Raw genomic sequence first — 70,502 nt, forward strand, 5'->3', positions numbered from 1 at the left:
GGAACAGCAGGAGCGCGGGGCGAGCGGCTTTTGCCGCTTGATTATCGCGCTCGCTATTTTCGCGTTTATCCTACACTGATCTTATGGGTTTTAGAGCAAAAGAGAGCCTGTTCGCAATCTAGCCAGATGCGAACTTCACTTTCACTCCCACGCATGGTGAGTTTACCAGGTTAGAGCAATTTTAAAGCAAGAACATGCCTTACTTGTCGGCAGCTTTTACTTTCACCTTTAAATACACGAGTACAACCGCCACCCCACCAGCCACCCCACCGCAACTATTTGCACCGACAGGATTATACCAATACCATCTCCCCTCGGGCGAATTTGTCTTCCATTCAGTCTCTCCGATCGTTTAAATTTCGTGCTCGTTTGGTAATCGGAAATTTCAAAAACTCCCGCGGGCATTTAGAAGCTTATACCGCCATTGTTTCAAAATGGCCATATAAGACCAATTTTGGGTCTTATAACAATGCCTATTGTTATCAATGTTGAGCCGGTGGTCTTGATACGATTAGTTCCAAAGCTCTTAGTTTTATTGGTTGAAATACATGATAATTTGTGTTATTTTCTCGTCCGTGTATCTGTAAAACCTTGAAGGTTCAGTAAAGTATCATTTCTATAGATACTGTTCCAGTATAAGACTTTGATCCTGTAAATTTTGTATTTAAGGGTGCCTTGGAGATCGACAAATGCAGTCACAAACGCAGATGACGCGGCTGAAACTAGCTTTGCATACGGCCGGTGCACCTGAAATTTGAATTAACCAATCAGGATTCAAATGACGTCAAGTGAAAGTTAACATGAAGGCATTGAAGTTGGGCAACTTTTCTCACAAGATACGGCATTTTAAAAATATTTCCGAAAATAAGAATAACAAACTATATCGGTCGTAAAAAGTCAGTGGATCAGGAAACGGTTAGCACGATTTTTACTTGGCAGACTCTATAATTTACATTATTATACGGCTAGCTCCGTGAGCGGGCAAGATGAATCAAATGCTGCGCTGTGATTGGCTACCCGAGCGGGCAAGATGGAGCTATCTTGCCCGCTCGGGACTACCCGCCGTGTCTCGCAAAAAAATTTCCCCGAAAGCCATATAATAAATCCTTTATTGACCAAGCTTGTTCGGTCAAGATGGCTGGATATTGACCTCGTTCTTTTTTTGCGAGTTTATGGACCTCGACTCCGTCTCGGTCCATAAACAAGCAAAAAAAGAACTTGTCCAATATCCAGCCATCTTGACCTCACACTTGGTCAACAACCCATACATATCATCACAAGTTTTCTCGTGGCAGGTTTGGGTGGTTACTTAAGCTTATGTGTTGGCGCATGTACCGTTATAAACCTATTTCTTGTGGCTTGTCTGTGACGTGCTTTATCGAAATCATATTGGATCTGCTGTCGGTATCGCAGAGGTCATGAGTTCGAATCCCGTTCAAGCTTGAATTTTTTTCAGGCTTTAATTTCACAACTGCTTAAGTTGTGTATATAACTGCGATGATCAATCATGTCTTCATATCTTTCTCGATAGTTCAAATATATGATCTTTCATATATACACTTGTACATCAGGAACGTGGTTGATTAACAGTTACTGAGCAAACACAAGTTTATTTCTGACATTAATGACTTTGTTTTTCCAACACCTAGATTGTTCTCGACATTTTGTTAATTTCTTTCTTTCATTCAAACGGAAAAAAAGTAGAATTTTATTTTTTGAATTAAGGTATATTGCAGAAAAGAAAACATACTGTGCATCCCGGAATCATTCGCACGAACCTTTTCTAAAAAACCTGTAAACTGCGTTGAAGAATCGTAAATTAATCTTGTGTCAAATTTGTCTCAGACTTAATCTATAAAACTCCTTTGACTCAGAAAGAAAATTAACATTTGGAGATTAAGTAAAGTTAACGTGCAACCAACAGCATTCAAGTGTTTAACTTATTTGTCAAAAAAAAAAGGGAAGCGTATGTTTAAATTTAAGTGAATTGCACAGCTAAAATATGTTCAACGGGAGTAGAAACCAGTTTCAAATGTACTTCTTTTATTTGAAAAAAAAAAAGTCAGTACAGTTTTGAACAAGATGGAATAGAGCGCCGAAAAGTACTCCGAAATGAACATTTATCATTCTTCAATCAGCTAGCACAGTTTCTCGCCATGCATCGAACCATTTTAAGGGAAAGCAAAATTCAATTTGTTTCCTCTGTTTACATTTTTGTTTTTTAAATTTGTATATTGATGACAGTTATATAACAAGACAATCATCAATTTACCTGAAGTCATTCTCTCTGAATAAATCGAACCTCCCTCATTCTTTCTCTGTAAAGAACAACACGCCCCATTTTGTTTCTCTTTGTCGTACTTTAAGTTTTGCTCACGTAACTGTTAAGAAACCACGGTGTAACCGACATTTGGTTCGAAGGCACAAAAACTGAAGACTTTTGCAAGGGACAAAACCTTGAGAAAAACAGATTGTATTTCACCTGCAGTTAGATAAAGAATGGTTTGAAAGGTAGGTGCAACTTCTTAATTTTGTTAATACGTTGGCAGACCTAATATCCCCGCACGCATATCTTGTCTCACTAATCAGTCGTAACGAGGTAAAACAAATACTTGATTCGTCATGATAACCTATGGCTAGAAAACCCAGCACATTACTCAGTAAAGGCAGTATAGTATTCTCACAGAGTTTAAAATTGAGTGTAAACTCGATGAATTAAATTACAAACATATCTAACCAAAAACTGACTTGGCTTGTTTCCACGGGTGTAAATAATTGATTATAACTAATTGTTGAAAAGCACGGGTGGAACAATATCAGTATTTTTCAATCGATTCTTTCCATTGTAAAAGCTTTCCAGAGGCACTTTCTGGATGTAGAATGAAGACAAAACTGAGTAGCATCTATTAATGTACCTCTGTTTTAAAACCTGTCACTTCTCTTGAATCTGAAATACGGAGAAAAGAAACAAAGGGGGAAAAGAAACTCAAACTTTAGGGAAAAAAGTTCGGAAAAAAGGTTTTAAACTCGCCGGAAATTGAATTAATAGTTTAATGCCACGCTTATTCATAGCTATTAAGTACAAATTGCGTGTTACAGTAGGCCAGAATTTAAAATGTTTAAGGCAAAACAGAATTAACCGAGTTTACGGTTTCCGTCTTATATCATGTAAATGTGCCGATCGATTTCAAAGTTTTCTCAATCATTCCCATAAATAGTGCGTTTATAGTTATTCAACTTATGAGGCTAAGGGGAAAAAATATAGGAAGTTTAATTCGAGTCTGTGTTACGGCTAGGTACAGTAAAACAAAATATGGATAAAGATTCCAGAGCTACCCTGCCATTATCAACCTTTCATTGAACTCCACAAAGAACGTCATGTAATTTAATTTAATAATACTTTGCCACATACATATACGTTAAAAAAAAAAAGCAAAAAATAGCGGCATAATAGTAGGGTTAAACTCATGCAATTTCCATTCTAGAGCCACTCCTTCATTAAAAATTAAAAGATAAAATTCTAAGTGTCTGTTATAAAAAATCTGGTTTGCTGAAACAAGTTCGTGGTCAAGTGATCATGACTTGTGGGTGGGAAGGCTTGAAGGACCAGAGATATTCGCCCCCCTGTTCAGGTTAATGGTGCCGTATGGATACTAGCCCGTGCGGACTCATACAGGCGGTCAATAAGTCTGTTGTCATAATTATACTTTCCATTAACAAACCCGGACATTTTCCGGTTGGCTATAATTTTGAGGTGATCAAAAATGTTTAGTTACCCTTGTCACATGTTGTAAGAATGAAGATATGAATACAAAAGAGCAAAGTACCATCAATTATCAGCTTAAAACTTTCAAACTCAGGTAAAAAATCGTTGAATGTTAGTCGTCAGTTTGGTTAAAGTTTACAACTTGTTTTTGGCCAATAACAGATGGATAAAATTCTTTTTCAAACATAATTTATTAAGCAATATGGCTTTATACGCTGTTAAATTGATATTTCTGCTGTATCTTTACTTCTTTACGAAGTAGTCATTTTTCTTGTGTAAAAACGTTTCTGACTACTTATGTTTTGTGTAGTTTGAGATTATTTAAACTCAAAACTGAAGAACAAACAATATAAACAGAAAACCTGACCGAAAAATTACTAAACTCAAATTAAAATTCTCGCTAATCTTGGGTTAGCTTAATCGGGCTTTGAACAACCCGCCCCTGGTATTTAATTTTTGAAATCTATGGTAATTGATATGAGAGTCGTAGGCAATTATGTTCAGTCTGTTTTATGTTCAGTTTGTTTTATGTTCAGTCTGTTTTATGTTTCCATTTTGGTTGTACCCTTCTCGAGGGTCATTTCTCGAAGGGTTTCTTTTAATTATCGTGGTGATTACTTAATGGTGTCACTCAAGTTGGTTTATTTCACCTTCCTATCAACCAAAAGGCAAACAAGGCATGATTTCCAGATCACAATCGCTTGTTATTTGTTGTAGAAAACGAGGACTATTATGACTCTTTAAGAGAAGTTCGGAACACTCAGCCGAGCGACTTCAGAGGAGAAACCCACAAACAACGCCGCCAGCTATCACTTTGAAACAGATGCTATAGTATTAATGAAGTCCTTTTTGTCTTTGCATCATGCCAATATCTTGATGAAGCGCACTAATTTATGTACTAATAAACAGAAATACCTTAATTAATTATCAAGTGAATTTAACATCAATCTTGTTTCAGATAATTTCAACGGCACTGCCCAGACACTGAAGAAATAATGGTCCCAGTCTTTTTCGGTATCTTATTGCTGTGTACACGACTCATTATGTCAAGCCAAGCGAATATCCAAGGTAAGTGAAATCACATTTTATTTATGCTTAAGTTAAATCGTACAAAATATTTTCAGTTTTGTCCTCTCGTTATCTTTGCTGGTGCGTTTGAGGTAACGGTGTCCTTCTGATTGATATATCGTGTTTGCTAGAAATTTGTGTTATTATCTTGCAATAAAAAGAAGAAAGGCCAGAAGTGGTGAATGCAGAGAAATATCAATTAAAAAGAAAAAAATATTGCTCAAAGATTCAAAATTTCACCAGAATCACAGCAACTTCTTGACACTTTCACGCAATGGAATTTGAGGAACTGTAATCCACTTCTCCAAATTACTTGAATGTTCCATTTTTCCTTATAGTATCTTTATCCAATTTATCTGTCTATTTAGTAGAATTTGGCAATGTAACACTGATGGGAACTAGGACAGCATTCTGGGAAGTTACTTTCCTATTTAAAAGTGTCGAGTAATATCACAATTTTTCTTTTATTCTTTTTTTTTTTTTGTCTGCGTGTTATGAATAAATGTTTTAGTTAACGTTCTTTCAGTGTTGTCGTTGTTGTTGTTCTTGGTTTTGTTGAGTAGAGTGAACCGCTGTACTCGGGCGATTCAGTGTCCTGAACCATTTTTATTCTTTATTTGAGCGAATCAGAATTTAAAATAAGTTTTCCTTTTGCAGTTTGTGGCAAAGTAGTAGACAACACGCTAAAAAGCCCTGGATATCCAAACGACTATCCCAGCAACACAGACTGTATATATGTGATTCCTATTCAACGTGATATGGACATGAACATAACGTTTAAGGATTTTTACATAGAGGGTGGTCCGTCATGCCAGTAAGTAACCTTTAGATTCCTTAACATAGAAACGTGGGCGAACGATATTTGTACCTCAATGCGCCAAAATATGATGGGTAAAATTAGGTCACGTGGTATATATCCTTCTACTAGACGACTACCATACCGACAAGATCCTCAGTTTACAAGATAATGATGCTCAAGCGCTCAGACTCAAAACCAATGGAAATAAACGAAAACCCTGAGATGCTGGAGGCCTTAAAGGACCTACGTCACGGCTGTCGCATCTTGAACATTTTAGGCTTAATCTCTCAAGTTTGTCGTTTGTAATCTGTAATAATCTTCTACATCCTTAACCATCCTTGTTTCTTTATGGTTTATTATAATCTTTTTGGTGTTCTTCTATTTTATTATTATATGACTTGTGTTTGTAACTGATATAACACGCGCTCTGATTGGCCAATTGTAAGGCATTATTCTCCCGTAATGCCCATGAACCGACAACGGGCCGGCAAGACCAAAGCAAAAATCCATATAATAAACAACTTATTAAACTCGAACGTTCGGTCTTTCCGGGAAAACCTCAAACCACAGCCCTGCCGTATTGACCGAGCGATAGCGAGGTCAATACGGCAGGGTCTCGGTTCGAGATTTTCCCGTAAAGACCTCACTCTCGGTTAATAAGTAGTTAGTAAACTACTATTCTCAGGTTTCCTTCATTTTGTTCGTCGCCAAAACTCAAAATACCTTGACTGAAATCCTTTAAGTTAATTGGTGCTCTACAAAAACATATATGAATCTCCAGGAGGATTAGAAAGATCGGAATTAAAAACCTGCGTCGTGAGACACTGGGCTTCAAGAAAGCCTTTGCTGATGTAACAACATAACTCATGCTATTTATCTCTGCTTTCTAGGTATGACCATTTGATGATCTACAACGACCAAAACTACAAGTATGGCGTATACTGTGGTGAAAGGACTGGATACACAGTTCTTGTCAATGGAAGTTATGTCGTGATAAGATTCTACTCAGACGAAAACTTTCAACAACAAGGATTTCTGCTAGTTTTCACCACTGTTCAAATCGGTAAATACAGAGAGGGTCACTCAGCTTGAATATTCACAGCAGATAGGAAAAATGACAACCGAAGATCAAAGCTATATTCTTGAATAGACAGTTCTCCTTCAAGTAAAGCTGTTACTTCAACTGGGCTCCCTCAACACAAACACCTTTTCCGCAACCCTGTCATTTAGCTGCTTTTGTAAAAAATACCGAAAAAGCACTCTTCATCTCGATAAGGCTGCTCATCTTTCATTTAGTTATATAAAAGTGAATGTTCCCAGTCTTTTCCTCGTTTTTATGGGGATTTACACAATACGTAACCCATATCAAACTACCATGATATTTAAGTAAATAAATATAATCAACTATCATTTTTACCAAACCTGAGCTTTCGTTCATTGCGAGCCTATGTTTAGCATGAGCTGCAGTGTTTTGTATTTCCCTGTTGTATTTCTTTATTAAATTCTAACGTTAAATTGTTTTAAACAGGGAACAGAACGACTACCCAGCAACCAGCAGAAAACGGTAAAATTTTATTTCATCACGCTTTCAAAATTTATTTTTAGATTCCATGGCCTTCTAGTCTTAATGCTGTATCTTATTTATTAAATACCACTGGATTTAATAGGGGCGGGGTGAGGGGGGCAACAGTTATCGATAACGCATTTTAAACCAGTTTACTCAAAGCTCTCAAGTTTGTCGATTGTAATCTATCAAAACTAATACAATTCGTCTCCATTTTTTTAATTTCTTTTTACATTTTTAGAATTTTTTTTCTCTTATTTTTACTTCAGCAAACTTTTATTTTAGTTGTCCTCGATTTGGAGGTAACTTTGCGTATTACAAAAAATTATTTAGTATACAATATACCGTTGCTAGGTAACAAGTAAACACAATAATATGTGCTGTCGATTAATCATGATCGATCGTCGGTCGTTGTTATTATTTCATATTTATGCTCATCATTAAAGAGGGGGGTTTAAACTTTAGGTTATTTTGCTTTATTAGTTTGTGGCCAAGTTGCAAACAACACTCTGAAAAGTCCTGGTTATCCAGACAACTATCAAAATGGCACGGACTGTTTCTATGTGATTCCTATTCCACAAGGCACAAGATTGAACATTATTTTTAAGGATTTTGACGTGGAACCTGAGCCTAAGTGCAGGTAAGTCATGATGGTGGTACCAAGCTAGTGAATCACAAGGTGATTGAATACGCTGATCGGACGGGAAATTTGATCGCCAGCGAAAATCGCAAGCACATTTTGCCCCTTCCCGTTGCGGGCATCAGGTTACGGACCAAGCTTGCTAGGTCAAGATGGCTGATATTAGCCGGGCTCTTTTTTTTGGCTTGTTTATAGATCGAGACAGAGTCGAAGTCCATAAACAAGCAAAAAAAAGAACGAGCCCAATATTCACCCGAACAAGCTCGGTCAATAAAGGATTTATTTACTTACGCAATTAACGTAGACACGCATCTTTGCAGCTTTGACTATTTGATGATTACTTCGATTAATAACGAGAACAACCTCAACCTTGGTAAACACTGTGGAAAGAAAACCGGACAGACAGCTCTTGTTACTGGCGACTATGCTGTGCTGACATTCCACACAGATGAACTTCAAGAAAGAAAAGGATTTCTTTTATTTTTCAGTGCTATTCCAGAAGGTAAGTTAAGTCAGAAAACAGTCCTATTCTTCAGGGGCAAAGAGTTATTAAGAAGGAAATCCCGGAGGGGGTCTCCCATGTAAAAAGAATCGGGGTGTTCGCCGTACCTTTCAGGGGTTAAAACACGGTTTTAGTACCTCTTAGGGTGTTCAGCCTCAAATGTTCCACAGCGAGAGCTTTTGCGGTACCTTTTATGGTGTTGAGACGAAAACATTATGACCGTAGATCATGTGTTGTTTAAGAATTGGCACGCTTAGTGGTGAAAATAATTGTTTAAGAATTTGTACTCTTAGTGGTGAAAATAATTGTTTAAGAATTGGCACTCTTAGTGGTGAAAATAATTGTTTAAGAATTTGTACTCTTAGTGGTGAAAATAATTGTTTAAGAATTTGTACTCTTAGTGGTGAAAATAATTGTTTAAGAATTTGTACTCTTAGTGGTGAAAATAGTTGTTTTAGAATTGGTATCGGAGCTCCGACGGCCCGAGGGGTGGCTAGGCGGAGCCCCATAACTATAGGAACAGAACCACATGCAGGCATAGAAATAGAAGACCATGCAACTCTTTTTTCATGGTCAATATGGCTAGCGCCATGGATCGCGGGCGCGTTCGCCCTATGACGAAAAACAACGAAGACGAAGTCGCACAACATGCAATTTCTTCGGCTAATAGATCGACCGAGGTATGCATTCATGGTTTTTAGCAAACATACTTTATATTAGTATAAATCTACTAGCGTTCTATCACGAGTGGCGTTCTCTGATTGGCTACGCTACCCATTATCTATTTAACAAATAGATTCCATGTTGCCGTGCGTCTGTTCAGTAATAGATCACAGATGACGTCAAAATGTGGTAAGAACAAAAAAGTGGCACACGAGGCGATAGCCGAGTGTGTCACTGATGTTCTTACCACATTTTGGCGTCTTCTGTGATCTATTACTGAACAGACGCACGACAACATGGAATCTATTTGTTTTATAAAATAACGAAACAAACTACTACAGATAAAGCTTTGTTTATTTCAAAATCTTTCAATATAACTCGAAAGCCGGCCTTTGCCCACTTTGGCGAACACGAAAAAAAGCCATTTGACGTAATTTGTTGTCTATACAAAATGAAGCAATCTCATTGGTTGCTATGCGTAGCAAAGAATTGTGATTGGTCCAGGAAAATCACGCCACTGTCAAACTTGACTCGAGCGTCGCTTCTCGTGGAATGAAAACTTACAGCGAAAGCAGAATTGAACTGCGAAATCTACAAATCTTAAAGACAATGCTCGATAAGTAAAGTCAGTTTTTGTCATCAGAGCAGCCCTGTTAGCCGAAAAGCGTGGATGTCGCCTTGAATATTGCAGAAGCTGAAAAATACGCTCGGAAAACTTGCGGTTGTGGTCAACCTGGAGACCATTCGGTGATTCGAATTTTGAACGGAAAGGAGCGTTAGTGACGGTGGAAATTTGTGTCCTCTGTGGTTGGTGATTCTCAAATCAGTTTGAAATAGTGTCGGAGACACCTTTTAGCTGCGATACAGTTGGCCGTCAGCTGTTCTTTGCTCGTTGCTGTGCCCTGAAACGGACTGGAACATTCGCATCGGAAAGCAAGGTTATGTGTTTTCTTATTTTAACTGATTTTAATGTCTTGATGTTTCATTACTGACATCAATCAGTGTGTCAACAATTATTTTGAGACTGAGAAAAGTTGAATTTTTTAAATAAATTAATTTCATAAACATTTTGTTTATTGGGTTTGTTAAATTCGAGATAACGCAATGGTTCTCGGCCTACCAAGACCAATTTTGTGTTTGGTTTAGTCTCGCTCAACTGCCGACTGAGACTGCTCGAGTATTTTTTCTGAAAACGAAACGGCTTTATCTTTCTTCTTCTAGCTAGACTATGCTTCTCGTACCTGTTCAATGCATGACAATACTTGTAAAATATTATCTGAATTCTCAAAACTTTCCGCCATTTTTAAACACGGAAGGAAAAACTTTGTAATGATGACGTCAATCGTGCGTCTGTCCTCTAATAGATCATAGGCGAGAACCAATCAAAATGCGTGAATAACTTGGTTTATTATATAATCTGTGATAGATAGTGAGTAATGTAGCGTGTGCGCTTGATAACGAAATGACGGCCCCTTCTTGGCGTTTTCGAAGTGTCTGTGAAGAGGATTTAGCTAAAGTTTTGAACGACTAGTAGATTGATACTAAAACAATTAGATTATTCGCTCTAGAATTCTATGCGTGTCCTCGCCAGCTATCACGCGATAGAAATCTCGAGCTCATAAACTAATTGTTTATTAGACATCCATGTTATAGTCAATTGACATCTGTCATAACAAGGTATCTGCTGACCAGTATCAAGTGACCATATCGCAGGCTCAGATTTAGAGCTTCTCGAGTTCATGTGTGTTTTTTAAGTTGACTGCTGATCAAGTGTTGATTTTGGATTGGATCGCAGGCTCAAGCCAGGTTAACTTGTAATTAGAGCTGGTTTATTCGAAAGGTAGTTTACTCTGATCCAGGATTAAAATTTAACCGAAGTATAAACTTTTCTTGTATAAAAATGTATTTACTGTTTATGTTTTGTGTAGTTTGAGATTATTCAAACTCAAAACAGAAGGCTAAACAAAATAAACAGAAAACCTCACTGTAAAGTTACAAAACTCATACAAATTAAAATTCTCGCTCATCCTGAGTTAACTTAATTGCGCTTTGAACAACCCGGATAGGCCTGTAACTGTCCAAACACCGTTTATTATTGGCTCACGAAACAAGACATAAATAATCCAAAAAATAGAAACTACAGGTTACCAGAACCAATGAAAATACAGGTCTGAAAGAGGTGCTGGACTAAATGACCCGGTCCAGGAGCTCCGCTTTCAGACTTAGCTAAATCTATATATTACCTCTTAGGGGTGAAGAAAATTCTTGACCACAAAACAGGATCTTGGTACCGCTTAGGGGTTCTTTTCAAAATTTCTGAAGAGTACTCCCGGCCTTTTTATATGGGAGGCTTCTCCCAGAGGGGAGGGCACAAGCAGTGAAATCAATACCCTGTTCAACACGCCTCAATACCCTGTTCAACATTATTTTTAGAGGTCAAGGTGTCTTTTAAAGTTACTCTCGACAAAATAATATAAAACGCTGACATATGCGTTTTCAAGTGGTATCTTTTAGGGTTAATCGACAAAAGCGCCACAACAGGGAAAAATGGGGAACGAATTTGGTGAGTTACACCATCTAAAATGGTCATTTCGAAGCTTAGGTATTCAGAAGACTTTTTCTCACGATTAAACAACAGATTCTTAAGGTTAAAGAGTGAATCTTAAATTATAACAAAAAGCAAAGTAAATTGTAATTGGACAAGTTAACTTTCCAGACTTTTAAACTTCAAACTCGTGTATTTTCGCCCTTTCTAGATGGGAAACTATCCTAATTAAAATTCAGCTTTGATGAGCAGCAATCTTCAAGAAAAATTAAAAGAGTGGTTATTGAATATACATGTTTTTTCTACACGTGAATCGCGTTTTCCGCTAAGTTGAACTTAAACTAAGGCCTCGTCCACACTCAGGTCGGAGGAATTTAAAAACGGAGGTTTCACTTTGAAAACGCATCAAATGTTTTTCCGTCCACACTACGCCGGAGGAATTTAAAAACGCAACAATCGCGGTCATTAAGGATTTGTGTTTGAGGAAAACTTAATCAGGGAATTCACATGATTATCGTGACGCCATTTCGAAAAGCTCCCTTTTCAAAGTGTTTCCTGTCCACTCAAAAACGAAAAGCCGGCGTTGTCAAATCCCTCCCGTTTGAAGAGCGTTTTCGAAAAGCTCCGTTTTCGTGACGGATTGGTGTGGACGATAGGCGTAACCGTAGAAATAAAGCTGCGTTTTTAAAGGCTACCTGAGAAGTGTACCAGACTTGAAGAAACAAAGAGTGTGAGCTCAGGGGTAAACTAGACAGTAGACTAAAACAATATTAAGCCTGAAGTGCACGCTGATCCCTTGCTTCTCATTTAGAATATTAATTAGGAAATTTGGAATCGAAAAAGGAAATTAAGCCGCGCACGAGAGAGAAGCTAGCTGGATCCAGTTCGATTCCACCAGAGCGGTAATTTATTTTTTTGCATGTTTTTTTTTCTTTTCGGAAGCCATTTATATCATGTAATGCTTGTGATGCTGGGCTTAGATTTATAAAGGACCGAACTAGATATAGCCTGATAATCAGATTCATTTTTGTCGGGTTATCACTAAAGTTGTCCTGTTTTCATTGTTACAATCTCTGGAACATTCCAAAGAATTTTAAACCACTCAGTTGTTGCTATGTATTAATTAATATAAATACATGCAGAGATTTTAGAGTGTCAGTTTCTTGACATTGGTCGTTCATATAGCTCATTCAAGGAGTATCCCAAAACAGTGAATATAATTTTGTAGGCAGTGTGCAGCCTTATGTCTAATTTGAAGATGCGTTCGCGATGCGTGACATAAGATACGCGAAAGAAGCGCAGACTGCTTAAATTCGAAAAAAAACTGCTTGTGTCTGTAATCTACGGATTGCGTTTGTGTTGAAAAAGATGTAGATTTTCTCAAGGAACCTGAGTTTTATCTATCTACAAACTACTTTCTCCACTACGAACCGCCTCACACTAAAATTGTACTGTCGTTTGATGCTAATTTTTCCGGCTACCACGTAAAATCTTCGGTATTCCTGTTGAGGATTTCTATATCAGTTTTACAATGCTATCACTAGTAAATGTCCGAAAGTAGTGCCAAACAAAGAGTGTAAAATACTATGAAGTATTTAAAGAAAACGACAAAGCGTTTAAGCTTGAAAAACATGTTTCGACAAAACCTACTGTCATCTTCAGCTAATTGATGTACAAAGCGTTGTAAGTTGAATTTATAGTAAGTAGAAAAATGTTAATTGTGATCATAATGACAACAGCAATTAATGTACACCATGTAAATCTAAAACTATACTTATAATTCTGACACTTTCACGCTTTGCTTCATTTTGTTGTCACTGTTCAAACTTATGTTTTGAATTATAATACGATACCCTTTTACGATTATTTTATTCAAATATAGTTTATGGTATCTTCTAAAAAGACGCAAATGTTGGTCAAGGCATGGGAGATTTATTTCTGGATCGTACCATTTTGCACAGCTGTTTTCAATACCAGCAAGGTGTACCCTCTACTCTTTTATAGAGTATGTTCCTACAAGTTGCTTTCCTTTTTTAAAAAAAGAACGAATTTAAAGCAAGATATCGTTAAGACATCTCGCCTCTCTGGAATAGACACCCCGCCCGTCAACCTGCAGGAGATTCCAGTAAATTAAGAATTCGAATCTTCATTTAAGATCTTAAAACCCCATAACAAATATTTTTTTCTTTTACAAATGGAACATGCAATATGGTCATTTACAAAATAAACTAGACTAGAACCTAGCCAAAGGACGGCTAAATAAAACCGATTTTTAATTGTCCTTAGTCGTGATGATAAGATCTTTCTGCCACCAAACATCGTATTCAAGAGAAACTGCATTCTAATCGTTCAACTCAGGGGGCGAAAAATTCTTTTCGTTCCCTGAGTTTAGTATGCAAAGGAAAATATCAAGGGAGATATATCACTGGGAGAAGTATTTTAATAAATATCACTGGGAGATGCATTTTCCACTAAACATCGTATTCAAAAGAGATTTGAACGATAATTACAAAGTGCGACAACTTGTTTTTAGAAAGTACGACAGCTTGTTTTATTACAAAGTGCGCCAAGTGTTATTACAAAGCTCCACAGTTTTATTACAAAATGTGACAGGTATTACGAAGTGTGACAGGTGTTACAAAGTGCGACGATTACACCAAACGTGAAATGTCGACCCAACAAATGGTCCATACGGTAATTACCCGTCATGCTGTCTTTCCAAATAGGCTTCCTTGGAAGATTTGTGTATTTATTGATTGATTCATGGACGCTGCAATTAATCCCAGCTACAACATCTTTTGAGTGACCCCAGTCGCTGCAGCGATCATTTGAATAATTCAATACAGTTTGCACCACACAGTCTCTCCGTATAATTTTCCCTGGAAGGTTTGTGCATTTATTCACTCATGAGCGGGGCGCTGCAATCTTGCAACATCATTTCAAATTGAGAAACCCATGGTAACACCATTGTCTCTCGAGACACACCGTTGGAAACTGTAAGAAGGTAGGCACTGCAACGTGTGTTTAAAACCCTCCCGTAAAGAATTTAAATCCTTAAGTTTACACCTGGCGCTTCGTGCTGTTTGTCAGTAATTTAACTTCTTCAAACTAGCCTGATCTGTCGTTCATTTCTTACAAGAGATTCTTTATATCCGTCTGTTACATGTTAAAAATGTGTTATTTTATGCTGTAAACAGTGGTGATTGCTGGCTCACGAACCCATAGAAGAAATAGAGGCATTTCTCAAAATCTCCAGCATCTAGTAGTCCTACTGCTTTCTTGTCTTTCAACGTAACAGTTCTTTGAGTCGCTTAAAGGAAACCCGCAACAACGGTCACATACCATAGCTACTTTGTAAATACTATTCTACGAAGCCAGAACTGTTCTTAGTCTAGGAGGGGGGAGGGAAGCTCTCGCCGATATTTGTGGTAAGGGTTTGTGGCGCAATACTTGAAACCCTTGCCCTATTTTAGACCAAAATCTGCGGTTTTCAATACCCTAACTCACAGCTGACCGAAAACTCGAAACGCTATTTCAGACTAAAAGAGTACAAAAAAAGTACGCCTCGCATATTTACATACAACTCGCAAATGTCAGGGCCTCCCCCCCGCCCCCCCGCTCCGACCCTCAGTGAGCAGTAGAATTAGGCAAACTGATTTATTTTTCTTGCTAACTTTCTTGAATGAAAGTAAATATCTCCCGATCTAAAAGTAATCAACCGTCAGAAAATTTATGAGGCTATCTTATTATCCAAACAAAGAGGAACGTACCAAAAGTTAGGCAGCTGTAGAGGTGTAAATTTAAGTTTTGTTCAGTGTTTCTCAAGTCAGAGTACAGCATTTTGTGGACGTAAGAACTAATTCGAAAACCTTCCTTTTTTTAGGAAAAGAAAAACAGTATCATGAGTTGTAACAATTTTTACACGCCAAGAAAAAATTGAAGTGAAAGCAACATTTTGTTTTTTTTCAGTGAGTACATGTAATGCATGTATACAGAGCAGAGCTATATGACATGACAGTCAGTTAATTTGCCACAGGCTTACGTCATGTTTAGAACCTCCTTTAATTTGTCTGGCCACAATTTTCAGGCCTTTATTTTACTTCACCTAGTTTTGGGAACCTTACGCCTACCTTGACAAACTAACAGTCTGCATATGTGTGTTGAAAAAAGAAATGTCAAGGCGATCCATTTTGCCTACAGTATAGTAAGAAATGTTGCCAGAGTTATGAAAAACTTTTGGATTTGCAAAACCCAAGATAAATAAGTGCTTCGATCGAATATATTTCGCTTGGGGACGTTGGCGGAGTTATTGACACAAACGGAAATATATTGGTATCAATATTGAAGCTGTAAAAGGACGGAAAGAAAAGGTATTGAAAATTTTCAAAGAATGTTTGTGTTATCGCTATATTAGGCGAAACTAGTCAAATCAATTTTCGCGTCTAACTTTGTTCAATCACACCTGTTGTTGATTTCTTTCCACACAGCCATACTTTCAGCTCAACTAATCACAAGACGGTCAAAAAACCGATATTCAATTCTGCATACTCATAATCTGTGGGAAAAGATAAACGAAAACAAATGAAATGAAAATAGTAGTGTGTGTTACAACATAGTATTAGAGTTCGTACAAAGCTGTGCTTAGTTTTAATTCAAGCTTGTGCAAACATGGCTAAGGGACCCTATTCGTACGATAATTTACCAGACTCAACAAAAAGATTAAGAATTGGTGTTAACATTCACAATAACCCCTTCGGTTAATTATCTGAGTGTAGTTTTGATACACCATATTGGTAACTAAATTAGATGATGTTGATGTTTTAGAAGCTATAACTCATCTTTAAATTGTACAGGGTACAGAGAGTATCCCCATCCATTAATCGAGTCCGGTCCTTTTAGGACTCCTTTAGTTATCTTCTGTACGTTGAGAGAAAATGTTTTGCAAAATGTTACGACATTCAATTCACGTATAATTCATCCGAAATTGATTTTGCTAGCTTAGCACCACTTATGTACAACAAACAGCGAATAAAACGTCCGTTACTTTTGACTATAATATACAATACTTCTTTTTAAAGTAATGCGAGTTTAAGCCAAGTTTATAGCCTCTTTTTTTAAATCAAAATTGTACATTTTCATTTGCTTTACCGCAGTTTCTCCAACTTACTGAAAGTGTTAGTTATAAAGCTAAAAAAGAGAGGAATTGGGAGTTGTTTTCATTGACACATCAACATGTCGAAAGCCGTGTACAGCAGACTTTAGGGGAAAATTCTAATTACCATCTTTAGCTGCACAAAATGATGCAAATAAATAACACGGAAAAACTAAATATTGGATTAAGTACCTCAAGGTACGCTGTCATAATGAACGTTTTTATAGTAACACCACATGACCAACTGACGCAATCATAAGAAAACAGCCGGTACGGGCAGTAATAGTAACACGGACTGATGTAAGTAGGACCGGATGAACACAAGGACCTGGTCGAAAATAGCAAATTCAGACAAACTCACCCTTCCAGAATGTTGTCAACAAGAAATTTGCAGAACTTTTCATCTTAAAAGCGATGCAGTCGGGCCGGATAAAGTCGGGCCGGATCATATGTATTAAAGGCATCCACGGTCGAATGTCGATCGATACCCTCAATCAACACTCGATCGACACTCGATCGACACTCGATCGACACTCGATCAACACTCGATCGACGTCTCGATCGACCTGGCCGGATGTTGGTGACAAAAAGGCAAATGCCGGTCCTTGCAGTTTAATAAGGAGCTTAAGCAACGACGACACCGACGCCGAGGACGACGCCTAGTAAAAAATGAATCTAAATATTACCAGCGAAATTCGCCACTGTCTAGACCTGTTCAATGGGCCTAAGGCTCTAAAACCCTGCTCAGGCTACATATGCAATGACAGCGTTGAATTCCAAATGGAAATACGAAAGATTTAGCCGTCGTCGTTCGCGTTCCTCAAACTAAGCAGAATTTGGTCATTTCGCGTTGTTTTCCAGAGGACAGCAAAGAAATGTACAAAGATTTATAACGCACGTGCACAGCTATTCGTAACAGGCTAAACAGGATGTCTACAAAAATTTCAACCCCAAGCCTTCTATACAGGTTCATTTAAGCGACACTGCAAACAAATGGAGTATTTAAATGTGTAAATAGTGTCTCCAATTAGTCTTATTTTTTTAAGCTAAGTACTGTCTGACACTTGAAAGTCTTTCATTCATTCATTCATTCATTCATTCAAATAGAGGCCATTCTTATCATCAGTTATGAATCATACGACTGGTATACTAATTTCAATTCTTGAACTCTCCTCACCCCCCAACCCCACACCCCATCACATAATTACAAGCACTGCTAAAAGCCTGAATTACTGACTGCTTTTTTCTTGACTCGTTTTTTCTTGTTTTTGCATAGTCCGCAATAATACTTTATTACGTATTTATTCATTTTTTATTTATCTAACGATTGTATTCCCTGTTCCAATTCCAGCTAATGGCATCTGCATCCTGGTACTGATAACAGAATGTACCCAGTCTACCTCGGTATTTTGTGGCTGTGTGCAAAGATCCAGATGTCAAGCCAAACAAATGCGACAGGTTAATGAACCCATAGATAACGAAAAGAAATTTGATATCTTTTTAATATTTTGCCTTCAGAGATTTCTGTGTCCGGTATGACATATATCTAGCTACGTCCATTACGGCTCAACTGCTCAGCTTTGAGTTATCAGTCATGCCAGTCAAGTGCATTAAGCATTTGACTTTCTTGAGCATCAGTGGTAAAGTGCAGCTCGGCATTTTAGTGCATATAATGATCTTTGACAAACATGAAGAGGGAAACACTGATCACAAATGCCGCCCTCAATCAGAATTGAATGGATGGATTCGGCTGACGTGTTTGCACCCTGTTGCCACCACCCAATTCAAATCATGTGATGATTCATTTGGGAGATAACAATTGTTCTGTTTCTACATACCTCAATGTAATCAGTTGTGTGTGGCAAATTGCACAATTGTCTGGCCTCCCAATTAATCGTCACGTGGTCGGAATTGGGTGGTACATGTCACAAGGATGTAAAAGCGTCAGCCGAATCCGTCTATTTGAGCAGTTATACGAAAAACAAAAACAAAAAACACCCGAACAAATTTACTTTGAATTCACATTTTCATACAATCATAACTTTTGAAATATTATTTATCTAGTTCATTTATTATTCGTTTCAGATTTTGTTGGCATTTTAACTGGTGACGATAACCTCACAGTTTTCGCGGACGGACGTCTTGTTGGCTACAACGGCGGCTTCTGGAGCGCGGCAAGGTGGTTTACATTTCCTATTGAAACGAAAGTCATTGCTGTGTCTGTTTACAACTCACCAGGTCATATCGGTGGATTTCTAGGCGTGTTTAGCAACGGAGTGGCCACGGATGGTACCTGGAAATGCAAAGAAATCCTTATTACACCAGACGATGGATGGGAGCAAACCAATTTCAATGATAGCACATGGCCACACGCTTACGTCAGACATGATAATAGTGATCCGCTCGGCTTTTATCCCGTCCCTGGAATTCCTCTTGACGTTCACTGGATCAGTGCAGCAAATCATAACGCCGTCAGATTCATCTGTAGACGTCACTTTACTGAGGAGGACAAACGTAGTAACAGCAGTAAGTTGCGCTGTTCAGTTTCCCGATTTCCCAACTTCAGCCGTATTATCTTAACATCAAACCTCCGGGGGGACTCCCATATAAAAAGGACTGGGGTGCCCATCGTACCATTTAGGGTGAAAAATCGGTTTTGGTACCTCTTAGGGTGTTCAGCCTCAAAAGGTCCACAGCGAGAGCTTTTGCGGTTCCCTTTAGGGTATTGAGCCGAAAAAATATGACAGGGGATAGTATGTTGCTTTTGGAATTGGTACTTCTTAGGGGTGAAAACATTTCAAGCCACGCCCACAAAAGAGGATCTTGGTACCTCTTAGGGGTTCTTTTCAAAATTTCCGACGAGCACCTCCGCCCTTTTTATATCGGAGTCCCCCATAGGTTTCAATCCACACAGGTTTAAAAGAGTTAAATCTGATTCGTTATTCAATATAGATTTGTCATTCTGTGCTTTAATTTGCATTGCTGCCAGGATTTTGTTATACATTTATTTGTTAGAATTCTTTTGTATAATTCCATCACGTTTAACTCCTATCAACATTACTTTTCATGTAGTTCCATGGGTGCGGCGAGAATATACCTGGTAACGTAGAAGGTAAAGTCTGCATACGAGCCAAGTGGCCCATCAGGCAGTCGCTTATCTCCGGTTTCAGTAGTATGAGTATTTCTACTCCCCTCTGGATGGGTTACTACTATCGAAGGGTAGCCCCCCCTCCCCCCCCCCCCAGCATTAAATTCACGGGTACCCATCTATACACCTGGGTGAAGAGAGGCACTTTGAAGGTGTAAAGTGTCTTGCCCAAGAACCCAACACAATGTCCCTGGCCAGGGCTTGACCCCGGACCGCTCGTTTTGGAGGTGAGCGCACTGACCATGAGGCCACCGCGCCTCCACAGCGTAAACCTGGGAGTGCCCTAAATTAACGCTTTGTGGAATTTAATAAAGTTATTGTGTGAATTCTTCCCATAGCTTTGATAGCAATCTACGCATCGGCAGAGAGCCAGACCATCAGTCTGTATCTTGATGGAGTCTTTACAGCAAGGGCAGACGACAGCCTGACGGTTGTCAAAGATCAGCACGAAGGTCAAGCGATACATGTGGAAGATCCCTCCGCTGACGCTGAGGTTTACTTTCTGTCGTCGTCCAGCAATGGTGCTAGAACTGACGACAGATCGTGGAGATGTTCAAACCAATACCACGAGGGTTGGTTTCTTCCTAATTTTAGCGACACTTCGTGGCCGAGACCTCGGGTGGATGCTGGTAGTGCGCATTTCATATCACCAGATGCTAAGTGGATCGGATATTCTCTGGCGAAAAGTAATAGGATCTTCTGTCGGTGGAAAACCACAGAAGGTAAGAGAATTTTCGTACACGGCCATCCACCAGGATCTCGGTCAGTGGGGATCGAGAAAAAGCGGGCGGGCGACCAGCGGGGTCTGGGAGCAAAACAGAAAACAGCCTGGAGAGAGCCTAGAACAGGTTACCAGATTAATTCCAGTATAGCAGTTGCCAGCGCATAGACAAATATGTCTTAAAACAGCCTGAGCTTAAAATGCAGTAGGCTACAAGCCAGGATTAATTATAATAACAAAGAATTAGCGTGCTTACGAAGCCAAAGTACCTCGAAGTTGCAGATCCGTTAGGCTTCAAGGTTCGTAGCTGAGGCAAAGTCTCGTGAGCCAAAGTTTAATGTCGTTTGCGCCATTGAATTGTTTTTAATAGCTTAGCTAAAGAATTTCAATCAAATACACTCCGAGATGACGTAATTACTGGAGCTTACTGGATAGTAAAGTCGCCCAGACAGAAGCAAATTTGGCTGACATAACGTTATCGACGTTTCTAGATGTCAAATGTTGACATTTTGCAGAAGTATAAAAAGTCCTTTACTAACTGCAATTTCTGTTTATTTCACTTAGAGCCTGACCTCCACATAGTTCCCAGCTACAACACCCCAAGTCTAGGCCTTCTAACACCTGTTTCTTCTTTAGGACCACAAATGACAATTTCTCCCACCAGCTCGATCAGTTCTACAACAACGGTCGTGAGGCCTTCATCAAGTTCACAAAGAAAGTCTAGTGACAAAGACTCGAGCAACTCGAAAACGAAGAGGCTTTCTACGTTACTGATCGTGGTGATTGCTGTCGGTGGTGGTGTAACGGTTGGGCTAGCTGTTTCTTGCTACATTTGGAGAAGACGGAACAGTGAAAGGTTTTTATCATTCTTTTTCAGTATTAGAATATAATGATTGTACATGTTGGGTACAGGTTATAATTAATCGATTTTTCGGTGAAGGTGAAGTGGGCATTCATCAGCACGGATAAATATATTTGCCACTTGGTCAAAGTCAGTCTGGATATTCACCAGCACTAGGGTTAGGCGAGCAATTCTTTCAGTGTAATTTTCATAGGTAAGGATTAAGAAATTATGAAAGTCACGATCTGCTAGACTGTTCACAGCCTCTCTATTTTTCAACGTACGCGAAAAAAAAAAGCGTGCGGCGAAGCGAGCGCGAAGCAAACGGACAGCGGAAGGCGAGCGAAGCGAGCCTAACTAAGAATAGATATGTTCACAGGCCTCTATTTTTCTTGGTCCCCACCCCCTACTCCGTCAAGTCTCCCGTTTTGCGCTGGCGCCCAGTTCTCTCTCAATTCTATCCGCGAATTCAATGATCGAATAAAAATACGATAAAATAGAGGTCTGTGAACAGTCTACGATCTACAGCATGGAAAATATTCCACGCAAGTTTTTTCGCCCGTGTTTTTTTTTTTAAATAATGCACGTAAATGTGACGCATGACAATTGATGTTGCAGGAAAAATGATGAGCACCAGCTACAAATGAAAGATGAGACGAGAGATAAATGGGAATTGAAGAGTAATGAAGTCACTATATATGAAGAGCTCGGTCATGGCGCCTTTGGTAAAGTTTGCAAAGGAATCATGAAAGCCCCTTTGGGTATAAAGACAGGTCAATCTGTTAGTAACACATCAAAGACAATCGCAAACTCTACAATAACTGTAGCCGTGAAGATGCTTCAAGGTATGTTACGTTGGTTTTTACGAGTGCATAAGCATAACCTCAGGCTTCGTCCATACTACATCGGAGAAACTTGAGAACAAAGGTTAACACTGAAAACCCATCAAATGTTTTCCGTCCACACTACGCCGGAGAACTTTGAAAACGCAACAATCACAGGTCATGTTGGATTTGTGTTCGAGGAAAACTCGGTCAGGGAAATCATATGATCTTATTTTATTAACCAAGCTAGGTCGGTCGTGTGTACAGACCTCGGTCAAGATTCTCCCACACAGACCTCCTGCTCGGTTAATAAGAGCTAAATAAAGTTCCGTGTGCATCATATTTGAAACACTTGTTTCACATTCACGCCGCTGCAAGTTATGCTTTGCTTACGTTTAAAAACAGAACGCTTGAAAAAGCAAAGTTGTTTTTCTTTTGGTGAACCTTTTTATCCAGGCAGGCATGGTCGGAGTTACGTCGTAGTAGCATTAATTTCCAGTAACAGGTTGGCTGGCTATTCCTGATCATAAACTTGACACGAGATTAGTAGCTGTATTATTTCACGCTTTTCACGCTTAATCCTTTCAGACAATGCCACTCCTGATCAGATGAACGATTTCATAGAAGAAATTACCCTGATGAAAGCTGTTGATTCACACAAGAATATCGTGAGTTTGATTGGCTGTTGTACCAAGTCCACGCCAAATTTCCTCATCGTGGAGTTTGCAGCAAAAGGAGACTTACTTTCTTATCTGAGAGAACGACGAAAAAAGGTAAACGCTTAAACGTACCCTGAATTGAAGAAAGAATCGGACGCTGATGAGGTACGAGTTGAAATAACGGGACCGGTGCTTGTGCTCTGACTTTCAAATTCCAACATTACGCAGCAAAGTTTCACACTACTCGGATCTTACTGATCTATTTTAGATAATATAATCACAGATACAAATCACATCGACCATCAACTCATTCATTAAAGTGACTTACTACAGACATATTCTAAAATTTCTTTTTCTTTCATTTGTTTTCTCGTTTTTTGCTTTCTTTTCATTTGTCTCATCAAGCATTTCGAGAGGTTATAGGTTAGAGACTTCAAAGAGGACTAAAGACAGGTCTTTTAGATAAGGAATCGACTAAGCTTTTGTCCGAGTCGAAAAAAACACATGGCTCAGATAAAGAGATGGATGTATCAGCGGCGTAGTCGTTAGTTAGAGTTCCATAGTGCGCCCTGGCAAGTTTATTTCGTCCGTTCAAGCACAATCGTGGAAACTACAACGAGAAATGAGAGACTACCCAAACAAATTAACCATTACTCAGCATATGACTTGTAAGGCCTTGTAATCTTTGCTTTCTGATTTCCAGGTAAAATACACGAATAAGTATTACGTAGACATACGCAAAGACACTTCAGATGCACCAGGATCATTGAACAAGGATAGTTCAGGCATTGTAAGTCATGTTTCATTTAGTAATCCTCTGAATATAACAACTAAAATGTAGTGTTTGTTATGATTACCTCCTCATCGAGGTAATAAATTCTCCAGATGTACCCACAGAGAGGGCATTTTGTCTTTGTTATTAGTATGCCCTGATTGCCGAATAAGTTCTTTTGAAGTTATTCTAGTCTATACTACCTGCAGTATTGTGGGCCAGGTGTAAATGACATTGCCCAAGTCAACGTCGCCTTCTCGAAAACGGACAGCAGCATTGATGTAACATTTAAGAGCGTTCACGCCTTGAATGATGAAGAACAAGATAAAGGTGTCGATGAAGACGATTCTATAACCCCTCAGAACATGATGTCCTTCTCCTGGCAAATAGCACAAGGAATGGTAAGTGAGAAAAGATTTGTTCTTTGTAATTGTAGTGTTAGTGTAGTCGGTTGTTCAAAGTGCAACAATGCAGGAAAGTGTCAATTAATTACCTTACGAATCTTTCCTGACCCAACATTCCTTTCGAGTCTCGGGAGACTTGATTATCCGCCTTCGGGCTTTTTTCTTGGGAATCATGTATGCTCAAAGAGAATTGCCTTATTTTACTCCTCGTCCTGTTCCCGACCGCTGAATCTCCTCTTTGCATTCTCATAACGACAACTGCACGATTATTGTTGACAGTTGTCAGATTTGTTACACCACTTAAGTTTTCCTTTGTCCACAGTTAATGATATTTCTTGTGTCTAGCAATACTTATCAGCAAAAGGCATTGTTCATCGAGATCTTGCCGCTCGCAACGTCTTAGTCTGTGACAACAAACTTGTCAAAGTCGCTGATTTTGGCTTGGCGCGGAGCACGCTGGGAGAGAATGTCTATCACATGACAGGTCAACACAATAAGCTTCCTGTGAAGTGGATGTCACCTGAGGCCATAAATGACGGTGTTTTTACCACAAAGAGTGACGTGTAAGTAAAATATTGGACTTGTAGGCAATGTTTTTACACGTTAAATTGAGGGCTCTTTTGCGCGATTTTTCAAGATAATTTGATGAAACGATGAAATAATGTTGTGCTCGGATATCGAATTTTAACATATGACTGAGGAAACTACTTCATTTTGATTAGCTGAGAGTAGACCAATTTATCGTTAATTTTTATTTCGCAAAGTAATGCAAAGAGACGAGCGCACTTTAGTTTTCATCTCAGTCAAGTACTAACCCTATATCTCATGTCAAACGAGTATGCTTACATGAAGCACTAGTCTACTTCTAGTCTCTTGGATCACGTGACAGCCGTGTTTGTAGTTTCGCTGCGTTTCTTAGTGCAATAAAATAAGTTTGTTTTGCGAACTCTGTGGTCTATCCGCCTGTCGTTAAATCATGAAAGCTCGAGCAATTAAGGATTTACAGCAATCGTGATATTTGGAAATTCTTCCATGACACTCGTCTAAAGGCTCGTGCATTTTGAAAAAAATTTCAAATATCGCTGATGGTGTAAATCCTAATTGCACTCGTTTCCATGTAATTACCAATGCAAATTGAGACCAAGCCATAATGAGAACATTGTCTTAGTATAAGGAAAGTCAACGAAACTAGGTGTTTAAATGAGAGTGAGTCCCAAAAATACACGAAAATGTATTTATTTTATTTGTATTTTGTGCCTAGATGGTCATATGGCGTTCTTCTCTGGGAAATTGCGACTCTTGGTAAGTTTTCTAATGTGCTTTATGTTACACAAAACTTGTTTTAACATTTTTGTCAATCAGTTGCCCGAGAACAAGCCGAGAACATTTGCACGGGCTACGCTACGCTGACAACAGTATCCTATAAGTCGGTTAATGGTACATCTCCTAGCTATTTGGTTGATAAGCTTTGCTGTCGCTCTCACTCTGGATCTTTGAGACCTGTCACCAATGAACTGTTAGATCAGCCGCGGTTTTTCACGAAAACTTATGGTGACAGGGCATTTAGTGTACATGCCCCAGGATTATGGGATATGTGTATCTGTTAAGACGTCACTCAATTTAGAAAAACCTTGACATTTGACCCTATCCCGTTAATACGCCCACCCCGTTAATACGGTCAAATGTTCATGGCCAGTTGGTGACCGTATTAACGGGGTTCCACTGTATTAATGATAAAGGCATACAAGCTCATCACAGCACGCAAATACAATCACTTCATATTAAACGTTTGACTCAGAGTTGACTGTAGAATGATTATGACATCATGAGGCGTGCCGCTTTAGCCTGAAATGGACTGGGACGCGATATGGGCCGCTAACACTTGTCTAAGAGACCTGAGAGAAAAGACCGGATGCCAAACAGACTACATGAATATCGGCTGGACATGTCACTTTCAGAATCAGACTAAATACTGATTTACTATTAGAGGTCGGTTTGACCTGCCCCGCGACACTGTTTGAATAATATAAAAAATGTAATTTATAAGTGAGATGAAAGTTGGTATTAAACGAGATGAACTTTATTTCTAGGAGGGTTCCCTTACCCTGGCATTAAAAACAGAGAACTTATGAAACTTCTGAGAAGAGGGTACAGAATGGAAAAACCAGATACATGCTCAGAGGAGTTGTAAGTCACATTTTTATGGTGATGAAGGTGGGGGGAGAAGGGAGGAGGAAGGGAGGAGGAAGTATATTGTTCAGTTAGATTATTTGTGCCAAAAAACTGGATTGGAATGATCACGTATGCACGAGGTTTTCATTTCAAAATGTCAATATGCCTTTTAGGAAAATCAAAGAATTTCTCTTCTCTTCTCTTCTCTTTCAAAGGTATTGCTAAAACTTATTAATAATTCATCAAGTTTAAAGAAAGGAAATCATGGCCGTAACGGTGTTTGGATATTAGCATATATTTTTTATGATTTTGTTTCTTCATTTTCCCCTCAGTTTTAATTACTTTCGATTGAGAAGATGTAGCAAACACTCAAGACCTTGTTTGACCGTATTTCCAAACACCTCGAAGTTTGTCTAAAATACCTCACTACTCGTCGTATTTTCAACTCTGTCCTCGGTGTCTGGAAGTATGGTAACACACAGTCTTGAGTGTGTGGTATACTACATCTAAAAATAAAGTCGAGAAGGAGATCTATCAGTTGAGAATGGGAAGTACAGGGCACGTGTTTGTTTTTTCAGGGCTGGAGGTTTGAGGCAAAAGCCCATTTTAGACATTCAAAGTGTTTTATAGCGGCGCTTATTTTCCATCTGCATTTTTACACAGCTATCAAATGATGAGGCGCTGCTGGGTGGACAATCCTGATGTGCGGCCAACCTTTACCGAACTGTGCCAAGAACTAGAGGAGTGGATACTAAGAGAAATTCCATATCTGGACATGGATCAGTTAAATGAAGATCAACCGTACTATGACGCGTCAGCAGTATCACTGTCCAGCGGATCTTCATGCGACGGACATGCTCCTGGACAAAGTGTCGACCCAAACACCGCCGCAGACAATTTGTCCTGCGATGACAACGAAGTTACATCCCAATCTACAAAATTTTAAACAATATTAGGGCAATCAACGCAGGAAAAATCAGGTTTCCTTTAAAATTGTTAGTAGTGTACCTCAGATGAATAGACCAACTTATTCATGAATTCATTTGCCTTGAGTTAATGAGATAAGGATGGTAGAACTGGTTTAATGAGATACAGGATATTGCTTGGCTGTTGCTGTGGTCCGCTCTGATGATGCTGGTACCTCTTCAGCAGAATCCTTCCCGCCGAATCGCTTTGCTCTTCGCCGCTGGCGCCCGTGAGCCTGCTCGCAGGCTAATCGAGCCTAAAACGGAAATGAGGGCGTTTCCTTTATTATTTTTTCTTCAAGTACACCCTAAAAGACACTTTGAAAGCTAAAAATAGTGACGTTTCCTCACCAAGAATCCCTTATTTACAACCTTAAGCGAGACGAAGAACATCCCAGACCTTTTCTTATGGGACTCCTATTTATATGAGAGTGTTTGCATCTTGGAACACATCTGAGCAAACTGACCTGTAAACTAAGGGACGAAAAACTAGGAGCATGTGTTACAAAGCTTGTATAAGAAAGAATAATGATTTTGTAAATATTTAGAGTTTTACAGGAAATAGCATAAACGCAATGAAATAAACTTGAAGTGCGCAAGAATTGACGCAACCAGACTTTTCTTAAACTAATTTAAAATATTGTCCGTTCTTTTTTTCTGATATTGGAAACCGGTTGGTAAACGGGAGTAGATTCTTGCTTATCGCAGAACCATGGCAGGTTAATTACTACTTATTTCTAAAACAGAAAAACAATTATTTAGCGTCCGACTAAAATATTTAATTTACAGTACAGCATAAGACTTTAAGCGTATCAAGAAATGGTCTATTGTTCCGGCTCAAAAATGAATAGCCTTTTGTTCTTGGTAGCCCTGAGGGACTTCGTCCGAAGCCAAGCTAAAATCGACGCCGTTGTTCGGAAAACTTTCGGCACAACAATTAAGCTGCACTTGAATGAACTCAATTTTAGTTAACAATTCTAGAACGATGGAGTCGTGATTCACAAAAAATACGTTGAGAGTAAAGCGAAAATTATTAAAGAGCGGAGAAACGCTACCCAAAACATCGCGTCTGTAATTTTAATTAGTGTGATATTTGTTCTCTGATTTCTTTCCGCTGGAAATCACTGTGGACATCAATTGGTCGGCGAAAAGATGCGCGAGCTTCGAAGCGCTGTTAAGAACTATTAATCTCTGGCCGAATGCTGTACTGAAAGCAGTCTCTCCTCCTGCTTTTCAATCCGTGGGTCGAACGCGGGAACAGCAGGAGCGCGGGGCGAGCGGCTTTTGCCGCTTGATTATCGCGCTCGCTATTTTCGCGTTTATCCTACACTGATCTTATGGGTTTTAGAGCAAAAGAGAGCCTGTTCGCAATCTAGCCAGATGCGAACTTCACTTTCACTCCCACGCATGGTGAGTTTACCAGGTTAGAGCAATTTTAAAGCAAGAACATGCCTTACTTGTCGGCAGCTTTTACTTTCACCTTTAAATACACGAGTACAACCGCCACCCCACCAGCCACCCCACCGCAACTATTTGCACCGACAGGATTATACCAATACCATCTCCCCTCGGGCGAATTTGTCTTCCATTCAGTCTCTCCGATCGTTTAAATTTCGTGCTCGTTTGGTAATCGGAAATTTCAAAAACTCCCGCGGGCATTTAGAAGCTTATACCGCCATTGTTTCAAAATGGCCATATAAGACCAATTTTGGGTCTTATAACAATGCCTATTGTTATCAATGTTGAGCCGGTGGTCTTGATACGATTAGTTCCAAAGCTCTTAGTTTTATTGGTTGAAATACATGATAATTTGTGTTATTTTCTCGTCCGTGTATCTGTAAAACCTTGAAGGTTCAGTAAAGTATCATTTCTATAGATACTGTTCCAGTATAAGACTTTGATCCTGTAAATTTTGTATTTAAGGGTGCCTTGGAGATCGACAAATGCAGTCACAAACGCAGATGACGCGGCTGAAACTAGCTTTGCATACGGCCGGTGCACCTGAAATTTGAATTAACCAATCAGGATTCAAATGACGTCAAGTGAAAGTTAACATGAAGGCATTGAAGTTGGGCAACTTTTCTCACAAGATACGGCATTTTAAAAATATTTCCGAAAATAAGAATAACAAACTATATCGGTCGTAAAAAGTCAGTGGATCAGGAAACGGTTAGCACGATTTTTACTTGGCAGACTCTATAATTTACATTATTATACGGCTAGCTCCGTGAGCGGGCAAGATGAATCAAATGCTGCGCTGTGATTGGCTACCCGAGCGGAAAAGATGGAGCTATCTTGCCCGCTCGGACTACCCGCCGTGTCTCGCAAAAAAATTTCCCCGAAAGCCATATAATAAATCCTTTATTGACCAAGCTTGTTCGGTCAAGATGGCTGGATATTGACCTCGTTCTTTTTTTGCGAGTTTATGGACCTCGACTCCGTCTCGGTCCATAAACACGCAAAAAAAGAACTTGTCCAATATCCAGCCATCTTGACCTCACACTTGGTCAACAACCCATACATATCATCACAAGTTTTCTCGTGGCAGGTTTGGGTGTTTATTTAAGCTTATGTGTTGGCGCACGTACCGTTATAAACCTATTTCTTGTGGCTTGTCTGTGACGTGCTTTATCGAAATCATATTGGATCTACTGTCGGTATCGCAGAGGTCATGGGTTCGAATCCCGTTCAAGCTTGAATTTTTTTCAGGCTTTAATTTCACAACTGCTTAAGTTGTGTATATAACTGCGATGATCAATCATGTCTTCATATCTTTCTCGATAGTTCAAATATATGATCTTTCATATATACACTTGTACATCGGGAACGTGGTTGATTAACAGTTACTGAGCAAACACAAGTTTATTTCTGACATTAATGACTTTGTTTTTCCAACACCTAGATTGTTCTCGCATTTTGTTAATTTCTTTCTTTCATTCAAACGGAAAAAAAGTAGAATTTTAGTTTTTGAATTAAGGTATATTGCAGAAAAGAAAACATACTGTGCATCCCGGAATCATTCGCACGAACCTTTTCTAAAAAACCTGTAAATTGCGTTGAAGAATCGTAAATTAATCTTGTGTCAAATTTGTCTCAGACTTAATCTATAAAACTCCTTTGACTCAGAAAGAAAATTAACATTTGGAGATTAAGTAAAGTTAACGTGCAACCAACAGCATTCAAGTGTTTAACTTATTTGTCAAAAAAAAAGGGAAGCGTATGTTTAAATTTAAGTTAATTGCACAGCTAAAATATGTTCAACGGGAGTAGAAACCAGTTTCAAATGTACTTCTTTTATTTGAAAAAAAAAAGTCAGTACAGTTTTGAACAAGATGGAATAGAGCGCCGAAAAGTACTCCGAAATGAACATTTATCATTCTTCAATCAGCTAGCACAGTTTCTCGCCATGCATCGAACCATTTTAAGGGAAAGCAAAATTCAATTTGTTTCCTCTGTTTACATTTTTGTTTTTTAAATTTGTATATTGATGACAGTTATATAACAAGACAATCATCAATTTACCTGAAGTCATTCTCTCTGAATAAATCGAACCTCCCTCATTCTTTCTCTGTAAAGAACAACACGCCCCATTTTGTTTCTCTTTGTCGTACTTTACGTTTTGCTCACGTAACTGTTAAGAAACCACGAAGTAACCGACATTTGGTTCGAAGGCACAAAAACTGAAGACTTTTGCAAGGGACAAAACCTTGAGAAAAACAGATTGTATTTCACCTGCAGTTAGATAAAGAATGGTTTGAAAGGTAGGTGCAACTTCTTAATTTTGTTAATACGTTGGCAGACCTAATATCCCCGCACGCATATCTTGTCTTACTAATCAGTCGTAACGAGGTAAAACAAATACTTGATTCGTCATGATAACCTATGGCTAGAAAACCCAGCACATGACTCAGTAAAGGCAGTGTAGTATTCTCACAGAGTTTAAAATTGAGTGTAAACTCGATGAATTAAATTACAAACATATCTAACCAAAAACTGACTTGGCTTGTTTCCACGGGTGTAAATAATTGATTATAACTAATTGTTGAAAAGCACGGGTGGAACAATATCAGTATTTTTCAATCGATTCTTTCCATTGTAAAAGCTTTCCAGAGGCACTTTCTGGATGTAGAATGAAGACAAAACTGAGTAGCGTCTATTAATGTACCTCTGTTTTAAAACCTGTCACTTCTCTTGAATCTGAAATACGGAGAAAAGAAACAAAGGGGGAAAAGAAACTCAAACTTTAGGGAAAAAAGTTCGGAAAAAAGGTTTTAAACTCGCCGGAAATTGAATTAATAGTTTAATGCCACGCTTATTCATAGCTATTAAGTACAAATTGCGTGTTACAGTAGGCCAGAATTTAAAATGTTTAAGGCAAAACAGAATTAACCGAGTTTACGGTTTCCGTCTTATATCATGTAAATGTGCCGATCGATTTCAAAGTTTTCTCAATCATTCCCCTAAATAGTGCGTTTATAGTTATTCAACTTATGAGGCTAAGGGGAAAAAATATAGGAAGTTTAATTCGAGTCTGTGTTACGGCTAGGTACAGTAAAACAAAATATGGATAAAGATTCCAGAGCTACCCTGCCATTATCAACCTTTCATTGAACTCCACAAAGAACGTCATGTAATTTAATTTAATCATACTTTGCCACATACATATACGTTAAAAAAAAAAAGCAAAAAATAGCGGCATAATAGTAGGGTTAAACTCATGCAATTCCCATTCTAGAGCCACTCCTTCATTAAAAATTAAAAGATAAAATTCTAAGTGTCTGTTATAAAAATCTGGTTTGCTGAAACAAGTTCGTGGTCAAGTGATCATGACTTGTGGGTGGGAAGGCTTGAAGGACCAGAGATATTCGCCCCCCTGTTCAGGTTAATGGTGCCGTATGGATACTAGTCCGTGCGGACTCATACAGGCGGTCAATAAGTCTGTTGTCATAATTATACTTTCCATTAACAAACCCGGACATTTTCCGGTTGGCTATAATTTTGAGGTGATCAAAAATGTTTAGTTACCCTTGTCACATGTTGTAAGAATGAAGATATGAATACAAAAGAGCAAACTACCTTCAATTATCAGCTTAAAACTTTCAAACTCAGGTAAAAAATCGTTGAATGTTAGTCGTCAGTTTGGTTAAAGTTTACAACTTGTTTTTGGCCAATAACAGATGGATAAAATTCTTTTTCAAACATAATTTATCAAGCAATATGGCTTTATACGCTGTTAAATTGATATTTCTGCTGTATCTTTACTTCTTTACGAAGTAGTCATTTTTCTTATGTAAAAACGTTTCTGGCTACTTATGTTTTGTGTAGTTTGAGATTATTTAAACTCAAAACTGAAGAACAAACAATATAAACAGAAAACCTGACCGAAAAATTACTAAACTCAAATTAAAATTCCCGCTAATCTTGGGTTAGCTTAATCGGGCTTTGAACAACCCGCCCCTGGTATTTAATTTTTGAAATCTATGGTAATTGATATGAGAGTCGTAGGCAATTATGTTCAGTCTGTTTTAGGTTCAGTTTGTTTTATGTTCAGTCTGTTTTATGTTTCCATTTTGGTTGTACCCTTCTCGAGGGTCATTTCTCGAAGGGTTTCTTTTAATTATCGTGCTGATTACTTAATGGTGTCACTCAAGTTGGTTTATTTCACCTTCCTATCAACCAAAAGGCAAACAAGGCATGATTTCCAGATCACAATCGCTTGTTATTTGTTGTAGAAAACGAGGACTAGTATGACTCTTTAAGAGAAGTTCGGAACACTCAGCCGAGCGACCTCAGAGGAGAAACCCACAAACAACGCCGCCAGCTATCACTTTGAAACAGATGGTATAGTATTAATGAAATCCTTTTTGTCTTTGCATCATGCCAATATCTTGATGAAGCGCAATAATTTATGTACTAATAAACAGAAATACCTTAATTAATTATCAAGTAAATTTAACATCAATCTTGTTTCAGATAATTTCAACGGCACTGCCCAGACACTGAAGAAATAATGGTCCCAGTCTTTTTCGGTATCTTATGGCTGTGTACACGACTCATTATGTCAAGCCAAGCGAATATCCAAGGTAAGTGAAATCACATTTTATTTATGCTTAAGTTAAATCGTACAAAATATTTTCAGTTTTGTCCTCTCGTTATCTTTGCTGGTGCGTTTGAGGTAACGGTGTCCGTCTGATTGATATATCGTGTTTGCTAGAAATTTGTGTTATTATCTTGCAATAAAAAGAAGAAAGGCCAGAAGTGGTGAATGCAGAGAAATATCAGTTAAAAAGAAAAAAATATGGCTCAAAGATTTAAAATTTCACCAGAATCATAGCAACTTCTTGACACTTTCAAGCAATGGAATTTGAGGAACTGTAATCCACTTCTCCAAATTATTTGAATGTTCCATTTTTCTTTATAGGATCTTTATCCAATTTATCTGTCTATTTAGTAGAATTTGGCAATGTAGCACTGATGGGAACTAGGACAGCATTCTGGGAAGCTACTTTCCTATTTAAAAGTGTCGAGTAATATCACAATTTTTCTTTTATTCTTTTTTTTTTTGTCTGCGTGTTACAAATAAATGTTTCAGTTAACGTTCTTTTAGTGTTGTCGCTGTTGTTGTTCTTGGTTTTGTTGAGTAGAGTGAACCGCTGTACTCTGGCGATTCAGTGTCCTGAACCATTTTTATTCTTTGTTTGAGCGAGTCAGAATTTAAAATAAGTGTTCCTTTTGTAGTTTGTGGCAAAGTAGTAGACAACACGCTAAAAAGCCCTGGATATCCAAACGACTATCCCAGCAACACAGACTGTATATATGTGATTCCTATTCAACGTGATATGGACATGAACATAACGTTTAAGGATTTTTACATAGAGGGTGGTCCGTCATGCCAGTAAGTAACCTTTAGATTCCTTAACATAGAAACGTGGGCGAACGATATTTGTACCTCAATGCGCCAAAATATGATGGGTAAAATTAGGTCACGTGGTATATATCCTTCTACTAGACGACTATCATACTGACAAGATCCTCAGTTTACAAGATAATGATGATCAAGCGCTCAGACTCAAAAGCAATGGAAATAAACGAAAACCCTGAGATGCTGGAGGGCTTAAAGGACCTACGTCACGGCTGTCGCATCTTGAACATTTTAGGCTTAATCTCTCAAGTTTGTCGTTTGTAATCTGTAATAATCTTCTACATCCTTAACCATCCTTGTTTCTTTATGGTTTATTATAATCTTTTTAGTGTTTTTCTATTTCATTATTATATGACTTGTGTTTGTAGCTGATATAAAACGCGCTCTGATTGGCCAATTGTGGGGCATTATTCTCCCGTAATGCCCATGAACCGATAACGGGCCGGCAAGACCAAAGCAAAAATCCATATAATAAACAACTTATTAAACTCGAACGTTCGGTCTTTCCGGGAAAACCTCAAACCACAGCCCTGCCGTATTGACCTCGCTATCGCTCGGTCGATACGGCAGGGTCTCGGTTCGAGATTTTCCCGTAAAGACCTCACTCTCGGTTAATAAGTAGTTAGTAAACTACTATTCTCAGGTTTCCTTCATTTTTTTCGTCGCCAAAACTCAAAATACCTTGACTGAACTCCTTTAAGTTAATTGGTGCTCTACAAAAACATATATGAATCTCCAGGAGGATTAGAAAGATCGGAATTAAAAACCTGCGTCGTGAGACACTGGGCTTCAGGAAAGCCTTTGCTGATGTAACAACATAACTCATACTATTTATCTCTGCTTTCTAGGTATGACCATTTGATGATCTACAACGACCAAAACTACAAGTATGGCGTATACTGTGGTGAAAGGACTGGATACACAGTTCTTGTCAATGGAAGTTATGTCGTGATAAGATTCCACTCAGACGAAAACTTTCAACAACAAGGATTTCTGCTAGTTTTCACCACTGTTCAAATCGGTAAATACAGAGAGGGTCACTCAGCTTGAATATTCACAACAGATAGGAAAAATGACAACCGAAGATCAAAGCTATATTCTTGAATAGACAGTTCTCCTTCAAGTAAGGCTGTTACTTAAACTGGGCTCCCTCAACACAAACACCTTTTCCGCAACTCTGTCATTTAATTGCTTTTGTAAAAAAATACCGAAAAAGCACTCTTCATCTTGATAAGGCTGCTCATCTTTCATTTAGTTGCATAAAAATGAATCTTCCCAGTCCTTCCCTCGTTTTTGTGAGGATTTATACAATACATAACCCATATCAAACTACCATGATATTTTAGTAAATAAATATAATCAACTATCACTTTGACCAAATCTAAGCCTTCTTTCATTGCGGGCCTATGTTTGGCATGAGCTGCAGTGTTTTGTATTTCCCTGTTGTATTTCTTTGTTGAATTCTAACGTTAAGTTGTTTTAAACAGGGAACAGAACGACTACCCAGCAACCAGCAGAAAACGGTAAAATTTTATTTTATCACGCTTTCAAAATTTATTTTTAGATTCCATGGCCTTCTAGTCTTAATGCTGTATCTTATTTATTAAATACCACTGGATTTAATAGGGGCGGGGTGAGGGGGGCAACAGTTATGGATGACTCATTTTAAACCAGTCTACTCAAAGCTCTCAAGTTTGTCGATTGTAATCTATCAAAACTAATACAATTCGTCTTCATTTTTTAATTTCTTTTTACATTTTTAGAATATTTTTCTCTTACTTTTACTTTAGCAAACTTTTATTTTAGTTGTCCTCGATTTGGAGGTAACTTTGCGTATTACAAAAAAATATTTAGTAGGCAATATACCGTTGCTAGGTAACAAGTAAACACAATAATATGTGTTGTCGATTAATCATGACCGATCGTCGGCCGTTGTTATTATTTCATATTCATGCTCATCATTAAAGATAGGGGGTTTAAACTTTAGGTTATTTTGCTTTATTAGTTTGTGGCCAAGTTGCAAACAACACTCTGAAAAGTCCCGGTTATCCAGACAACTATCAAAATGGCACGGACTGTTTCTATGTGATTCCTATTCCACAAGGCACAAGATTGAACATTATTTTTAAGGATTTTGACGTGGAACCTGAGCCTAAGTGCAGGTAAGTCATGATGGTGGTACCAAGCTAGTAAATCACAAGGTGATTGAATACGCTGATCGCACGGGAAATTTGATCGCCAGCGAATATCGCAAGCACATTTTGCCCCTTCCCGTTGCGGGCACCAGGTTACGGATCAAGCTTGCTCGGTCAAGATGGCTGATATTAGCCGGGCTCTTTTTTTTTTGCTTGTTTATAGATCAAGACAGAGTCGAAGTCCATAAACAAGCAAAAAAAAAGAACGAGGCTAATATCCATCCGAACAAGCTCAATAAAGGATTTATTTACTTACGCAATTAAAGTAGACACGCATCTTTGCCGGCAGCTATGACTATTTGATGATTACTTCAATTAATAACGAGAACAACCTCAACCTTGGTATACACTGTGGAAAGAAAACCGGACAGACAGCTCTTGTTACTGGCGACTATGCTGTGCTGACATTCCACACAGATGAACTTCAAGAAAGAAAAGGATTTCTTTTATTTTTCAGTGCTATTCCAGAAGGTAAGTTAAGTCAGAAAACAATACTATTCTTCAGGGGCAAAGAGTTATTAAGAAGGAAATCCCGGAGGGGGTCTCCCATGTAAAAAGGATCGGGGTGTTCGCCGTACCTTTCAGGGGTTAAAACACGGTTTTAGTACCTCTTAGGGTGTTCAGCCTCAAAAGGTCCACAGCGAGAGCTTTTGCTGTACCTTTTATGGTGTTGAGACGAAAACATTATGACCGTAGATCATGTGTTGTTTAAGAATTGGCACGCTTAGTGGTGAAAATAATTGTTTAAGAATTGGCACGCTTAGTGGTGAAAATAATTGTTTAAGAATTTGTACTCTTAGTGGTGAAAATAATTGTTTAAGAATTTGTACTCTTAGTGGTGAAAATAATTGTTTAAGAATTTATACTCTTAGTGGTGAAAATAATTGTTTAAGAATTTGTACTCTTAGTGGTGAAAATAATTGTTTAAGAATTTGTACTCTTAGTGGTGAAAATAATTGTTTAAGAATTTGTACTCTTAGTGGTGAAAATAATTGTTTAAGAATTTGTACTCTTAGTGGTGAAAATAATTGTTTAAGAATTTGTACTCTTAGTGGTGAAAATAATTGTTTAAGAATTTGTACTCTTAGTGGTGAAAATAATTGTTTAAGAATTTGTACTCTTAGTGGTGAAAATAATTGTTTAAGAATTTGTACTCTTAGTGGTGAAAATAATTGTTTAAGAATTTGTACTCTTAGTGGTGAAAATAATTGTTTAAGAATTTGTACTCTTAGTGGTGAAAATAATTGTTTTAGAATTGGTAGCGGAGCTCCGACGGCCCGAGGGGTGGCTAGGCGGAGCCCCATAACTATAGGAACAGAACCACATGCAGGCATAGAAATAGAAAACCATGCAACTCTTTTTTCATGGTCAATATGGCTAGCGCCATGGATCGCGGGCGTGTTCGCCCTATGACGAAAAACAACGCAGACGAAGACGCACAACATGCAATTTCTTCGGCTAATAGATCGACCGAGGTATGCATTCATGGTTTTTAGCAAACATACTTTATATTAGTATAAATCTACTAGCGTTCTATCACGAATGGCGTTCTCTGATTGGCTACGCTACCCATTATCTATTTAACAAATAGATTCCATGTTGCCGTGCGTCTGTTCAGTAATAGATCACAGAAGACGCCAAAATGTGGTAAGAACAAAAAAGTGGCACACGAGGCGATAGCCGAGTGTGTCACTGATCTTACCGCATTTTGGCGTCTTCTGTGATCTATTACTGAACAGACGCACGGCAACATGGAATCTATTTGTTTTATAAAATAACGAAACAAACTACTACAGATAAAGCTTTGTTTATTTCAAAATCTTTCAATATAACTCGAAAGCCGGCCTTTGCCCACTTTGGCGAACACGAAAAAAAGCCATTTGACGTAATCTGTTGTCTATACAAAATGAAGCAATCTCATTGGTTGCTATGCGTAGCAAAGAATTGTGATTGGTCCAGGAAAATCACGCCAGTGTCAAACTTGACTCGAGCGTCGCTTCTCGTGGAATGAAAACTTACAGCGAAAGCAGAATTGAACTGCGAAATCTGCAAATCTTAAAGACAATGCTCGATAAGTAAAGTCAGTTTTTGTCATCAGAGCAGCCCTGTTAGCCGAAAAGCGTGGATGTCGCCTTGAATATTGCAGAAGCTGAAAAATACGCTCGGAAAACTTGCGGTTGTGGTCAACCTGGAGGCCATTCGATGATTCGGATTTTGAACGGAAAGGAGCGTTAGTGACGGTGGAAATTTGTGTCCTCTGTGGTTGGTGATTCTCAAATCAGTTTGAAATAGTGTCGGAGACACCTTTTAGCTGCGATACAGTTGGCCGTCAGCTGTTCTTTGCTCGTTGCTGTGCCCTGAAACGGACTGGAACATTCGCATCGGAAAGCAAGGTTATGTGTTTTCTTATTTTAACTGATTTTAATGTCTTGATGTTTCATTACTGACATCAATCTGTGTGTCAACAATTATTTTGAGACTGAGAAAAGTTGAATTTTTTAAATAAATTAATTACATAAACATTTTGTTGATTGGGTTTGTTAAATTCGAGATAACGCAATGGTTCTCGGCCTACCAAGACCAACTTTGTGTTTGGTTTAGTCTCGCTCAACTGCCGACTGAGACTGCTCGAGTATTTTTTCTGAAAACGAAACGGCTTTATCTTTCTTCTTCTAGCTAGACTATGCTTCTCGTACTTGTTCAATGCATCGACAATACTTGTAAAATATTAGCTGAATTCTCAAAACTTTCCGCCATTTTTAAACACGGAAGGAAAAACTTTGTAATGATGACGTCAATCGTGCGTCTGTCCTCTAATAGATCATAGGCGAGAACCAATCAAAATGCGTGAATAACTTGGCTTATTATATAATCTGTGATAGATAGTGAGTAATGTAGCGTGTGCGCTTGTTAACGAAATGACGGCCCCTTCTTGGCGTTTTCGAAGTGTCTGTGAAGAGGATTTAGATAAAGTTTTGAACGACTAGTAGATTGGTACTAAAACAATTAGATTATTCGCTCTAGAATTCTATGCGTGTCCTCGCCAGCTATCACGCGATAGAAATCTCGAGCTCATAAACTAATTGTTTATTAGACATCCATGTTATAGTCAATTGACATCTGTCATAACAAGGTATCTGCTGACCAGTATCAGGTGACCATATCGCAGGCTCAGATTTAGAGCTTCTCGAGTTCATGTGTGTTTTTTAAGTTGACTGCTGATCAAGTGTTGATTTTCGATTGGATCGCAGGCTCAAGCCAGGTTAACTTGTAATTAGAGCTGGTTTATTCGAAAGGTAGTTTACTCTGATCCAGGATTAAAATTTAACCGAAGTATAAACTTCTCTTGTATAAAAATGTATTTACTCTTTATGTTTTGTGTAGTTTGAGATTATTCAAACTCAAAACAGAAGGCTAAACAAAATAAACAGAAAACCTCACTGTAAAGTTACAAAACTCATACAAATTAAAATTCTCGCTCATCCTGAGTTAACTTAATTGCGCTTTGATCAACCCGGATAGGCCTGTAACTGTCCAAACACCGTTTATTATTGGCTCACGAAACAATACATAAATAATCCAAACAATAGAAACTACAGGTTACCAGAACCAATGAAAATACACGTCTGAAAGAGGTGCTGGACTAAATGACCCGGCCCAGGAGCTCCGCTTTCAGACTTAGCTAAATCTATATATTACCTCTTAGGGGTGAAGAAAATTCTTGCCCACAAAACAGGATCTTGGTACCGCTTAGGGGTTCTTTTCAAAATTTCCGAAGAGTACTCCCGGCCTTTTTATATGGGAGGCTTCTCTCAGAGGGGAGGGCACAAGCAGTGAAATCAATACCCTGTTCAACACGCCTCAATACCCTGTTCAACATTATTTTTAGAGGTCAAGGTGTCTTTTAAAGTTACTCTCGACAAAATAATATAAAACGCTGACATATGCGTTTTCAAGTGGTATCTTTTAGGGTTTCCTGAAGATATTAAATAACTTCTAGGGCGGTAGTACGATTGTTCAACTAAAACTTTAATGGTTGTAGCAGAAAACTAACTTTTTTATAGATACATGAAATGGTACGAACCATCAAAAAATCTTTTTTTCACCAAAAGTAATTTATGCTTCTCTATAGAACCTGTCTTCCATACTCCACTCGCTACATCATGTGCAACCGTGCATTCTTTGGTACCAACTGTGTCAACAAACCTGGAATCTTTACCAACGGTAGAATGTTCTACCAACTCGATCGCGACGACAACAATAATAATCAGGCCCTCACCATCAGCTACCACCGCCACTGCAACCAAAACACAAAGTGTTTCAAATCCTTCAGGAGTTCCAGGTAATGGACGCCAGGATGCTAGCGGCATGGAAACGAACAGGCTGTCTACGTTGGAGATCGTGTTGATAGCTGTTTGTGGTGGTTTGACGGCTGTGGTGATTGGGCTAGCTGCTCGTCTTTGTATTCTGAGGAAACAAAGAAGTGCGAGGTTTGTATCGTTTTCTCAGTTAGTTTTTTTAAAAGTTCATTCGTGCATGGGTGTAAGCAATGGAAGGTGAGACTGGCGTTGCGCTTTTTGTCCAAACCAATAATTCTGTGGGTTTATATCATAAAAGACCATGAAATTTCTTCCCCAACTTTTGAGTCAGTTTTTCATGTTACATGCTACAGTTTGTTTAAACTGGAAAATCTTGCCGTATTTGATTCAAATCATCACGTTTTGAAAACTTTTCATGTACGAACAATTAAACTTTTGCAACACACTGAAGAGATTCTTTCCAGTCTGATAAAATAAGCCCAACATTAAAAACTGCATATCCTTTTTAGCAAAGAGTTATTCCAGTCTGCTAGGCTTTTAATCAGTGAGGTCAATTCGAAAATGGAGCCCCTGGGTGTTGAAAAGTTCACTCAAACACTAACTCCTAAAGAGATAATTTTGACAGGATAACCTCCTTTTCGGTGGTATTGTATCGCTTGCGTCTCCTAAAAGTGTTTTTAAGATTTTAGCCAATTAGAGCTAGGATTTACATCTTGCAGGGAATATAAACTCGACGAGGTTAACAACAAAACAGAAACGAATGAGGGCTGGGAAATGAAGAGGGATGACGTCACTATTTGCGAAGAGCTCGGTCACTGTGACTTTGGCAAAGTATACAAAGGAGTCCTGAAAACTCCTTTGTGTATAACACGCGGACCATCGACTCAGCAAACGAGTGAGAAGGATGAAAAATCGACAAGAATTGTAGTTGTGAAGATGCTACGAGGTAATGTTAAAACCGAATTGTTGTGTGTGAGATGGGTAAGATTCCGCTACGAAGTCGACGTTACTATAAATGAGGGTCTCAATGAGGTTAACTGAGCCGTTAAACGGGCCAAACATTTAGCCGCTAGACACAAAAAGTCACAAAAAATCATTTGGTCGCGTTTATCTTTTGTTTTTGTTTTAGGAAAGATTAATTCCATTGTACGCAAAGGTTAGCTCAGGCATGTCAATCCTTATTCACGGGAAAATTCACAGGTTTGCTCATAGAGCACTTTGATTAAACTACTCTTACGATTCAGAGAATGCCACTCCTGATCAGATGAACGACTTTCTGGAAGAGATTAATCTGATGAAAGCGATTGGTTCACACACGAACATCGTGAGTTTGATTGGCTGTTGTACCAAGTCCACACCACATTTCCTCATCGTGGAGTTTGCTTCCAACGGAGACTTGCTTTCTTTTCTGAGAGAACGAAGAACAAAGGTAAAGAGTTCAAGCATGCACTGAGTTCGCGAAAGCGGTCTTAAATTTTGATCGAAATTTAATCGAGTCCGGGCTTTTGATATCAGGTTCTGTTGCTTCAAAATGGCCACCCTGATAAAAGCACAGTGTCTATTTATACTGGAGGCATGATGGAGTGGAGGCACGGTGGCCTCATGGTTAGTGCGCTCGACTCCGGATCGAGCATCCAGATTCGAGCCCTAACCGGGGACATCGTGTTGTGTTCTTGGGCAAGACACTTTACTCTCACAGTGCCTCTCTCCACCCAGGTGTATAAATAGGTACTGGCAAACTTAATGCTGGGGGTAACCCTGCACCGGACTAGCATCCCATTCAGTGGGGAGTAGTAATATTCCTAATCGCTCCATGCTACAAAAACCGGGATAAGCTCCGGCCTGTTGGGCCACTTGGCTCGTATACAGACTTTACCTTTTACCTTTACCATTTATACTATGAGTACCTGTCTAACGACTGCGTTACTAAGCAACATGCACAGTTACCCCCTGAATTAAATTCGCCGGTATCCATTTATAAATCTGGGTGGAGAGGGGCACTGTCTCGAACCCGGACCGCTTGATCCGGAGTGGAGCGCGCTAATCATGAGGCCATTGCGCCTCCCACAACTTCCGTTCACTCAACCAGAGAAAAGTGATAAAAAAAAATTGTCATTTAGAATGATGCATACGCGAAATTAGGCCTGTTCCGATTGTGCTCGTAAAACGCTGGAAAGTTGTTTAGTGGAATGTCAAAAGGTTGCTAAAAACTTACCAAAGATCCAAAAAGTTGCTATCTCAGTTTCTAGATATTTTTATATAAACGTTCATGACGGGACGCACGGAACTTCTACTGGAAGTACCGCAGAGAAATGGTAGGAAATTTTCCTAGCATTCCTTGCATACTCTCACTAGGGTTCTTCGTCTTGCGGCCAGGGAAGGCGTCATAATCTGTTTCAGTGACATTAGTGATATTAAATAAAAAATAAACCAGAAAGGACCGATGGAATATGAGACAAGCTTTAAAATGAAGTCACGATATTAATAGTGCTTTAAAAGTAAATAGTGCGTTCGAGTCATTCCCGATGCTTTCAAATGATGGCGGACTCCACCAACGCCAATAATCTGGAACAAAACAAAGCGATTATACATCGGATCACGTCTAAACATGCGTGAAGAAAGACTTGGGCAGGAAAAAAAAGTGAGCGGACAAAAACGGGGAATGCCGATAAATCAAGTAATCCCGCAATGATGAACGAATTACACATCATAAACCTTCCTCTGCTTCTCCCACTGAACCAAGTTCAGATCTACGAACTGAACTTAAAGATAACAAAGTGCCTACGAATGGATGTTGAGCGCGGCGAGCAGATGTAAATGTCTTGTTTACCCAATGAAAGCCATCACAATAAGCTCTGAGCTTGCATCGAGATGCTTGTCGGTGTCCGGGCGTAAAGGAGCGTTTGATTTAATCAATCTAACACAGATCTTAAGGAATAAAAACCCAGATGATCTGGAATACTTGTCTGAGTATGTCGTTGGCAGTGGGAGCCACGTGCAGTATTATCATGCTCAGTAATTGAAATTATTGTGTAGAAAATATCGCACAATTACACAGCCAAGGGCAAAAAAACAAAGCGCGAGGAGAAACTCACATGGAGCTAAGATAGATTGTCAGTGCTTTAGTAGACCATGCACGGCTAGCAATGGCTTGGCCAATCGCTTGGCCAATGGCTCGTACACACAACGAATCGTAAAAGTAACAGTAAAAGTAGTTTAAGGTATCTTACATCATGGTCTACATATAAAGTGCCCACCCATGTGCCAGCAACATAAATTTGAACTGGATTGAAGAATTTCTAAACGATTTATAAGAGCTCAGTGTTTTTACGAATTACACCCACAGCCTAAGAGGAACACAGCCCTGTTCTCATAGAATTAAAAAAAAAACACCAGGAAGAGATAATTACAGTAGAAGTCATTTGCGTTCCCTCATGGGGTGAGAGATTGTCGCCCATATACCCTTTCTTTTCTCTCGTAAGTTCTCGCGCGTTTAGAGATGCGCCACACACGCGTTTTAGGTGCAGGGATCCCAACCACTACTTACCTGACTTTTTGAATATGCTACCTTTAGCCCTCCCCCAAATCTACACAAGTTTATTTTACTTGTGGAAGTCTATCGAGTTGGACAGTGCTTGGGTGAGAGATTTACGCCCATATCAACTTTCCTTTCTCTCGTAAGTTCTCACGCGTTTAGAGATGCGCCACACGCGCGTTTTAGGTGCAGGGATTCCAACCAATGCTTACCTAACATTTTAAAGATGCTACTTTTAGCCTTCTCCCAAATCTACACACGTGTATTTCACTTGTGGAAGTCTATCGATTTGGACAGTGCTTGGGTGAGAGATTCTCGCCACTATCAACTTTCCTTTCTCTCGTAAGTTCTTGGGTGTTTAAAGAATCGCCACAATCGCGTTTTAGGTGCGGAGATCCCAACCAATACTCACCTAACTTTTTAAAGATGCTATTTTAGCCCTTCCCCAAATCTACACACGTGTATTTCACTTGTGGAAGTCTATCTTTTTTGACAGTGCTTAGGTTGAAAATTCTCGCCGATATTTCCTTTCATTTCTCTAGTAAGTTTTCGCGCATTAGAGACGTGCCACAGTCGCGTTTTAAGTGCGACTATCCCAACCAATGCTTACCTAACTTTTTAAAGATGCAACTTTTAGCCCTCCCCCAAGTCTACACACGTAACTAAAGATTCCCGCCCATTTATATCTGTTTTTCACTCGCGTGTTTTCGCGCGTTTAGCGATGCGGCACCCTCGCGTTTTTTGTGTGGGGATCCCGAACTATGCTTACATGGCTCTTTAAAACTGCTAGGTTTGGCCCTCCTCCAAATCGAGACAAGTGTATTTCACTTGTGTAGTCTATCGATTTGGACAGTGCTTGGGTTAGATATTCTTTCCGATGTCAATTTTCTTTTCTCCCACGTGTTCTGGCGCATTTAGAAATGCGCCACACTCGCGTTTTAGGTGCGGGAATCCCAACCATTGCTTAACTAACTTTTTAAAGATGCTACTTTTAGCCCTCGCCCAAATTTACACACGTGTATTTCACTTGTAAAAGTCTATCGATTTGGACAGTTCTTAGGATAAATATTCTCGCCCATATCAACTTTCTTTTCTCCCGTAAGTTTTCCCGCGTTTAGAGATGCGCCACACTCGAGTTTTAGGTGCAGGGTCCCCAACCAATGCTTACCTAACTTTTTAAAGGTGCTACTTTTGGCCCTCCTCCAAATCTACACACGTGTATTTCAATTGTGGAATTCTATGAATTTGGACAGTGCTTGGGTCAGAGACTCTCGCCTATATCAGCTTTCTTTTCTCTCGTAGGTTTTTGCTCGTTTAGAGATGCGCCACACTCGCGTTTTAGGTGCGGGGATCTTAACCAATGCTTTCTTAACTTTTTAAAGGTGCTACTTTTAGCCCTCCTCCAAATCTACACAGGTGTATTTTACTTGTGGAAGTCTGTCGTTTTGGGCAATGCTTGGGTTAAAGATTCTCGGCCATATATATCTTTTTTTCACTCGCGTGTTTTCGCGCGTTTAGCGATGTGGCACACTCGCGTTTTTTGTGTGGGGATCCCAAACTATACTTACAGGGCTCTTTAATTAAAAATGGTAGTTTTGGCCCTCCCCCAAATCTTTACAAGTGTATTTCATTTGTGGAAGTCTATGGATTTGGAAAGTGCTTGGGTTGGATATTCTTTCCCATGTTAACTTCCTTTTCTCCCACGTGTTCTCGCGCATTTAGAAATGCAGCATACTCGCGTTTCAGGTGCGGGCATCGCAACCATTGCTTACCTTACTCTTTAGAGATGCTACTTTTAGCCCTCCCCCAAATCTGCACACGTTTATTTCACTTGTAAAAGTCTATCGATTTGGACAGTTCTTAGGTTGAATAGTCTCGCCCATATTAATTTTCATTTCTCCCGTAAGTTCTCCCGCGTTTAGAAATGCGCCACACTCGCGATTTAAGTGCGAGGATCCCAACGAATGCTTACCTAACTTTTAAAGGTGCTACTTTTAGCCCTCCACCAAATCTACAAACGTCTATTTCACTTGTGGAAGTCTATCGATTTGGACAGTTCTTGGGTTGAATATTCTCGTCCATATTAACTTTTATTTCTCCCTTAAGTTTTCGCGTGTTTAGAGATGCGCCACACTCGCTTTTAGACACCGGGATCCCAACCAATGCTTACCTAACTTTTTAAAGGTGCTACTTTTAGCCCTCACCCAAATCTACACACTCGTATTTCACTTGTAAAAGTCTATCGATTTGAGTGAGAGATTCTCGCCTATAACAATTTTCTTTTCTCTCGTAAGTTCTCGCGCGCTTAGAGATGCGCCACAGTCGCGTTTTAGGCGCGTGAATCTTAACCAATGCTTCCTTAACTTTTTAAAGAAGCTACTTCTGGCCCTCCTCCAAATCTACACACGTGTATTTTACCTGTGGAAGTCTGTCGCTTTAAACAATGCTTCGGTTAGAGATTCTCGCCCATTTATATCATTTTTTACTCGCCTGTTTTCGCGCGTTTAGCGATGCGGCACACTCACGCTTTTTGTGTGGGGATCCCAAACTATGCTTATAAGGCCTTTTGAAAATGCTACTTTTGGCCCTCCCCCAAATCTACACAAATGTATTTCACTTGTGGAAGTCTATCGATTTGGCCAGTGCTTGGGTTAGATATTCCTTCCCATGTCAATTTTCTTTTCTCCCGCGTGTTCTCGCGCGTTTAGACATGCGGCACACTCACGTTGTAGGTGCAGGGATCCCAACCAATGCTTACCTAACTTTTTAAAGATGCTACTTTTAGCCCTCCCCCAAATCTCCACACGTCTATTTTACCTGTGAAATTCTGTCGCTTTGGACAATGCTTCGGTTAAAGATTCTCGCCCATTTATATCTTTTTTTTCACTCTCGTGTTTTCGCGCGTTTACCGATGCGGCACACTCGCGTTTTTTTGTGCGGGGATCCCAAACTATGCTTACAAGGCCTTTTAAAAATGCTAGTTTTGGCCATCCCCCAAATCTACACCAGTGTATTTCACTTGTGGAAGTCTATCGATTTGGACAGTGATTGGGTTAGATATTCCTTCCCATGTCAATTTTCCTTTCTCCCACGTGTTCTCGTGCGTTTAGAGATGCGCCACACTCGCTTTTTAGGTGCGAGGATCCCAACTAACGCTTAGCTAACTTTTTAAAGATGCTACTTTTATCCCTCCCCCAAATCTAAACACGAGTATTTCACTTGTGGAAAACTATCGATTAGCACAGTGTTTGGTTTGGAGATTGTCACCTATATCAACTTTCTTTTCTCTCGTAAGTTCTCGCGCGTTTAGAGGTGCGCCACACTCGCGTTTTAGGTGCGGGGATCTTAACGAATGTTTACTTAAGTTGTTAAAGATGCTACTTTTAGCTCTCCCCAAAATCTACACACGTGCATTTCACTTGTGGAAGTCTGTCGCTTTGGATAATGCCTGGGTTAAAGATTCTCGCCCATTTATATCTTTTTTTACTCGCGTGTTTTCTCGAATTAGTTTAGAGTCCCTGGGACTCGTAAATACAGCCCAAGTTGCTGGAAATCGACCCAAAGTTGGTCAAAACCACGCATCGCGTAGCCCGGTCTCGGCGACGTTCTAGTCACTAAGTGACTATATTTCGGCCAGAAGCTCATAACGAAGCGTTTAAAAAATTTTCTTCTGTCCATTTCATTAAAAACCAAAGTCTTCTCGAGTTAGTTTAGTGTCCCTGGGACTCGGAGATATCGCCCAAGTTTCTGGACATCGGCCTAAAGTTGGTCAAAATCACGCTGCGTGTAGCCTAGTCTCAGCGAGTTTCTAGTCCCTAAGTGAGTTAAAGAGGAAATATATTACGGCCAGACTGCTCATGACCAAGCGTTCAAAGATTTTTCTTCTGTCCCTTTTACTGAAAAACAAAGTCTTTTCGAATTAGTTTATAGTCCCTGGGACTCGGAAATATCGCCCAAGTTCCTGGAAATAGACTCAAAGTAGGTCAAAATCACGCTTCGCGTAGCCCGGTCTCGGCGACTTTCTAGTCACAAAGTGGCTATATTTTGGCCAGACTTCTCACAACCAAGCGTTCAAAACTTTTTCCTTTATCCATTTCACTAAAAATCAAAGATTTCGCGAATTAGTTTAGAGTCCCTGAGACACGGAAAATCGCCTAAGTTCCTGGAAATCGACCCAGAGTTGATCAAAATCACGCTGCGTGTAGCCTGGTCTCGGCGACTTTAAGCATTGTCCAAATCGATAGACTTCCACCAGTGAAATACACGTGTGTAGATATGGGAGAGGGCTAAAAGTAGCATCTTTAAATAGTTAGGTAAGCATTGGTTAAGATCCCGGCATCTAAAACGCTAGTGTGGCGCATCTCTAAACGCGCGAGAACTTACGAGTGAAAAGAAAGTTGATATGGGCGGAAATCTCCAACCCAAACACTGTGCAAATTGATAGTTTTCCACAAGTGAAAAACAGGTGTGTAGATTTGGGGCAGGGCTAAAATTAACATCTTTAAAACGTTAGATAAGCATTGGTTGGGATTCCCGCACCTAAAACGCGAGTGTGGCGCATCTTTAAACGCGCGAGAACCTACGAGAGAAAAGAAAGCTGATATGGGCGAGAATGTCCAACCCGAGCACTGTCCAAATTGAAAGACTTCCACAAATGAAATACATGTGTGTAGATATGGGGTAAGGCTAAAAGTAGCATCTTTAAAAAGTTAGGTAAGCATTGGTTAGGATCCCTGCACCTAAAACGCGAGTGTGGCGCATCTCTAAGCGCGCGAGAACTTACGATAGAAAAGAAAGTTGATATGTGCAAGAATGTCCAACCCAAGCACCGTCCAAATCGATAGACTTTCACAAGTGAAATACACGTGTGTAGATTTGGGGAAAGGCTGAAAGTAGCATCTTTAAAAACTTACGTAAGCATTGGTTGGGATCCCCGCACTTAAAATGCGAAGGTGGCGCATTTCTAAACGCGCGAGAACTTACGAGAGAAAAGAAAGTTGTTATGGGTGAGAATCTCTGACCCAATCACTGTCCAAATTGATAGATTTCAACAAGTGAAATACACTTGTGTAGATTTGGTTGAGGGCTAAAAGTAGCATCTTTAAAAAGTTAGGTAAGCATTGGATGGGATCGCTGCACCTAAAACGCCAATGTGGCGGATATCTAAACGCGCGAGAACTTACGATAGAAAAGAAAGTTGATATGGGCGGGAATCTTTCACCCAAGCACTGTCCAAATCAAAAGACTTTAACAACTGAAATACACGTGTCCTGATTTGGGGGAGGGCTAAAAGCAGCATCTTCAAAAAGTTAGGTAAGCATTGGTTGGGATCCCTGCGCCTAAAACGCAGGTGTGGTGCATCTCTAAGCTCGCGAAAACTTCCGAGAGAAAAGAAAGTTGATATGGGCAAGAATCTCTCACCCAAACACTGTCCAAATCGAAAGACTTCCACAAGTGAAATACACGTGTGTGTGGGAGGGCTAAAAGTAGCACCTTTAAAACGTTAGACGAGCATTGGTTGGATTCCCGCACCTAAAACGCAAGTGTGGCGCATCTCTAAACGTGCCAGAATTTACGAGACAAAAGAAAGTTGATAGTGGCGAGAATCTCTCATCCAAGCACTGTCCAAATGGAAACACTGCAACAACTGAAATGCACGCGTGTACATTTGGGGGAGGGCTAAAAGCAGCATCTTTAAAAAGTTAGGTAAGCATTGGTTGGGATCCCTGCGCCTAAAACGCGAGTGTGGCAAATCTCTAAACGCGCGAGAACTTACAAGAGAAAAGAAAGTTGATATGGGCAAGAATCTCTCACCCAAGCACTGTCCAAATCGAAAGACTGCCACAGGTGAAATACACGTGTGGGGGGAGAGCTAAAAGTACCATCTTTAAAACGTTAGGCGAGCATTGGTTGGGATTCCCGCACCTAAAACGCGAGTGCGGCGCATCTCTAAACGCGCGAGAACTTACGAGAGAAAAGAAAGTTGATATAGGTGACAATCTCCAAACCAAACACTGTGCTAATCGATAGTTTTCCACAAGTGAAATACTCGTGTTTAGATTTGGGGGAGGGATAAAAGTAGCATCTTTAAAACGTTAGCTAAGCATTGGTTGGGATTACTACACCTAAAACGTGCGTGTGGCGCATCTCTAAGCGCGCGAGAACTTCCGAGAGAAAAGAAAGTTGATAGTGGCGAGAATCTCTCACCCAAGCACTGTCCAAATCGAAAGACTTCCACAAGTGAAATACACGTGGGCAGATTTGGGGTAAGGCTAAAAGTAGCATCTTTAAAAAGTTAGGTAAGCATTGGTCGGGATCCCTGCACCTAAAACGCGAGTGTGGCGCATCTCTAAATGCGTGGGAACTTACGAGAGAAAAGAAAGTTGATAGTGGCGAGAATCTCTCACCCAAGCACTGTCCAAATCGATAGACTTCCACAAGTGAAATACGCGTTTGTAGATTTGGGGGAGGGCTAAAAGTAGCATCTTTAATTAGTTAGGTAAGCATTGGTTGGGATCCCTGCACCTAAAACGCGAGTATGGCGCATCTTTAAACGCGCGAGAACTTACGAGAGATGGGTAAGAATGTCCAACCCAAACACTGTGCAAATCAATAGTTTTCCACAAGTGAAATACACGTGTGTAGATTTGGTGGAGGGCTAAAAGTGGAATTTTTAAAAAGTGAGGTAAGCATTGGTTGGGATCCCTGCACCTAAAACGGGATTGTGGCGCATATCTAAACGTGCGAGAGCTTACCAGAGAAAAGAAAGTGGATATGGGCGAGAATCTCTCATCCCTTGAGGGAACGCAAATGACTTCTACTGTAGGTATCTCTTCCTGGTCTTTTTTTTTAATTCTATGAGAACAGAGCTGTATTCTTCTAAGGCTGTGGGTGTAATTCGTAAAAACACTGAGCTCTTATAAATCGTTTAGAAATTCTTCGATCCAGTTGAGATTTATGTTGCTGGCACATGGGTGGGCACTTTATATGTAGACCGTGATGTAAGATACCTTAAACTATTTTTACTGTTCATGATGCACTGCTTCGTTAGGCTGCTTGTAAATATTTAACTGCTCTGGTCGAGTTTTTAATTTCAATTTGATTAAACGTTCTTTTTATGCGTTCCTGTTAAAAATGATGCAAAGTTGTCAATTTTAGTAATTTCAATTTGAAGACAAGGTCCTGTTAGTTTTTTTTTACCAGGGCGCTTCATGACCCCACCTGGAATAAGCTATACCTTCCCTAGTTGAAACGTCATCAGTTTATCGTACGTTATTCAGGTTATTGATTGGAAAAATAAGTATACTTTTGAACCTTAGTTCCCCTATTTTCAGGGGATGGGGGGTGGGCTCACTTCTTTCGGAGGTCGTTACTTACGGACTTTTACGATTCGTTGCGTGTAGGAGCCATTGGCCAAGCGATTGGCCTAGCGATTTGTAGCCGTTCATGGTCTACTAAAGCATTAACAATCTCTCTTAGCTCCATGTACTAAGTTTCTCCTCGTACTTTTTCTTTTGCTCTGGGCTGTGTAATTGTGCGATATTTTCTACACAATAATTTCAATTGCCGAGCATGATAATACTGCACGTGGCTCCCACTGCCAACGACATACTCAGACAAGTATTCCAGATCATCTGGGTTTTTATTCCTTAAGATCTGTGTTAGATTGATTAATCAAACGCTCCTTTACGCCCGGACAAGCATCTCGATGCAAGCTCAGAGTTTATTGTGATGGTTTTCATTGCGTAAACAAGACATTTACGTCTGCTCGCCGCTCTTAACATCCATTCGTAGGCACTTTGTTATCTTTAAGTTCAGTTGGTAGATCTGAACTTGGTTCGGGGAGAGAAGCAGAGAAAGGTTCATGATGGGTAATTCGTTCATTATTGGGGATTACTTGATTTATCGGCATTCCCCGGTTTTGTCCGCTCACGTGTTTTTTCCTGCCCAAGTCTTTCTTCACGTGTGTTTAGACGTGATCCGATATATAATGACCATGTTTTGTTCCAGATTATTGGCGTCGGTGGAGTCCGCCATCATTTGAAAGCATCGGGAATGACTCGAACGCACTATTTACTTTTAAAGCACTATTAATATCGTGACTTCATTTTAAAGCTTATCTCATATTCCATCGGCCTTTCTGGTTTATTTTTATTTAATATCACTAATGTCACTGAAACAGATTATGACGCCTTCCCTGGCCGCAAGACGAAGAACCCTAGTGAGAGTATGCAAGGAATGCTAGGAAAATTTCCTACCATTTCTCTGCGGTACTTACAGTAGAAGCCCCGTGTGTCCCGTCATGATTAAAAGCTCTATTTCTCGTTCTTCACAAAAATTGCTAGCAACAGTCAAGAAAAATACTGTAGCTTGAAACTTAGCTTTGAAGAGTAGCTCGCAAATATGGGCAAAATTTAAGGACACTCTTAAGTCTTATGGAATGGATAATTTGACGTCTTGCCGAACGTTGTCAAGTGGCACGTTATGTGTTCAAACTTCAAAAAGTTGATAAACATTCAAGAATTTATTCGCATAAATTGAAGTTTTCTATTGAATCGTTGACTTTTTGGTGCTTGATATGTGGTCTAAACCTATATTTTGCTCAAAAGTTGCTCAGAAAGGCAAGACTTGCTCGAGGTCGGTAGAACCGCAAAAATTGCTCAAAAGTTGCCGAGCACAATCTGCACTTGTCCTCAGATTAAGTCAGTAAATTGCCTCAAAGGAGACTAGTGCACTTATATACATCATTCTTCCAATGCTAAACTAATGGGCTATTTTGGAGTTGACTTTTGCCTCTGTGTCAAAAGGAGTCTTCGTGCGAAACTATTCATATGGAGATGCGCATCGCCTACATGTTCATTTTCGTTCAAATCAAACTCATTTTCATATGAAAGGTTCTGCTCGAACACTCGTTTTGAAACAGAGGCACAAGTTAACTCGCAAATGGCCTATTCTTAATTTTAACTTATTTTGCCGATGATTTCTTCAGCAGAATAAGCTTGATACTAACGACATTGGCCAAGTCAACGTCGCTTTCTCGAAAGCTGAGAGCTGCATTGACATAAGAATTAACAGCGCTAAGTCCTTGAAGGGTGAAAAACAAGATAAAGACGATTCTTTGACTTCCCAGGACATGATATACTTCGGCTGGCAAATAGCACAGGGAATGGTAAGGGACTGAAGTGATCGAGGTGATCAAAGTGATCTAGGTTTCTTGAAGGAGTTAACCCCCGGGGGGTACTCCGAGAACATTTGGGTGGGGGTGTGTAGCCCGCTTCCTAAAAACCCTTACCCTATCTTGAGACCAAAATCTGCAATTTTCCCCTACCCTATTTCTGACCTGACCAAAAATTCCATACCCCATTTAAGACCTGCGTTCCCTAGTTCAGACCCATGTTAAAGGCAATGATCATTTGCTTTTATTAGGCAGGATACAAAATTGTGATGAAAAAGTAGCTTCTAAAAAAACATACCCAAATAAATAGTAGAGTGCAAAAGCTATACCCTATTTGAGATAGATAGATAGATAGATAGATAGAAACTTTATTAAGAATGTCATCAACCACCTAGCTGGGGAAAAACTCCCCTACTAATACGGGGACATAACAAAAACCAAAATGGCCCAAATTGTTACCCTATTTCTGACCAAAACGGTTGAAAACCATCCCTTTTAGGGCCGCACATACATACGTAGGTCATTAAAAGAAGTACCTCCCCCGGAGTTAAATTTCGCTTGCATTTACCTTTCTAATCAAAATGTTCGTCCACCTTGGTAAGTCTCTGTTTTTTTACCCAGGGTCTCTTGTATTTATTTCTCAAACGTCTCCTAAGTTCAAAAGTGACAGAAAGGTGATCGTCTTTCCCGGTTAGAACGGAACACTGGAAATCTCCGTGCTATTTCCACTCTTTTCTTTCTCCCAGTCTTCTTTGAAGATAACTGCGCGGTCTCTGTTGGAAACATACAAGTCTTAATAGCCTTCTCTATCGGTTGGTTAATGATTTTGGAACCTTTGTATTATTCAGAGTATTAAGCAGCCATAGTTTCTTACCATGCCAAGAATTCTCAGTGATTAATTAATGATATTTCTTGTGTCTAGCAATACTTATCAGCAAAGGGCATTGTTCATCGAGATCTTGCCGCTCGCAATGTCGTAGTCTGTGACAGCAACCTTGTCAAAGTCGCTGATTTTGGTTTGCGGCGAAACAGGGACACTCAAATTGCAGTGAAATGGATGTCACCTGAAGCCATGAATGATGGTGTTTTTACTGAAAAAAGCGATGTGTAAGTGAATTGAGTTTTCCATTTACCTTCTATGTGGCTAGTGTTACTCGGATAGTAATCCTTCATTTCACCACCATAGTAAGCTAAGTTATGGGGTAAAGAAATTTTTTCCAGGCGATGAAATTGTAAATCTACTAACAAAGAAGGGTTTACATGTACGTCGGCAAAGGGGAGGTGGATGAGATAACATTTTCGCTAAAAGTTTCCGCTAGACGTAGCCTGCGAACGCAGACAGCCGGAAATACGTCCGCTTTCACAAACCACTATGAAGTCACGATTTAAAAAAATGAACACAAATAAAAGGAGGACAAAAAAAAGTTTTGATTTCCATATTGCCAAGGCGAATGTGAGGAAAGTTTGTAGAAGTACAGTGTCATTACAAACATTTTGTTCCTAGGTGGTCATATGGCGTCATTCTCTGGGAGATTGCAACTCTTGGTAAGATTTTTTAATTTTTATTTTTCTAGTACCCTTTGTTAACATATTCCTGACAGACCCGATAATTTCCAGTAGTTTGTTATCACAGATTTTCACGGTCGTCAAAATGTAAGCGTTAAACGAAGAGTATGTTTACTTATTGAAGTTTGATTGAGAAATAACGTTATTCTTCATTGTCTTGAAAATGATTCACCTGTGTAACGAGCAATCTTAATCGACTTCTAGATAATTAAGACTCGCTTTTCAAAAAAAAATAGTACGAAGATTTATCTTGATGTTAGAAACGATTTGTTTTAGGTGGTTTTCCCTACTGCGGCATCAAAAACAGCGACCTTCTGACACTGCTAGAAAGAGGATACAGAATGGAAAAACCAGAGACGTGCTCAGAGGAGTAGTGAGTAGCATCAATATGGTGGGAGGGGCGGTTGAAAATTGGATTCATGATTATACTGGGTCCACAAAGAAATAGGCTAATGGCACATTTTACAGTTTTATACTTCGTGATCAGGTCTTTCAACAGAAGCGAAGCTCAAGATGATTTTGTTACGATACAAGCAATTCCACTTTTCAAATGGAAATTATATTCTGTTATCATGCTAACCAGTTCTGAACTCTTTCAATAAATTATAACCTCTTGGGCTAGTTCTGGGTGAAGCTGTCGTCCAATATGTTAAGAAATGTATCGCAAACTAAACAGAGTGTTTATAAGGAGCTATTTCACATTTGTTCATTAACACAGCTATCAATTGATGACGCGTTGCTGGAACCACAATCCTGATGCTCGGCCAACCTTTACCGAGCTGAGTCAAGATCTAGGAGACTGGATACAAGCAGACCCTTGTTGTGTGGACATAAGCCAGTTGAACGAAGATCAACCCTACTATAATGAATCTACAGTATTGGTATCCAGCGGATCGTGCTACGAAGAGCATGCTAATGAGAGTCCTCCCTCATTCAAACATGGCACCCCAGATAATTTGACTCGCGATGATTTATTTGAAATTTAAAAATCAAAAAAAGGAAACATTTGGACCAGAAAAGAACGCAATGATAACCCAGTGAACTCCTCACGAATAAAGCTCATGCCTCATATCTTGATACATCTGTTTAATTAATTAGATCATTATTAACCTCGTGACAAAGATAGAGTCGTTCTCTGCTATTGCCGGTTTACGCATTTTCGTGCTTAGCAACCTCCCACGTGCAGTAATAAGTCAACAGTGCAGCTGCACCATCTACCATTTGTTAAGCAACAATATCATCAGAACACTAGTAGAATCTACTAATTAAGCATATTGGTAGAGAAAAAATATAAGTGATGAGTGAGAGGAAGAGAATAAGTCAAGAAACTGCTTATATCGTCTAGTTCAGCACGGCGCTTCATCACTGACAGCTCAGTATTGATCGGCGAATTTTTAGGAATAATTTACATTTATATTCCTGTTAGCTAATTCCTATTTATATTCATATTTTTTAGTTGTTTCGTATATTGATTATATGTGTGTAACTCCCATTACAACAGTTGAGCAAAATAAAACCGTTCTCTCATAAAAATGGTTCACTGGACCTCAATCGTACTATCGTACAAATTACAGGTAAACTTACAAATACTAAACCTCCTTTGAGTCAAGCGAGAGCTATTTTATTACAAAACCAGATCAAAGGCCCATTTCCTCTTCGAAACACGCCTCCAGGGAATCATGGTGTTTAATTCATCAAAATGAATATCAAGTCCACGGATAAATACAACTACCATGATTCCCTGCAGGCGCATCTCATAGAAGAAATTGGGAATTGAGCTCTTTAAACGTCATCTTTACTTGCCACGCACTTAAATTAGGCTATTTCACCCGTGTTTTCGTTAATGTGTTAGAACTACAGCTTTTTTAGGAAATCTGGAAAAAAAGTTTGTCTTGATCCGTTTTGACACTGACTACTCGAATTAACATGATTATATTTATCTGTCGTTATATCAAGCGAGAGATTCAGAGCACCCGTCTGGTATAAGAACCAGATTCCTTTTTTTGTTGTTGTTCCATAACTTGGTCGGTTGGTAGTTTAAGTCATTTAAGTCCGCCATCCTGGATTTCTCTATTTTAATCCGAGACGCCGGCGTCCCATTCTTGATAACAGTGCAAAATACTATCACAAAAATAAGAAAATAAGAGTTTCTGGAATTTGTATGAAGTATCTTTTAAGCTCACCTAAAGATGACCGAAATTTCGGCCATTTTAGACCGCTTGAGAGGCCAAAATCATGATGTGGTGATATCTCGAAGCAAAACGAACGCCTACCTCGGCAAATGTCATGGTTGTTAATCTCTTCGGATAGCTTTTATACTGTGAAAAACGGCCGACCTCGCGTTCTTTTGGTCCTGCCCGATTTTTTCTGACAATGCCGGACACTTAAAATTACATCAAAAAGAACAATTCAAAATCATTCCTAAAAGCGTGTCACCAATTTTCATAAACCTGACAAGCACAAAGTTCCTTTTGCTTTTCTCGATCACTGACCCCCGTAAAAGAATATTGGCGTGAATCTTGCGTTGTTGCCTTGACATTTCGTTACGTCAAATAAATAAGAAATCACATGTGACTGTGACATCATGTAAATGAACCTGTCAAGTGACTCCCACAAATTTGTATTATGTCAGCTCTAAAAATGACACTCGCTGCACTTACCTACTACTAAAATACCCAGTGGCGCAGCTGAAAAAAAAGTAACCAATCATGATTCAGCAGGAGGCGGGAAAAACTTTCCTGTCCTGACATCAAATGTGAGTTAACATGAAAGGCATTGTAGTCATATTAGCTGCATAAGCTACTCTGAAATCCGAGGGTAAATAAAGTGATGTATGTATGTATGTATGTCAGGCAACTTCTCTCACTGAAGACGGCATTAAATATTCACGAAAATGAATTTATAAGTCTAACAAACCATATCGGGTCGTAAAAAGTCAGTGGATCAAGAGATGGTTTGCACGATTTTTACCAGGCAGATTGTATAATTTACAATATTTTCCCGTAGCAGGTTTGTGTGTTTACTAAAGCTCATCTACGTACCGTTATAAACCTATTTCTTGTGGCTTGTCTGTGACGTACTTTATCGAAATCATATTGAATAGTGTCTAGCCTACAGGATAAGTCACAGAAAATTATATACTGGTTGAAAACATTATTTTATTCTAAACTTTAAATATCAGGAACGTGAAAACATGATTGTTCATCTCAGTTATATGCTCTTTTTTCACAGGAAATTCGCAAATTGTACACTGAAACATTGTAAAATATGGAAGCATGGCCAATTAAGGCCCTAAAAGCTGCTCCGATATCTAGAAAACTAGAAATTGCTCAGAATGCAAAAAGTTGCTCGAAACAAAGTTGCTCGAAATACGAAAAGTTGCCAAAAAGTTGCGGAGCAACTTGTGGCAAGCCCTTCTTGTCACGCACTTAAATTAGGCTATTTCACCCGTGTTTTCGTTAATGTGTTAGAACTACAGCTTTTTTAAGAAACCTGGAAAAAAAGTTTGTCTTGATCCATTTTGACACTGACTACTCGAATTAACATGATTATATTTATCTGTCGTTATATCAAGCGAGAGATTCAGAAGACCCGTCTGGTATAAGAACCATATTGCCTTTTTTGTCGTTGTTCCATAACTTGGTCGGTTGGTAGTTTAAGTCACTTAAGTCCGCCATCTTGGATTTCTCTATTTTAATCCGGGACGCCGGCGTCCCATTCTTGATAACAGTGCAAAATACTATCACAAAAATAAGAAAATAAGAGTTTCTGGAATTTGCACGAAGTATCTTTTAAGCTCACCTAAAGTTGCCCGAAATTTCGGCCATTTTAGACCGCTTGAGAGGCCAAAATCTTGAATAGGTGATATCTCGAAGGAAAACGAACGCCTACCTCGGCAAATGTCATGGTTGTTAATCTCTTCGGATAGCTTTTATACTGTGAAAAACGGCCGATCTCGTTCTTTTGGTCCTGCCCGATTTTCTCTGACAATGCCGGACACTTAAAATTACATCAAAAAGAACAATTCAAAATCATTCCTAAAAGCGTGTCACCAATTTTCATAAACCTGACAAGCACAAAGTTCCTTTTGCTTTTCTCGATCACTGACCCCCGTAAAAGAATATTGGCGTGAATCTTGCGTTGTTGCCTTAACATTTCGTTACATCAAATAAATAAGAAATCACATGTGACTGTGACATCATGTAAATGAACCTGTCAAGTGACTCCCACAAATTTGTTTTATGTCAGCTCTAAAAATGACACTTGCTACACTTACCTACTACTAAAATACTCAGTGACGCAGCTGAAAAAACGGTAGCCAATCAGAATTCAGCAGGCGGCAGGAAAAACTGTTCTGTCCTGACATCAAATGTGAGTTAACATGAAAGGTATTGTAGTCAGGCAACTTTTCTCACTGGAGACGGCATTAAATACTCACGAAAAGGAATTTATAAATCTAAAAAACCATATGAGGTCGTAAAAAGTCAGTGGATCAAGAGATGGTTAGCACGATTTTTACCTGGCAGACTGTATAATTCACAATATTTTCTCGTGGCAGGTTTGTGTGTTTACTTAAGCTTTTATACGTACCGTTATAAACCTATTTTTTGTGGCTTGTCTGTGACTTATTTTATCGAAATCATATTGAATACTGTCTAACGTGCAGGATAAGTCACAGAAAATTATATACTGGCCGATAAAAATGTTTCTTGTTCTAAACTTTAAACATCAGGAACGTGAAGAGATGGTTATCATTGCTGTTATATGCACAACTTAAACAGTTGTGACATTAAATCTTGAAACGCTATCTACGGCTATATTACGAACTCACAAAGTGACCAGCTCCCAGATGGTTTGACAGCTCAGTTGGTAGAGCACTGCACCGGTATCGCAGGGGTCATGGATTCGAATCCCGTTCAGGCCTGAATTTTTTTTAGGCTTTAATGTCACAACTGCCTAAGTTATGTGTATAACTGCGATGATCAGTCTTCATATCTTTCTCCGCAGTTCAACTATATGCTCTTTCATATATTCCTTTCTATTCTTCGTCATCTACGGGTATATTACGAACTCACAATGTGACAAGCTCCCAACTGGCTTGACAGCTTAGCTGGTAGAACACTGCAGCGCTATCGCAGAGGTCATGGGTTCGAATCCCGTTAAAGCCTGAATTTTTTTCAGGCTTTAATTTCACAGCTGCTTAAGTTGTGTATATAACTGCGATAGTTCAAATATATCATCTTTCATATATTCACTTCTACATCAGGAACGTGGTTGACTAACAGTTACTAAGCAAACGCAAGTTTAAGAACTGACTTTATAACTGACGTTGCTTCTCGGGACCTACAATCTTCTCTACATTTTTTTTTTTCCTTTCATTCAAACGGAAAAAGTAGAACGACAACAGTTTCTGACGTTCCTGAACTCACTCGCACAGACTTGTAAACCACACCTGTAAATTACATTTAAGAAACGCATAAAGCTTTTTTATATAAACCGTCTTTAACTCAGAAAGAAAATTAATATTTGAACATAGAGTAAACTGAGCGTGGAACCATCACAACATTCAAGTGTTTAACTTATTTGTCAAACAAAGAAAAAAAAATAAGTGCCTGTTTAAATTAAAGTGAACTGCACGGCAAAAATATATTCAACGGGAGTAGAAACCAGATTCAAATGTACTTCTTTTATTTGGAAAAAGAAGAGGCAACACAGTTTTGAGCAAGATGGCATTGAGCACCGAAAAGTACTCCGCCATGAACATTTAATATGATTCTTCGATCAGCTAGCACAGTTTCTCGACATGCAACGAGCCATTTAAGGGAAACCACAATTCAATTTGTTTTCTCTGTTTATATTTTTGTTTTTTAAATGTGTACATTGAGGACACTTATACGACAAGGCAATCAAAAATTTACCTGAAGTCATCCTCCCTGAATAAATCGAACCTCGCACACTCTTTCTCTGTAAAGAACAACGCACATTTTGTTTACTTTTGTCTTATTTTAATTTTTGCTTACCTAACTGTTAAGAAACCACGAAATAACCGCAACCTGGTTAGTTAGAAAGCACAAAAACTGAAGACTTTTGCAAGGGACAAAACCTCGAGAAAAACGGATTATATTTCACCTGCAGTTAGATAAAGTGCTGCTTAAAAGGTAAGTTAAAGTTTATGGCTTGAAAGGCCAACATCGTTAAAGGAACTTTACATTAAATTCGCGTGGGCAGGTCGGTGGAGCTGTTATCAAACAAACTGATATAGTTATCCTGGATGCAGCTGGTGGAAGTCCAAGATTATAGAAAGCATAAAATTCAAAAGCACATTTGTTACAGTAGTATTGGTGTTGCAAGATAATCTCTTGATCTCTCCTTAATTATGATAATACGTTGGCAGAACCAATATCCCCGCACGCATATTTTGCCTTATTCATCAGTCCCAACAAGGAAAAACAAATAATTGATTCAGCAAAGTCATAACCTATGGCTAGAAAATCCGCCACATGACTCAGTAAAGGCAGTATAGTATTCTCACAGAGTTCAAAATTAAGTGTAAACTCGATAAATCAAATTACAAACTTATCTAACCAAAACCTGACCCTGCGCATGCCCGAGCCAAAATGTCGTAAAACGATTATTCAACTTATAAACAAATTATTCAACTTATGAAACGTTATTGAGGACTTAACATCAACGTGTATCGAAAGAACCCCAGACTTATGGAAAAAAAAATCTCCTTTGATCGAATCGAGTCATTGTTACGCTACGTACGTACAGTAGAATACAATATTTTATAAAGATTAAGGTACTTACATGTTCCTTAAAAGAAAAAGCAAAAAATGGCGGAATAGTAGCAGGACTAAACTCGATTCCCATTCAAAGGCCTTTCATTAAAATTTAAAAATACAACCGCAAGTGTCTATCATAAAGAAAAATGTGATTTGTTGAAACAAATTTTTCGTCGAGTGACCCTGACGTGTGTGTGGGAAAGATTGAAGGACCAGAGCTGAGATATTCGCCTTACTGTTTAGGCTAATGGCACTCACACAGGAAGCCAAAAAGTGCATAGTCGTAATTAATATTCTTTCATTATCAAAAAGCGGAAAAAATTTCCGCGGGTAATAATTTTGAGATGGACAAAAACCTTTAGTTACCCTCATCACATGTTGTAAGAACGAAGGCATGAGTACAAAAGAACAAAGAAGCAAAACTTATCAGCTACAAACTTTCAAACTCAGATAAAAAATAAAATTAGTTATAACACTGTCAGTTTGGTTAAAGTTTACAACTTCTTGTTTTTGGTCGATAACAGATGGATAAAATTCTTTTTCAGACCTAATTCATAAAGCAATATGGCTTTACACGTTGTTAACTTGATATTTCTGCTATATCGTTATTTCTTTAGTTTTGAGGTATTTAATTTTTGAAATCTATGGTAATTGATATGTGAGTCGTAGGCAATTATGTTCAGTCTGCTTTATGTATCAATTTTTTTATGGTGTCACTCAAGTTGGCTTATTTCACCCTCCTATATATCAACCGAAGGGCAAATAATGCGTGATTTCTAGATCACAATCGCTTGTTGAAGAAATGATGAGAATTATTATGACTCTATTAAAAGAGGTTCAGAACACTAAGTTCGCGTGTTCAGAGGAGAAACCCACAAACAACGCCGCCAGCCATCACAGATGTTATAGAATTAATGAATTCCTTTGTTATTTGCATTAATATCTCAGTCATGAGGCGCACTAATTTATGTACTGATAAACAAAAATAACTTAACACAGTAAATGGTTTGAACGAACTAAAAATACGAACTAAAAATAACTTAATTATCAAGTGAATTTAACATCAATCTTGTTTCAGCCAATTTCAACGGCACTGCCCAGAAGAACAAAATGTTCCCAGTCATTCTCGGTATCTTGTGGCTGTGTACACGGATCTTTATGTCAAGCCAAGCGAATACCCAAGGTAAGTGAAATACATTTTATTTTTGCTTTCCTTATTTCGTAGAAAATATTTTCAAACATTTCCTCCATTATCTTTACAAGTGCGTTTAAGGTAACCGTGTTCCCCCAAATGATACGGTCGAGTTTTGAAAAACTATGGCCAAGAACTTGCTACAAATTGGCGGTGTTATCCTGCAATAGAAAGAAATATATGCCAAAAGTGGTAAATGCAAAGAAATATCAACTGAAAAGAAAAAGATTAATGACTGAAAAAGATAATGATAATGATTTCCAATTTGACCATAATCATAGCAACTTCTTGACATTGTCATAAAATGGAATTTTAGGAACTATAATCCACTTCCCAAAATTCGTTGAATGTTTCATTTTACGTAGTTTTTGACTCTTTTTTGTCCAATTTATTTGTACATTTAGTGAAATTTGGCAACATAATACCGACGGAAACTAGAACAGAGAGCTTTCTATTGACGGCATTCTGGGCAGTTACTTCCCAATTTAAAGGTTTCGAGTGATATTATAATTTTTCTTTTGTCCTTTTTCTTGTCTGCATGTTACAAATAACTGTTTTAGTTAACGTTCTTTATTGTTGTATTGTTGTTGTTGCTGTTGTTGTTGTTGTTGTTTTTGTTTTTGGCTTTGTTGAGTAGAGTGAACCGCTGTGCTCGGGCGATTCAGTGTCCTGTACCGTTTGTATTCTTTAACTGCGCGAGTCAGATTTTAAAATGAGTTTTCCTTTTACAGTTTGTGGCAAAGTAGTTGACAACACACTAAAAAGCCCTGGATATCCAAACGACTATCCAAACAACACAGACTGTTTCTATGTGATTCCTATTCCACGTGATATGGACATGAACATTACATTTAAGGATTTTTACATAGAGGGTGGTCCGTCATGCAGGTAAATAACAGTCTTCAGATTTCCTACTCCACAAAGTAGGTTAAGTCTGTATACGAGCCAAATGGCCCATCAGGCCGGAGCTTAGATTAGCTCAGCTACCCGCGGGCATGTTATAATTGTACTTTTAATTTTAAAACACAATAAAATGTATGTATGTATGTATGTATGTTTGTTTGCTTATCGCGGTTTCTGTAGCATGAAGCGCTAGGAGTATTTCTACTCCCCTCTGGATGGGACGCTAGTCCATCACAGGGTTACCCCCAGGGTTACCCCGGTACCCATTTATACACCTCGGTGGAGAGAGGCACTGTGAGAGTAAAGTACCTTGCCTAAGAACACAACACAATGCCCCCGGGTCGTGCTCGAACCCGGACCGCTCGATTCGGAGACGAGCCCTCCAGCCATCAGGCCGCCGCGCCTACCACACGCGGCCACAGCGTAGGAGCGCAAAAATTTGCATATCAACGCCCCAAAATATGGTAGGTAAAAGTAGGTAATGTGGTAGACATGCGTCTACCAAGACAACTATCACACTGACAAGATCCTCAGTTTACGAGATAGTGATACTCAAACGCTCAGATTCAGGAGCAATGGAAATCAACAAAAACCCTGAGATGCTGAAGGGCTTAAAAGACTTACCCACGGTTTGCGCATCTTGGAAAGTTTAGGCTAAATCCTTCTAGTTTGTTTGCAATCTGTGACAATCTTCTCCATCCTTAACCATCCTTGTTTCTGTGCGGTTTAAATTATTATCGTTTTGGTGTTTTTCTATTTAGTAAACTACTATTTTCCCTCTAGTTTTCTTCAATTTAAATGTGATTTTGTACGTCGCCAAAACAGCTCAAAATACCGTGACCGAGATCTTTTTAGTTAATTGGTGCTCTACAACGAACATATATTCATTCCAAGGAGGATTAGTAAGACCCAAATTAAAAAAAAAACGAGGCTTCAAGAAATTTTCAGCTACTTAAAAAACATAACGTATGCCTTTATCTCTGCTTTCTAGGTTTGACCATTTGATGATCTCTAATGAACAAAGCTACAAGTATGGCGTATACTGTGGTCTAATGACTGGGCACACAGTTCTTGTCAGTGGAAGTTATGTCGTGATAAGATTCCACTCAGACGAAAACTTTCAACTAAAAGGGTTTCTGCTAGTTTTCACCGCTGTTCAAATCGGTAAGTACGAAGCACGAACCTCCACAGCAGAGAACGAAAAAAGGTGATCAAGCACCATACTTCTGAATAGACTCTTTCTCGAGGAAAATAGTTCCTTGGACTGGACTCCCAGTCTGACACATTTCAACTCAAAAACCTTTTCTAAAACCTTGTTGCTCTGATAAAAATATCGAAGAAGCATTCTTTATCGTGATAAGGCTGCTCATCTTTCGTTTCTTTACATCCGTTACCCACACTAGCATATCAAGCTACCATGATATTCAAGTAAATAATCATAACCATAGCATTTTTACCAAATAAAAACCGTCGGTCATTGCGGACCTATGTCTGGCATGAGCTGCAGCGTGTTGTATTTTCCTGTTGTATTTTAATGTTGAATTCTAATGTCAGGCTGTTTTAAACTGAACAGGGAACAGAACGACTACTCAGCAACCAGAAAACGGTAAAATTTTATTTCATAATGCTTTCAAACTTTTTTCTTTAGATTCCATATGGACTTCTAGTCTTAATATTGTTTCTTGTAAGTTCAACACCACTGGTTTTAACAGGGGCTGAGTGAATATGCGGGGGCAACAGTCACGGATGATGCATTTTAACCTGGTTTAACTCAAAGTTCTCAAGTTTTGTTGTTTAATTAATCACTACAATCCTTCTTCTTTTCACCTTTTCTAAAAAATATACTTTTGTTCTTTTTTTACCTTGGCAAACTTTTATTTTGCAGTTGTCCTCGATTTGGAGGTAACTTTACATATTACAAAAAACTCATTCAATATATTTGTAATAAGTAAACACAATAATATGTGCTGCTAATAATAATGCGATTGTCGGTCGTTTGTTACTACATTCGAGATCCGGTTGCGACCACCTCTCTCAAGCGACCACCTCTCCTCAGTGACCAGTTTTCCAAAATACCAAAAGTTTCCCAGTCAAATCACAATATTTGGAACCTGTTGTAAGCAGCTACCTCGCATAAGCGACTGTCACCACTTTTAGTCCTAACAGTTTGAAATTGTCGTTGTTTTTAACTTCCCGTTATTGACCACTTGACAGGTAATAGAGCGTAAATTGGATAATAAGGTGTTGTAACATTATCGAAGAGACTTAAGAGACGGAATTGACTTTTCTCGTGAATAAAACATTTGAAACATGGCGTACGTTTCTACAGTTACCTATGCTAATGAGGCAAAATTTTGACCTAATATGGTCTAAGCTCTAGTGAGCGATTACCTCCCGTAAGCGACCACCTAGGCTTAAAATTTTGGGTGCTTGTTTGCGGGGGATTCGACTGTATTTCATATTTATGTTCATCATTAAAGAGAGGGGTTTAACCTAGGTTACGTTGTTTTATTAGCTTGTGGCCAAGTTGTAAACAACACTCTGAAAAGTCCTGGTTATCCAGACAACTATCAAAATGGCACGGACTGTTTCTATGTGATTCCTATTCTACAAGGCACAAGATTGAACATTATTTTTCAGGATTTTGACGTGGAACCTGAGACTAAGTGCAGGTAAGTCATGATGATACCAAGCTAGGAAAACACAAGGCGTTTGAATGCGCTGATCGCGGGAAATTTGATCGCCAGCGAAGATCGCATTTTATCCCTTCCTGTTGCGGGCGCCGCGGGGGTTGCAGTTCAAGCTTGCTCGGTCGAGATGGCTGATATTAGGTGGGTTCTCTTTTTGTGAAGTCCATAAACATGCAAAAAAATAACGAGGCCAATATCCACCCGAGCAAGCTCGTTCAATAAAGGATTTATTGTATGGAAAAAACGCTTTATCTTTAGGGTAATCCCGAACGGGCAAGATAGCGCTATCTTGCTCGCTCGAGTAGCCAATCACAGCGTAGGATTCGGTTCATCTTGCCTGCTCATGGAGCTAACCATGGTAATTTACCATGGAAGTCAATGTGCATAAACAATCACTCCAGGCATTGACAATTAAACATATTGGTTCACCAAGGCTCTTACACACGCAGTTAAAGTTGATACGCACCTTTGCAGATTTGACTATTTGATGATTACTTCGATTAATAACGAGAACAACCTCAACCTTGGTAAACACTGTGGAAAGAAAACCGGACAGACAGCTCTTGTTACTGGCGACTATGCTGTGCTGACATTTCACACAGATGAAGTTGAAGAAAGTAAAGGATTTCTTTTATTTTTCACTACTATTCCAGAAGGTAAGTTAAATCCGAAAACAGACCACTTCTTCAGGCGCAAAGAGCTACCAAGAAAAGAAAACCGTGGAGGGGGACCCCCATATAAAAAAAAACGGGTTGTTTGTCGTACCTTTTACGTGTTAAAAGAGCAGTTTTGGTACGACTTAGGGTGTTCAGCCGCAAAGGTCCCCAGCGGGAGCTTTTGCAGGACCTTTTAGAGTACTGAGCCAAAGCAAAGATGACAGGAGACAACGTGTTATTTTAGAATTGGTACTCTTAGGGGTGAAAAAAATTTCAATCCACGCCCACAAAACAGGATCTCGGTACCTCTTAGGGGTTCTTTTCAAAATTTCGACGGGCAACCCCGTCCCTTATAAATGGCAGTCCCCCCCCCCCCCCCCTCGGCTGGAAAACAACCTGAGAAAAACTCCATAAGAATAAGTGCCAATTCTTTCTAGCATCGCACGATCGCAAAAATATATTTTGTTTGTCGATGTCAGTTTAACACTTTGCTCCCACAACGTGAAAAATTCGCTTTTGGAAACTCTTAGACGAATACAAAGAGAGAGGTACTCTAAGACGAACCCCTAGTAGACCTACTGACCATAACTAATACAAGCTTTCTTACAACTCTAGAAAAGGTAATGATGAGAAAACAACCCAGTGACGAAATGAAACTTAAAGTAGAAGACAGGAGAAGTCACTAGCTTCGAGGCAGATGGCTTCTGATCTCTCATCATTTCTCAACTTACAATTAACTTGTAAGCCTGAATTCACCGTCGGTTTCAGCGTCCCTCACAGTCGCAGTTCCGTCCATTATAATTGTGTCCCCGAAACAATTTCATAAGCACTAACGCAAACATTCTCTGGTCAGGACTTTACTCTTTTTCGGTTCAAAATAAAACAGAGTTATGATAGTAGATCAAAGTTTCTAAATAAATAGATAAAGAACACTTTCCAAAGGTACCAAGAGATTATCAATTAAAGAAACTTCATTTCCTTTGCTTTAGAAAATTTCACACCAACAGTCGCTCCTTCTCAAGTATCGGGGGAAAGCAACATAACCAGATTTCAAAATGAGTCCATGTCTTCAATGGCGCCCAGTGCTACTCAACTTAAAAGCAAGGATGCAAAAAGCTTGTCTATGCTGGTCGTCGTCATTATATCTGTTAGTGCTGGCGTGACAGTTGGGTTCATTGGACTAGCTGTTCCTTGTTACATTTGGAAAAGACGGAGAAAGAGGTTTATATTTTTCTTTGTAAAATAACTTATTATGCGCGCTCTCATTGGTCAATAAGTGTGTTTAGATGAGAGCCGTAAACATGGTTGTCACGTTTTCGATTCATGCGTATTCTTGAGAAATATCTTTTTTAAAAGAAATAAAACATGTTTTTTTCGCGTTTACATAGCCTAACCTAAACACTTGGCAGGTTGGTCAAAATTCCATCTCGACTTAAGTCCAACCATTGAAACGCAAATTACCTTTCCGACCGATAATAAATCGTTCTGTCTTCTCCAAATATGACTGAAATATCGTACGGTGACCTTCTGAAATAAGACTCTCCCTGGGCTAATGTTAGGTATATTTAATAATATTTTGCACTTCGCCCCCTTCCTCTCAAGAAACAACTTTACCATCAATGCTTCTCATTTATCTCAATGCTCATACCACGTCCATGCAATCGCTTTTTCGCTCTAATTACAGTACATACATACATTACTATTCCGAGGCATTACATTATTTCCAGCACATGCTTTTCTTTGGGATTTTAGCTCTTCTCGGCGTGCCCGAGTAGTTTGGCCGCCGGACTTGAAATATCGCGTTCAAGTCCTGCTCTGACCACTTAGCTGGAGTTTTTTCTCGGTAAACCCAAGTTCAACCCCTCCGTCATCCTTGTAAATAGCCAACTGGTATGCCTTCCACCAGTTGGGATTTTTAAGCCTATTATGTCTAGTCGATGAATTTATTTCTTTCAGTTTAAGTGGCATGCCTTCGAGCTAGCTAGGTGTAGCTAACCCTATTGACCACGAAAAAAAACATTTGAACATTTTTTTGAACATTGAAAATTGATGTTGCAGTAAAAACAACAACAACAACGAATTACAAAAGCAAAAAGACCCGGATGATGCCTGGGAGGTAAAGAGCGATGACGTCACTATATCTGAAGAGCTTGGTCAGGGCGCCTTTGGAAAAGTGTACAAAGGAACCATGAAAATGCCTTCATCAAAGAAGAAAAGTTTAAAATCTACAACAGCTGTAGCGGTGAAGGTGCTGCAAGGTAAGTTACAAAGAGTTATGGAATGGATGTTGATTCAACCCGACTAGGAAAGAACTTTTCTTCCTTGCAAAAAACGTACCATGTCGGGGTCACCCTTAACCCTTTACCCCCTAAGGCGAACGGCAGTTTTTCCCAAATAGGCAAATAAAGGCACTCTGCCTGGGTACAATATGCCATTTGAAAGCCACTAATCAGCTCATTTAAGAAGGACACAGGTAGACATTTTGAGAGAAATTGTTTTAAAATGGGAAAATGAACGACTTCAAAAATGTATCAATCTTCTACTATATTAGGTATACCCCTAAAGTATAGCTTATTTAGCAGCTCTTAGTGCAGAGCTTGATATGAAACAAGTCTTGCATTCCATTTGCTTCCCGAGAAAGGAACTAAAAACTTCTGGGGGTGATCAACCATGTCTTGGATGGGAGGGGGTCAAAATTTTATGACTTCAATGAGCAGATCTTCGCAAGACAATTTTCATGGTAAAAATTCATAGAAATCTATCAAATATTCACAAAGTTACGACCTTGTGTGCCAATTTGCACTCTTAGGGGGTAAAGGGTTAACCCTTAGCCACATACAAAATTAATTTTAAACTGGAGAAAACCTAAAAATAATGCTTTAGTAAGATAATGAAACGCCTAAGCGATAATATTAAACGATATGGGAACAAAGATGGTTAAGGATGGAGAAGGTTAACACGGATTACAAACGACGAATTTGAAAAATTTAGGCTAAGCTTTTCAAGATGCGCAAACCATGACGTAGCTCCTTTAATGCTTTCAATAAATAAGCTTCATAGAAATACTTGCGCGGCTTTTAACGCTTAATAACGCCTTACATACCTGATGCTCGAAGACAGAAATAATGTAATAACTGATATAAATAGCAATATATAACTTTTAGTCTGGTGCGATGGGCCTGCAGCCCTGGCCAGGGTCATTATGTTGTGTTCTTGGGTAAGTCATTTAATTCTCGCAGCACTTCTTTCCATTAATGTCAGGGGGAGGCTGCCTGGCAGAACGCTGTTTGAGTAACTGCGATGACTACCATCTCATCCTTGGGGCAGGCAATATTCCTAGTCATTAAAATCATGGTAAT

At 39.1% G+C, this 70,502-nt stretch overlaps 6 protein-coding genes and 1 long non-coding RNA gene across 7 annotated transcripts in view; all 7 read left to right on the top strand.

The window, feature by feature from the left end:
* Positions 1–6,536: 6,536 nt before the first annotated feature.
* On the top strand, positions 6,537–15,459 carry LOC145462346 (CUB and peptidase domain-containing protein 1-like). The gene is made up of 5 exons (XM_081445839.1): positions 6,537–6,696; positions 7,162–7,197; positions 7,681–7,837; positions 8,158–8,339; positions 15,431–15,459. Exons 1-5 carry the CDS (start codon positions 6,537–6,539, stop codon positions 15,457–15,459), a joined length of 564 nt encoding a protein of 187 aa, XP_081301965.1.
* LOC145462347 (uncharacterized) lies at positions 14,354–19,714 on the top strand. Its single transcript, XM_081445840.1, has 4 exons — positions 14,354–14,551; positions 18,051–18,157; positions 18,785–19,225; positions 19,689–19,714. Exons 2-4 carry the CDS (start codon positions 18,085–18,087, stop codon positions 19,712–19,714), a joined length of 540 nt encoding a protein of 179 aa, XP_081301966.1. The 5' UTR covers positions 14,354–14,551; positions 18,051–18,084.
* Positions 19,715–20,319: 605 nt separating this feature from the next.
* LOC145463137 (uncharacterized) lies at positions 20,320–21,232 on the top strand. Its single transcript, XR_014041295.1, has 2 exons — positions 20,320–20,569; positions 21,205–21,232. It is a non-coding gene; the product is annotated as an uncharacterized LOC145463137 (long non-coding RNA).
* Positions 21,233–21,309: 77 nt separating this feature from the next.
* LOC145463178 (fibroblast growth factor receptor 2-like) lies at positions 21,310–27,799 on the top strand. Its single transcript, XM_081446901.1, has 9 exons — positions 21,310–21,424; positions 22,028–22,254; positions 22,822–23,006; positions 23,596–23,682; positions 23,874–24,065; positions 24,414–24,631; positions 25,330–25,370; positions 26,159–26,255; positions 26,904–27,799. The coding sequence occupies exons 2-9, from the start codon at positions 22,053–22,055 to the stop codon at positions 27,184–27,186; spliced, it is 1,305 nt and encodes a 434-aa protein (XP_081303027.1). The 5' UTR covers positions 21,310–21,424; positions 22,028–22,052; the 3' UTR covers positions 27,187–27,799.
* A 5,464-nt stretch (positions 27,800–33,263) lies between these two features.
* On the top strand, positions 33,264–36,510 carry LOC145462348 (CUB and peptidase domain-containing protein 1-like). The gene is made up of 6 exons (XM_081445841.1): positions 33,264–33,288; positions 33,944–34,100; positions 34,976–35,148; positions 35,615–35,650; positions 36,133–36,289; positions 36,486–36,510. The coding sequence occupies exons 1-6, from the start codon at positions 33,264–33,266 to the stop codon at positions 36,508–36,510; spliced, it is 573 nt and encodes a 190-aa protein (XP_081301967.1).
* On the top strand, positions 35,857–56,262 carry LOC145462349 (fibroblast growth factor receptor 2-like). Its single transcript, XM_081445842.1, has 9 exons — positions 35,857–36,793; positions 40,455–40,812; positions 41,361–41,587; positions 41,886–42,070; positions 53,166–53,345; positions 54,274–54,458; positions 54,856–54,896; positions 55,194–55,290; positions 55,636–56,262. The coding sequence occupies exons 1-9, from the start codon at positions 36,625–36,627 to the stop codon at positions 55,901–55,903; spliced, it is 1,710 nt and encodes a 569-aa protein (XP_081301968.1). The 5' UTR covers positions 35,857–36,624; the 3' UTR covers positions 55,904–56,262.
* Positions 56,263–59,137: 2,875 nt separating this feature from the next.
* LOC145463217 (uncharacterized) overlaps positions 59,138–70,502 on the top strand; it is a 17,688-nt gene continuing 6,323 nt past the window's right edge. Inside the window, exons 1-9 of the mRNA XM_081446953.1 lie at positions 59,138–59,475; positions 62,781–62,885; positions 63,626–63,782; positions 64,789–64,961; positions 65,371–65,403; positions 66,313–66,469; positions 66,962–67,143; positions 68,133–68,364; positions 69,202–69,401. Coding sequence (XP_081303079.1) covers positions 62,813–62,885; positions 63,626–63,782; positions 64,789–64,961; positions 65,371–65,403; positions 66,313–66,469; positions 66,962–67,143; positions 68,133–68,364; positions 69,202–69,401 — 1,207 coding nt within the window. The 5' untranslated portion in view covers positions 59,138–59,475; positions 62,781–62,812. The remainder of the gene's footprint in view (positions 59,476–62,780; positions 62,886–63,625; positions 63,783–64,788; positions 64,962–65,370; positions 65,404–66,312; positions 66,470–66,961; positions 67,144–68,132; positions 68,365–69,201; positions 69,402–70,502) is intronic.

This window comes from Orbicella franksi, chromosome 12 (assembly GCF_964199315.1).
Source record: "Orbicella franksi chromosome 12, jaOrbFran1.1, whole genome shotgun sequence".
Taxonomy (NCBI): domain Eukaryota; kingdom Metazoa; phylum Cnidaria; class Anthozoa; order Scleractinia; family Merulinidae; genus Orbicella; species Orbicella franksi.

Excerpts from the sequence above, each read along its gene's own strand:
- LOC145462346 (XM_081445839.1), top strand. The coding sequence starts at position 6,537 with ATGATCTACAACGACCAAAACTACAAGTATGGCGTATACTGTGGTGAA. Across the intron at positions 7,838-8,157 it reads GAACCTGAGCCTAAGTGCAG|CTTTGACTATTTGATGATTA; the intron begins GTAAGTCATGAT and ends GCATCTTTGCAG. Across the intron at positions 8,340-15,430 it reads TTTCAGTGCTATTCCAGAAG|GAAAAGAAAAACAGTATCAT; the intron begins GTAAGTTAAGTC and ends TCCTTTTTTTAG.
- LOC145462347 (XM_081445840.1), top strand. The coding sequence starts at position 18,085 with ATGTACCCAGTCTACCTCGGTATTTTGTGGCTGTGTGCAAAGATCCAG. Across the intron at positions 18,158-18,784 it reads AAGCCAAACAAATGCGACAG|ATTTTGTTGGCATTTTAACT; the intron begins GTTAATGAACCC and ends TATTCGTTTCAG. Across the intron at positions 19,226-19,688 it reads GGACAAACGTAGTAACAGCA|GATTTTGTTATACATTTATT; the intron begins GTAAGTTGCGCT and ends CATTGCTGCCAG.
- LOC145463178 (XM_081446901.1), top strand. The coding sequence starts at position 22,053 with ATGAAAGATGAGACGAGAGATAAATGGGAATTGAAGAGTAATGAAGTC. Across the intron at positions 23,007-23,595 it reads TGAGAGAACGACGAAAAAAG|GTAAAATACACGAATAAGTA; the intron begins GTAAACGCTTAA and ends TCTGATTTCCAG. Across the intron at positions 25,371-26,158 it reads CTGGGAAATTGCGACTCTTG|GAGGGTTCCCTTACCCTGGC; the intron begins GTAAGTTTTCTA and ends CTTTATTTCTAG.
- LOC145462348 (XM_081445841.1), top strand. The coding sequence starts at position 33,264 with ATGTCAAGCCAAGCGAATATCCAAG. Across the intron at positions 34,101-34,975 it reads GAGGGTGGTCCGTCATGCCA|GTATGACCATTTGATGATCT; the intron begins GTAAGTAACCTT and ends TCTGCTTTCTAG. Across the intron at positions 35,651-36,132 it reads CCAGCAACCAGCAGAAAACG|TTTGTGGCCAAGTTGCAAAC; the intron begins GTAAAATTTTAT and ends TTGCTTTATTAG.
- LOC145462349 (XM_081445842.1), top strand. The coding sequence starts at position 36,625 with ATGATTACTTCAATTAATAACGAGAACAACCTCAACCTTGGTATACAC. Across the intron at positions 42,071-53,165 it reads TGAGAGAACGAAGAACAAAG|CAGAATAAGCTTGATACTAA; the intron begins GTAAAGAGTTCA and ends TGATTTCTTCAG. Across the intron at positions 54,897-55,193 it reads CTGGGAGATTGCAACTCTTG|GTGGTTTTCCCTACTGCGGC; the intron begins GTAAGATTTTTT and ends GATTTGTTTTAG.